At 54.2% G+C, this 71,751-nt stretch overlaps 2 protein-coding genes across 10 annotated transcripts; both read left to right on the top strand.

The window, feature by feature from the left end:
• Window positions 1-23,504: 23,504 nt before the first annotated feature.
• ALDH18A1 (aldehyde dehydrogenase 18 family member A1) lies at window positions 23,505-52,402 on the top strand. 9 transcript variants are annotated; one of them, XM_078869279.1, is made up of 19 exons: window positions 23,505-23,515; window positions 25,150-25,253; window positions 28,307-28,572; window positions 33,243-33,392; window positions 34,498-34,602; window positions 37,206-37,427; window positions 38,517-38,607; window positions 38,855-38,979; window positions 39,598-39,742; window positions 40,025-40,098; window positions 40,808-40,907; window positions 41,578-41,795; window positions 44,543-44,680; window positions 45,357-45,440; window positions 46,357-46,468; window positions 50,038-50,159; window positions 50,395-50,581; window positions 51,014-51,109; window positions 51,566-52,402. In XM_078869279.1, exons 2-19 carry the CDS (start codon window positions 25,187-25,189, stop codon window positions 51,775-51,777), a joined length of 2,514 nt encoding a protein of 837 aa, XP_078725405.1. In that variant the 5' UTR covers window positions 23,505-23,515; window positions 25,150-25,186; the 3' UTR covers window positions 51,778-52,402. The 9 variants fall into 9 exon arrangements, with proteins under 9 accessions (XP_078725405.1, XP_078725403.1, XP_078725407.1 ...); XM_078869277.1 differs by having other exon boundaries at window positions 23,514-23,568; XM_078869281.1 differs by lacking the exon at window positions 23,505-23,515 and adding an exon at window positions 23,528-23,949 and having other exon boundaries at window positions 37,206-37,358.
• Window positions 52,403-62,613: 10,211 nt separating this feature from the next.
• Window positions 62,614-71,523, top strand: LOC144942592 (myosin light chain 5-like). The gene is made up of 7 exons (XM_078869439.1): window positions 62,614-62,644; window positions 63,839-63,937; window positions 64,662-64,737; window positions 66,929-67,033; window positions 67,730-67,808; window positions 68,814-68,862; window positions 71,169-71,523. Exons 1-7 carry the CDS (start codon window positions 62,642-62,644, stop codon window positions 71,268-71,270), a joined length of 513 nt encoding a protein of 170 aa, XP_078725565.1. The 5' UTR covers window positions 62,614-62,641; the 3' UTR covers window positions 71,271-71,523.
• Window positions 71,524-71,751: the final 228 nt, after the last annotated feature.

The raw sequence follows: 71,751 nt of genomic DNA, 5'->3' as shown, positions 1-71,751 counted from the left end.
CACTCACCCTCACCACTCACCCTCACCACTCACCCTCACAACAACCACTCACCCTCACCGCTCACCACTCACCCTCACCACTCACCCTGACCACTCACCACTCATCCTCACCAATCACACCCTCACTCTCACCACTCACCCTCACCGCTCACCCTCACCACTCACCCTCACCACTCACCCTCACCACTCACGCTCACCGTCACCACTCACCCCTCACTAATCACCACTCACAACTGCCACTCACCCTCACCACTCACCCTCACCATTCACCCTCACCACTCACCTTCACAACTCACCACTCATCCTCACCAATCACACCCTCAACAATCACCAATCACCCTCACGACTTACCACTCACCCTCACCACTCACTACTCACCCTCACTACTCACCCTCACCATTGACCCTCACAACTCACCCTCACCACTCTCCCTCACCACTCTCCCTCAACACACCCTCACCAGTCACGCTCACCACTCACGCCCACCACTCACCCTCACTACTCACCCTAACCACTCACCCTCACTAACCCTCACTCACCCTCACCGCTCACCACTCACCCTCACCCTGACCACTCACCACTCATCCTCACCAATCACACCCTCACCAATCACCACTCACCGTCACAACCACCACTCACCCTCACCACTCACCCTCACCACTCAACCTCACCACTCAACCTCACCCTCACTACTCACCATTCATCCTGACCAATCACCACTGACCAATCACCACTCACCACTCTCCACTAACCCTCACTACTCAACCTCACCACTCTCCTTCACCACTCACCCTCACCTTAACCACTAACCCTCACCACTCAACCTCACCACTCACCCTCACCACTCACCCTCAAAACTAACCACTCTCTCACCACTCACCCTCACCACTCAGCACTCACCCTCACCACTCACCCTCACCACTCACCCTCACCACTCATGCTCACCACTCACCACTCACCCATCACCACTCACAACTGCCACTCACCCTCACCACTCACCCTCACAACAACCACTCACCCTCACCGCTCACCAATTACCCTCACCACTCACCCTCACCACTTACCCTGACCACTCACCACTCATCCTCACCAATCACACCCTCACCAATCACCACTCACCCTCACCACTCTCCCTCACCACTCACCACTCACTCTCACCATTCACCCTCACCATTAAGCCTCACCACTCACCCTCACCACTCACCACTCACAGTCACAACCACGACTCACCCTCACCACTCACCCTCACCACTCAACCTCACCACTCAACCTCACCCTCACTACTCACCATTCATCCTGACCAATCACCACTGACCAATCACCACCCACCACTCTCCACTAACCCTCACCACTCAACCTCACCACTCACCCTCACCCTCAAAACTAACCACTCTCTCACCACTCACCCTCACCACTCAGCACTCACCCTCAACACTCACCCTCACCACTCACCCTCACCACTCACGCTCACCACTCACCACTCACCCCTCACCGCTCACCACTCACCCATCACCACTCACAACTGCCACTCACCCTCACCACTCACCCTCACCACTCACCCTCACAACAACCACTCACCCTCACCGCTCACCACTCACCCTCACCACTCACCCTGACCACTCACCACTCATCCTCACCAATCACACCCTCACCAATCACCACTCACCCTCACCACTCACCACTCACGCTCACCCTCACCACTCACCCCTCACTAATCACCACTCACAACTGCCACCCACCCTCACCACTCACCCTCACCATTCACCCTCACCACTCACCCACACAACTCACCACTCATCCTCACCAATCACACCCTCAACAATCACCACTCACCCTCACGACTTACCACTCACCCTCACCGCTCACTACTCACCCTCACTACTCACCCTCACCATTGACCCTCACCACTCACCCTCACCACTCTCCCTCACCACTCTCCCTCAACACACCCTCACCACTCACCAGTCATGCTCACAACTCACGCTCACCACTCACCCTCACTACTCACCCTAACCACTCACCCTCACTAACCCTCACTCACCCTCACCGCTCACCACTCACCCTCACCCTGACCACTCACCACTCATCCTCACCAATCACACCCTCACTAATCACCACTCACCGTCACAACCACCACTCACCCTCACCACTCACCCTCACCACTCAACCTCACCACTCAACCTCACCCTCACTACTCACCATTCATCCTGACCAATCACCACTGACCAATCACCACTCCCCACTCTCCACTAACCCTCACTACTCAACCTCACCACTCTCCCTCACTACTCACCCTCACCTTAACCACTCACCTTCACCACTCACCCTCACCACTCACCCTCTCCACTCACCCTCAGCACTCACCACTCACCTTCACCATTCACCCTCACCACTCACCCTCACCACTCTCCCTCACCACTCTCCCTCACCACTCACCCGAACCACTCAGCAGTCACGCTCACCACTCACGCTCACCACCACCCTCACTACTCACCCTAACCACTCACCCTCACCACCACCACTCACCCTATTCCCGTTTTTAAAAAAAACTTGCTCACGTGTCGCCAAGTATGCTTCACATTTCACTAATTTAGCTTTTGACATTACACATACAAAACGTCAGCTTGTACTACTGTCATGATAGCAGGTACCACCACCACAGTGATGGTGAGTGGTGAGGGTGAGTGGTGAGCGGTGAGGGTGAGTGGTGAGGGAGAACGGTGAGTGGTGAGGGTGAGTGGTGTGTAGTGAGGGGTGAGGGTGAGTGGTGAGGGTGAGTAGTGAAGAAGAGTGGTGAATGGTGAGGGTGTGTGGTGTGTGGTGAGGGTGAGTGGTCAGGGTGAGTGGTGAGGGTGAGTGGAGAAGGTGAGTGGTGAATGGTGAGGGTGAGTGGTGAGGGTGAGTGGTGAGAGTGGTGAGTGGTGAGGGTGAGTGGTGAAGGTGAGTCGTGAGTGCTGAGGGTGAGTGGAGAGGGTGAGTGGTGAGGGTGAGTGGTGAAGGTGAGTGGTTAAGGTGAGGGTGAGTGGTGAGGGAGAGTGGTGAGGGAGAGTGGTGGGGGTGAGGGTGAGGATGGTTGGTGATGGTGAGTGGTGAGCGTGAGTGGTGAGGGAAAGGGGTGAATGGTGAGGGTGAGTGGTGAGGGAGGGTGGTGAGGGTGAGTAGTGGTGGTGAGGGTGAGTAGTGAGTGGTGAGGGTGAGTGGTGACGGTGATTAGTGAGTAGTGAGGGTGAGTGGTGAGGAGTGAGGAAGAGTGGTGAGGAAGAGTGGAGAGGGTGAGTGGTGAGCGTGAGTGGTGAGGGGTGAGCGTGAGTGGTGAGTGTGAGTGGTGAGGGGTCTGTGGTGAGTGTGAGTGGTGACGTGGTGAGGTGGTGTGAGTGGTGAGTGTGAGTGGTGAGGGTGAGTGGTGAGAGTGAGTGGTGAGGGTGAGTGGTGAAAGTGAGTGGTGAGAGTGCGTGGTGAGGGTGAGTGGTGAGGGTGAGTGGTGAGGGTGAGTGGTGAAAGTGAGTGGTGAGAGTGAGTGGTGAGGGTGAGTGGTGAGGGTCAGTGGTGAGTGGTGAGAGGTGAGTGGTGAGGGTGAGTGTTGAGGGTGAGTGGTGGTGGCGAGGGTGAGTGGTGAGGATGAGTGGTGGTGGTGAGGGCGAGGATGATTGGTGAGGGTGAACGTGAGTGTTGAGGGAGAAGGGTGAGTGGTGAGAGAGTGGTGAGGGAGAGTGGTGAGGGTGAGTAGTGGTGGTGAGGGTGAGTAGTAAGGGTGAGTGAGTGGTGAGGGTGAGTGAGGGAGAGTGGTGAGGGAGAGTGGTGAGGGTGTATATATTTGTGCCTATGATGACAGCAGTACATGCTGACGTTTTGTATGTTAAATGTAAAAGCTAAATGTGTGAATGTGTGTGTCTGCGACATGCAGTTTGCAGGGAATACAGTAGGGCGATTCTAAAGTAATCTACAACCCTTGATTCCTTCGCAACGATTGCAAAGAATAGCTTCTTTTTGTGCTTGGGCTACATTTTTAATTACAGAGTTTCATTTTCATTGGTATGTTATGTTTGAAAGTTTTTAATAATAATATTTTTGCCCCGGTCAACGCCGGATATTTCCCATTCGTAGCAGTTTATATCGACTCTATAATCAACTTATTTTAGACGGGAACAGGGCGATTCTAAATGAATCTACAACCATCGATTCCTTTGCACGATTCAGAGAATCGATTCTGGGCGCGTCGGGTTTAAACGTAATAACACAGTTGTATTTTCATTGGTATGTAATGTTTTAAAGTTTTCAGAAGATTTTAAATGTATTTCCCCCCCGGGCAACGCTGGGTATATCGAGTTTATAGCACAAAGTCTTCGCCTGACACGTGTGGGATGTCGAGGCCTAGTACCGTGCAGAGCCTCCGGCCTCGCCTAGATCGCCCACCCGGCCAAGGCTAGGGGCTGGGCCGCTACCCCCCCCCCCCCGCGCTACAAAAATACTGTCTAATCGCTATAATTGTATTATCTACCGACCCTATAATAGTAAGTGCACACATTGCGGTGGGGGGGAAGTGAAACTTTGATGTATTTACCTCAGCGTCGCGTGTTAATGCGTGTGCATATTTTTAACGGGAATTAAAAATGGCGTCCACCCCGCAGCGACGGCGTTGCCGCCCGTTGCCAGGGGCAACTGCCGTGGTCAGCGCCGGTCGGCAATAGTAAATAAATAAAGAGAAATCGCACAAAATCAATAATCGGACCAATTTAAAGGCGACAGACGAAAAATCGGAAATGCCTAAGTTCACCGCGGGGCCGGGGGCGTACCCACCTGCAAAAATTGTTCTTCCTAAACCCCACGGCCCGAGCGCTAAATCCCTCGAAAGCGAGCGTACGCAGACAGAGGGACAGACAGACAGAGGGACAGACAGACAAAAAGTGACGTTTATAGGTGTAGTACCGTTGAGGACGCGTGGACACCGGAGTAGAGGCACACGTATTTATTTCACAACAGTCACTGGGGACATACAGTACTGGAGGGGGTATCGGTCCCCTCACCCGGATAGCTGGGAACACACGGCTAGCTACCCCTAGCCTGCCTCCTAATCCTCCAAATACTGGGCTAGGGGAGGCTGTCTGGCCCGACACTGGTCAGTCGGGCTACGGAACCCGGAGTCCCAGAGTCCTGGCTCTGGTTCACGGGACCACGCCGCTGGCTCGGTCCTGCGCGGCCCTGACAAGGGCGGCGTCCCAGGGGAGTCCAGGGCTCTAGCTAGGCAGTCTTCGGTCTTCAAGAGTTTACTTAAACATTCTGCCCCGAGCCCTCTGACACATCCCCCTTTATACTCCACCCCCGCTGAGGGGTGGGGCCCCGGGCTGCCTGGTGCGGACGTCGTTGAGAGCACCCCCCCCGTGCACTCACGTAGCCCCGCCCACTGTGTTTGTTTCCCATAAGCTGCCATGCATAACGGCTCTCTCTCTAACACCCCTACACTAGTTTCCCGTGTGATCCCATACATACAGCTCCTCCGTAACACCCCTACATCACCCCCCCCCTGTACAGCTCGCAGCCGTCCCGGCTGCAACCTTGACAATAAAAGTTTATTCACCCCTCGATCCCCCAGCGTGTGCCTCATTTTTACAACAATAACGCAACGAGAAGAACAACAGGAAGGGAAAATAACCCGACGCACCCCACCCCCGAATAAATACGAAATTCGTACAACCAACGTATATACATTTTTTTCCAGGAAACCCCCCAGCACACACACAACACACAGCGAACACAACATTCGTACAATGCAATGTGCCAGGAACACACCACCGACGCCGCACACAGTGAGCATAACATGTGAACGTACACAGGAAAAAAAAAAAAATATTTCAAAAAAAAATTTCTTCTTCTTTTTTTTCTTTTTTTCCCCCATTTTCACTCCGTGCATCACAAGAGTCTGCGCATTTTTGCGCGCGTCCTCGCCGCAGGCCCGTCACACGGGATAACCCCGGCCGGCAGGCCATCGGGTGGCAAGTGTTCATCTCCGAGTGAGTCTGTTGTTGACGTCGCAAGACCCTCGGCATCCCCCGTGGCGGTCGGCGGGCGTGAGCCCGTCACTGCCGGTGCACCTGGGGGCGGGACAGCCGGCAACACGTCAGGCGAGAGCAGCGGATATGAACTCTTTGAGTCGGTCGCCCCCCCACATGTTCGGCCACGCGCGTGTGTAGTGGGACCTCGCACCGCAACGAAGGGTTTGAGCCTGGAGGGGTGTACAAACCACCGGCGCTTCCCCCATTTAATGCGTACGCACTGAGGTCTCAGGACCTCAACCACCTCGACGGGGCCCCGTCACGGCCGCACCAGTTTTGAGGAGGTCGCGAGTGGTACCTGGGGACAGTGCAGCCATGCCCTGTCCCCCGGCTTCCACTGTAGCACATGCGCGCGACCCAGTCTGAGGCGCTCATTAGCCCTCTGCCGCATGTCAGAATTCTGCATGGCAGCATCCCGCGCCTCTGTCAATTTTTGCAGGTTAAATTTAACATGTTCGGCCAATTGAGTTTTTCCCTGTGGCGCTGGGATCTGCAGCTGGGCCCGAACAGGTGGGTCAGGTTCGCGGCCATACATGAGGAAGAAGGGGGAAAATCCCGTCGCAGCATGGGGGGCCAATCTGTATGCTGCCAGGACCCCCTGAATTTTCAAGTCCCAATCTGTCTGTGAGTCCGAAACCTGCTGTGACAACATCGACGTGATGGTACGATGCAACCGCTCGACCATCCCGTCGGTTTGTGGGTGATATGGAGAGGTACGAATCTTTTTCGTGCCCAGGATCTCACAGACCTGTTGGAGAAATTTGCCAGAAAAATGTTTACCCTGGTCGGTCAGCAGCTGCTCGGGAGCACCTTTGTCAAGGACATATCCCTGGACAAAGGCCTCTACGATGGCTGCTGCCGACTGGTTGGCCAGGGGCCAGGCCATAGGCCAGCGCGTGAAGTACTCCACCCCGGTTAACAAATATCTATTTCCTCTGGGGGTGGCGGGGAACGGTCCCAGAATATCCAGCGCGACAAGTTCGTTCACTCGGGAGACCCTGATAGACTGCAGGGGCGGGTTCGACTCCCTCGCTGGTGGTTTCCGCTGCGCACACCTAGGGCACGACCCTAACAGATCCCCGACATCCCTTGTCATGCCCGGCCAAAAAAAATCAAGTTGGAGCAAGGCCAGGGTCTTTTGGGTTCCCAGGTGGAGGAGGCGCTCGTGAGGGGCCCACACCACCCTACACCGTAACCCCGAAGGGACCACCAGCCGGTGTCGATGGGATTTCCCGTCCCAATGCATTAACAACCCACCGAGCATTTCCCATGCGTCGGCATCACCCCTCCCCCGCCCCCGGTCCCCGACGCGGCGGCGCAACGCAAGGAGGGAGGTATCTTCCATCTGCAAACGCCCCCATTCCGTGGCAGGCAACCCCAACAGGGAATCAGATCCCTGCTGTGCGATGGAATTCGTCATTGACGCTGCGTCGTCAGCAGCCGCCAAGACCGGAACAGGCATTTCACCAGGATGCCTGCACCGACCCGACCCCAGGAGGCATGCGCATTCGGGGGTGGTTGGCATGCGCGACAGAGCGTCCGCGTTGGTGTGGCGAACGCCCTTACGGTACGTGGTCTCAAAATCAAAATCCTGGAGAACCTCCAGCCATCGAGACAATTGTCCCGATGGTTGTTGGACTCGCAGGGCGTACTGTAGCGCCGCATGGTCTGTACGGACGGTGAAACGCTGCCCGTACAGATATGGCCGGTACTGCTGGATGAAATAGACAATTGCCAGCAGTTCCCGACGGGTGACACAATATCGTTGCTCCGCTGGAGAAAACACTCGACTACCGTACGCGACCACCCGTTCCACGCCCTCAACCACCTGGGAAAGCACGCCCCCAATACCTGTGTTGCTCGCGTCGGTATCGAGCACAAAGGGTTTTGAAAAATCGGGATGAACCAGGGGAGGGGCATTAACCAGAGCGTCCCGAAGGGAGCGGAACGCAGCCTCCTCCTCCTGTCCCCAATGGAAGCGGACCCCCTTTGACGTCAAAGCGTGCAGGGGCTTAGCAATGGTGGCAAAGTCCGCGACAAAGCGTCGGTAATATGACGCGAAACCAACGAAGCTCCTGACCTCTCCCACCGAGGTGGGAGTCGGCCAGGAGCTGACGCACTGCGTTTTGGCGGGATCGGTAGCAATACCCGAGCGTCCAACGATGTGCCCCAAATAACGTACCAATTCGCGCAATAAATGACACTTTTGGGGTCTAAATTTCAAATTAGCAGCCCGCATTTTGAGGAAAACGGCCCGCAACCTCTGGAGATGCTCGTCAAATGTTCTGCTAAAGACGATAACGTCATCCAAATAGATTAAACACGAATCCCACTGCAATCCAGCCAAAACCAATTCCATCAATCGCTGGAAAGTCGCCGGCGCCGAGTGTAATCCCATCGGCAACCGGTTAAATTGGAAGAGACCATGTGGTGTACGGAATGCAGTTTTAGGCTTAGATTCATCGTCCAGAGGAAGCTGCCAGAATCCCGAAAGCAAATCCAATGTGGAGAAGAATCGCGCCCCCGCCAAGGCGTCCAGCGATTCGTCAATACGGGGAAGCGGGTATGCGTCAGCAACGGAAATTTTGTTGAGGCGGCGAAAATCGACGCAAAACCGCAATGATCCATCCTGTTTCTTAACCAGAACGATCGGCGCTCCCCACGGGCTGGTAGAGAGAGAAATGATGTCGGCGGCTAACATGTCATCAACAGCCGATTTGACATGGTCCTTTTCGGCGGGACTCAGCCGGAAGGGATTTTGGCGTATGGGCGCGCTGTCACCCGTATCAATATGGTGACGCAGCAAATGGGTACAGCCTAAATCGAATTTGTTCTGACTGAACACGTCGGCAAATTTGCGCAGGAGTGTCCTAAGTTTTTGACGCTCTACATCCGACAGGTCCGTCGATCCCGCACAAAGCGCCTCAAGCCACCCTTCATCGGTGTCCGAATGTGGAAGCGGCAGAGTGGCAGTGCCAACGTGATTGGCGACAGGTTCCTCGCAGGGCACCGGCGTTGCGTGAGCAAGCACGGTCCCTTGAGGAATTACCACGGCCTGCGACCCCACATTGAGGACCGCGATGAAAGGGTCCCCGTCCCCCCTTACGATGGTCTGGGCGGGAATTAAATGCGGCCCGCTAACCCCGGCCCTAGATGGCCCCAGCAGGACACCCTGGTCCCCAACACCCTTAGCGAAGGGCCTGCGAAGTTTTAGGGGCACCAACATTTGTGCCCCCGGCGGCACGCGAACCGTTTGAACGACAAACGCCGGTACCGTCGCGAACGCCGACCGAGCCGCAGTAGGGGAAGGCAAAAACGCCATCCGTCGTCCCGATGGGAGCTCAATGCAACCTTGATCAATCAAAATCCGAATTGGCATTTTGCCCAAAAAGTCCGTCCCCAGCAGGCACGGAACCGCCAGCGAGGAGGAAACAAAAATCGGGCCGGACAATTTAATATCACCGATCGAAATTTGTGCGCGAATCTGACCCATGATACCCAATGAGCCCCCGTTAGCAGCGTAGAATGGGACATTAACCGGTAGCAAAGGACGACTCTGGACAGGGAGAATGTTGTATATGAGTTCCGAAATGATAGTCGCCGACGCTCCTGTATCGACGAGGATACGCACTTCGACCCCGTCAATGTGCCCTACTATGGCCGACGACCCCGATGACGCAGCCACAACGCGATGGGCCAACACGGACCACTGCCTGGGTTCGATTTGGGTCCCCATAGTGGTGCGTGTTGGCCCGACGGTGCGCAATGTTGGCCCCCCGTTCGTTGCGGTGTGCTTGTGTGTAACGGGTGTGTGCTTTGGCCAAACATGTGGGGTGCCGTGACTCGCCGGGTCATGTTGATGGAGCTTGGAAGGAGGAGGAGGGCCGGCGTCCCGGCGAGGCGTCGTCCCCCGCTGTCGAGGAGAGCGGCACCCCGAGGCGACGTGGCCCCGGATGCCGCAGTTATAGCAGCGCGGGAGCGCAGGCGGTGATGACGGACGGTCGGAGCGGCCCGACCCATCCCGGCCCGCCCGTACTCCCACCCTCTGCTGCTGTCGGAAGTCGGCGGCGTAGACCTCCTCCGTCGGGGGGGTGACGGCAGCCACCGTACGCCCGGCCGCTGCCCTGCTGGCCTTCCGTCGCTGTGACAGGAGGTTAGCGTGGAGGAGCCGCGCCGCCTGGAGGGAACCCATCTCCGTGTCCTCCTGTGCGACGATGGCGATGTCCAAGTCGTCCGCCAGCAGAAGAATTTTCTCAGTGACCATCGCGTCCACGCCTTGGTCATCCATACGAGGGAAGGCCGTCTTTGCCAACGCCAGAAGGCTCGTACAGTAGGCGAGGGGCGACTCCTTTGCACCCCGCTGGCGATCGTAAAATCGCTGTCTGCATTCCGCCGAAGGTCCGTAGACCCCAGCCAGCAACTGCAGCGCCATCTGAAGAGTGGAGCGCTTGTCCCTCGGTGCCGACGTAAGAGCGGCGAGGGCGTCGCCGTCGAGTAGCGCCGGCAGCGCGCAGAGGGCTTCGGCGTCCGACCACCCGCCATTTCTTGGTGCGCGAGGAAGCGCCGCTGGAACCCCCCCCAGTCGCCCTCCTCAGCTACAAACTCTTTCAGCGGAGGCAGCCTTTGGTGTAGCGCAGCGATCGCCGTGGAGGCCCGCGCTTTGCTGTCCCCGCAACTCGGCTGAGCGTCGGCACGAACGACAGATGGAATCGCCTGTCGCGCTGATGGTGACGCTCCGTCCGTTGGTGGTGACGCGGCAGCCCCTGCGAGGCCGATGTCGGACCCCAGGTTGAGGCTGGCCACGCCCTCGGCAGCTGCTGCGGCGATGGCGGGAGATTCGAAGTTGTAGTCAGTAGAAATGGCGGAAAGGCGCAACGGTCGTCGGCCGTCCTCGCCCCGCGGCGGTCCAGCAGCCCCCAGCCGAGTGATGCTCTCGAGTGTGGCGGCAGCAGCATACAGCAGCTCCGCCAGCCTCGCGTGCGCCAGCTGAAGTCCGTCGGATGGCGACTCCTCTTCCTCCCGATGCCCCGGTAAGGATGCATTCGGCCCCGGCTGCTCGTTGCCCCCATCAGCCGTCTCTGGCACCGCACTTCCCGCGGTGTCCTCCGCCTCCTGCACCCCGGCCCGAGCTGTTCGGCGCGTGTCCATGTTCGTAGTTGTTCACTTCTGTCACCAGATGTAGTACCGTTGAGGACGCGTGGACACCAGAGTAGAGGCACACGTATTTATTTCACAACAGTCACTGGGGACATACAGTACTGGAGGGGGTATCGGCTCCCTCACCCGGATAGCTGGGAACACACGGCTAGCTACCCCTAGCCTGCCTCCTAATCCTCCAAATACTGGGCTAGGGGAGGCTGTCTGGCCCGACACTGGTCAGTCGGGCTACGGTACCCGGAGTCCCAGAGTCCTGGCTCTGGTTCACGGGACCACGCCGCTGGCTCGGTCCTGCGCGGCCCTGACAAGGGCGGCGTCCCAGGGGAGTCCAGGGCTCTAGCTAGGCAGTCTTCGGTCTTCAAGAGTTTACTTAAACATTCTGCCCCGAGCCCTCTGACACATCCCCCTTTATACTCCACCCCCGCTGAGGGGTGGGGCCCCGGGCTGCCTGGTGCGGACGTTGTTGAGAGCACCCCCCCCGTGCACTCACGTAGCCCCACCCACTGTGTTTGTTTCCCATAAGCTGCCATGCATAACGGCTCTCTCTCTAACACCCCTACACTAGTTTCCTGTGTGATCCCATACATACAGCTCCTCCGTAACACCCCTACATAGGTAAGATAGCAGGTGTTACCAAAAATATTTCCAAAATCTTAAATAAACACAAGATCCAGGTTCGATTCAATACAGTACACAAAATCCGTGATCTAATCCCATCTGTGAAGGTCATTCCTGACATGCAATGCCCTGGAGTTTGCAAACTGAGTTGTACCTGCGGTAGCAGTTACATTGGGGAAACGAAACATGTTTCGGACCGTGTTCGCGAACACAAGGCAGATCTGAAACATGGCAGAACCAATACCTCTGTCGTAGCTGACCATTGTTATAATGCAGTGGGCTCGCATTATATTGTTTTTTTACGAGACCAAGGTACTCTGCAAACCTTCGGGCTACAATCAAAGGTTTGTTCATGAAGCCATCCAGATATATAAACATAGACAAAACTTCAACCGAGAAGATGGATACAAATTGAATAATCATTGGAAGGATGTTATCAACCAGGTAATGCCTTAACTTGTTATTGTTGTTTCCATCATTACCTGCCGGTTTACTGCCAGCCCCGCCCACGTCTCCCCCCCAGCCTCATGTCCTCTTACCCGAGCGCTCACGCGGCACCCCCCCCCTCTCTCTCCTTTCTCTGACCTATATAACCTCTTGCCACGGCAGCTCTCCCGCCGACTTCAGCATTTTCTTGCTGTGGTTGTTCCACCTGATGAAGAACGCTTGTGTTGCGATCGAAACGTCGTGATTTCTTTTATTTTATTTCTACCTACGTGACTTTACCCAAAGAACCAAACAGGATGGATTCCTGCAGTCACGAAAGCTTCAAATCAAGATTAAAATCCTTAGGTTTTTTCGGTAAAGTCACGTAGGTAAAAACATTAAAAAGTAAAATAAAATAAAAAATAAAAAATCACGACGTTTCGGAGGCAACACAAGCTTCCGTCTTCAGGTGGTACCGTCACAGCCACGACAGCTGTATCAAGTAAATGAGAGATTTCAGGAGTTACCACTGCGTTTATATAATGGTTGGAGAAGGTGGTGGGGCATGGGCCGCATCTTTATTATTAATATGGTAAGGTGAGGCTTGAGACTAAGAATAGACTGCATAACAAAGGCTGAGCCTTATGGAGAGGTGCGGTTTGTGACTCAACCTGTAACACGGAGACCAACACTAAACATGGTAAAACAGTAATGGTTGTCTGTCAAATAAGATTGGCAAATAAGTGTAGTTAAATCTTTATTGCATGGTTGATCACATCTTTCCAATGATAACTCAGTTTGTAACCGTCATCACGGTTGAAATTATGTCTGTGTTTGTATATTTGTATGGCTTCGTGTACAAACCTTTGATGGTAGCCAGGAGGTTTGCAGAGAACCTTGGTCTCGGAAAATACAATTTCATGAGAGCCCACCGAGTTGTAGCAATGATCGGCACCGGCCGAAGAATCAGTTCTGCCGTGTTTCAGATCTGACTTGTGCTTGCGGACACGATCAGAAACATGACGTTTCGTTTCTCCAATGTAGCAATCACCACAAATGCAACTCAATTTGTAGACTCCAGGATACTGTAAGTCAGGAACGACATCCTTCACAGATGGAATCAAATCACGGATTTTATGCACTGTACTGAATCGGACTTGGATCTTATGTTTTTTAGAATTTTGGAAATCTTTTTGGTCACGCCTGCTATGTATGGCAACGTGATAGTTTTGGTCGGAGTTTCATGTGGCTGTTTCTGTATGGTGGGAGAGACAGCTTGGCGGATAGTGCGGTCAGAGTATCCGTTCATCCTGAGGGCCCGATGTACATGTCTTAATTCACCGGCCAGGTGGTGTTGGTCAGCAATGCTATGGGCTCTGTGGTATAGCGTTTTGATGAGAGAATTCTTTTGAGATGGGTGGTGGTGGGAATCCGGTTTCAAGTAGGAATCTGTGTGGGTGGCTTTCCTGTAGACAGAATGTCCCAAGGATCCGTCAGGCCTCCTCTCAAACAGAATATCCAAGAATGGTAGTTTACCGTCTTTCTCCACTTCCATGGTGAATCTGATGGATGGGTGTCTAGAATTGATGTGGTCCAAGAAGTGGTTCAATGCTGGGAGGCCATGTGGCCAGATGACGAAAGTGTCGTCCACATACCTCTTCCACAAGGAAGGACGCAGGGTGGATGTCTGGATGGCGTCTGATTCAAACTTTTCCATGAACATGTTGGCTATAACTGGTGACAAGGGGGAGCCCATAGGTGTACCCTCATTCTGTTTGTAGAAGGTGCCATTCCAGGTAAAATAAGTGTTGGTGAGGCAATGCCTAACCAGCGCAAAGTGTCGTATGTGGACGCCACTTTCGTCATCTGGCCACATGGCCTCCCAGCATTGAACCACTTCTTGGACCACATCAATTCTAGACACCCATCCATCAGATTCACCATGGAAGTGGAGAAAGACGGTAAACTACCATTCTTGGATATTCTGTTTGAGAGGAGGCCTGACGGATCCTTGGGACATTCTGTCTACAGGAAAGCCACCCACACAGATTCCTACTTGAAACCGGATTCCCACCACCACCCATCTCAAAAGAATTCTCTCATCAAAACGCTATACCACAGAGCCCATAGCATTGCTGACCAACACCACCTGGCCGGTGAATTAAGACATGTACATCGGGCCCTCAGGATGAACGGATACTCTGACCGCACTATCCGCCAAGCTGTCTCTCCCACCATACAGAAACAGCCACATGAAACTCCGACCAAAACTATCACGTTGCCATACATATGTAGTAACGCTCACGACTCGTTCACACCGGAGTTGGAGGCACACTTGTTTATTTAACACCAACTTTGTGACATACACATTTGAGGGGGTATCGGCCCCCTCACCCGTCTATCTGAGGACACACCTCTAGGCTAACCCTAGCCTGCCTCTGAGTCCTCCACTACTGGGCTAGGGGAGGCTAACTTAGCCCGACACTGGTCAGTCGGGCCCGGTACCCAGAGTCCAGACCAGCACTGGCTCTGGCTCTGGTACCACGCCACTGGCTCGAGCCTGCGCGGTCCTGATAAGGACGGCGTACCAGGGGGAGTCCAGGGCTCTATCTAAGACGTCTTCCGCCTTCTCTTCTTTAGCTAAACCATCACTCTCGAGCCCCCCGATACATTCCCCTTTTATACCCCCCCTCCCTGAGGGGTGGGGCCCCGGGGGATCGTAACGTCCGAAGCGCGGACGTCGTAGAGGGCACCTGCCCGTGCACTGACGTAGCCCCGCCCACTGTGCTTGTTTACCATAGGCTGCCATGCATAACGGGCTCTCTGTAACAGCCCTACATCACTCCCCCCCACATAGCATGCAGCCGTCCCGGCTGCCAACATACAAAATTTGACAATAAAGGTGCCTTCACCCCCTGACGTGTGCCTCACTATTTTTGAACCATAACAGGAACCAGAACAAGACACAACAACAAGATGAGAAACAACCCGTCGCACCCCCCCGAATAAATACGAATTCCGTAAAAAAAACAGCTTATATACAACCAGCAGGGAACCCACCCCGCACACACAACAAACGGTGAACCCAACATATGTACATCCGAGGAGCGGGAAACACACCATCCACACAACAGCCAATAAACACAACAGCTATGTACACATTTTCCGGCCTCACAACAGTTTGCGCATTTTAGCGCGCGTCCTTGCAGCGGGCCCCTCACACGGGGTAACCCCGCGTGGCGGACCATCAGGTGGCGACTGTCCGTCTTGAGGTGAGCATTCCTCTGACTCCGCGTGACCCTCGGTATCCGCAGGAGGGGTGATCGGGCGTGAGCCCGTCACTCCTGATGCTCCTGAAGGTGGCACAGCCGGCAAGGCATCAGGTGAGAGCGACAGAGACGGACCCAGCAAGTCGGTCGACCCCCCACATGTTTGGCCACGCGCGTGTGAAGTGGGGTCGTGTACCGCAGCGAAGGGTTTTAATCTGGAGGGGTGCACGAACCATCGCCGCTTCCCCCACTTGATGCGCACGCACTGCGGACGTAACACCTCCACCACTTCCACAGGGCCCCGCCACGGCCGCACAAGTTTAGAGGAGGTTGCCAGTGGCACCTGGGGGCAGTGCAACCATGCCTTGTCCCCCGGCTTCCACTGCAGCATGTGCGCTCGACTCAATCTGAGGCGCTCATTTGCCTTCTGACGGAGGTCAGAGTTTTGCATTGCAGCATCCCGTGCCTCGGTCAATTTGTCCAGATTAAATTTAACGTGGTCAGCCAGATTAGTTTTTCCCTGTGGCACGGGGATCCGCAACTGGGCACGAACAGGCGGGTCTGGTTCTCGGCCGTACATGAGGTAAAAGGGAGAAAACCCCGTAGCCGCATGGGGTGCCATCCGGTACGCCGCCAAGACCCCCTGAATTTGTAGGTCCCAATCCGTTTGCGAGTCCGAAACTTGTTGTGATAACATGGACGAGATGGTGCGATGCAAACGTTCGACCATCCCGTCAGTTTGTGGGTGATATGGGGAGGTCCGAATTTTCTTTGTGCCCAGGAGATCGCAGACTTGTCTGAGTAGTTTACCGGAAAAATTTCTGCCCTGGTCGGTCAGCAGCCTCTCCGGAGCACCTTTGTCCAGGACATAACCCTGAACAAAGGCCTCCACAATGGCTGCTGCCGACTGGTTGGCCAAAGGCCAGGCCATAGGCCAGCGTGTAAAATACTCGACACCCGTCAACAAATATCTATTCCCTCTGGGGGTGGCGGGGAATGGTCCCAAAATGTCCAGAGCGACCAGCTCGTTTATCCTGGACACTTTGATCGATTGCAAGGGCGGGTTAGACTCCCGTGCCGGCGGTTTGCGTTGTGCACATTGAGGGCACGATCCCAACAAATCCCCCACATCCCTCGTCATGCCAGGCCAGTAAAAATCAAGTTGCAGCAAGGCGAGAGTCTTTTGGGTCCCCAGGTGTAGGAGGCGCTCATGAGCGGCCCATACCACCCTACCCCGCAACCCAGTAGGGACAACCAGCCGATGTCGACGTGACTTCCCGTCCCAATGCATTAGCAGACCTTGGCACATTTCCCATGCGTCGGAACCACCTCTTTTTCCCCCCGCCGCACCGCCAACGCGACGTCGCCACCCGAGGAGGGAGACATCCTCCATCTGGAGGCGCCCCCATTCAATGACGGGCAACCCCAACAGGGAATCTTTGCCCTGTTGTTCGATCGAATTAGGAACCATTGCATCGTCGTCGTTGGCGGCCGCCAAGACAGGTACCGATGTGTCCCCTGGAGGCCTGCAACGTCCAGACCCCAGGAGGCATGCACACTCGGAGGTGGTTGGCAAGCGTGACAGAGCGTCCGCGTTGGTGTGGCGAACGCCCTTACGGTATGTGGTTTGGAAATCGTAATCCTGGAGGACCTCCAACCATCGGGACAATTGTCCCGATGGCTGTTGGACCCTCAGGGCGTACTGCAGTGCCGCATGATCTGTGCGGACGGTGAAATGCCGACCGTACAGATATGGGCGATACTGTTGGACGAAATGGACAATTGCCAACAGTTCCCTACGGGTGACACAATACCGTTGCTCCGCTGGAGACAACACCCGACTGCCGTACGCAACCACATGTTCCACGCCGTCAACCACCTGGGAGAGCACGCCCCCAATACCCGTGTTGCTCGCATCGGTGTCGAGCAAGAACGGTTTTGAAAAATCAGGGTAAATCAGGGGAGGAGCGTTTACCAAAGCATCCCGAAGGGAGCAAAAAGCAGCCTCCTCCTCCTGACCCCAGCAAAACCGAACCCCTTTAGATGTTAAAGCATGTAGGGGTTTGGCGATAGTCGCAAAATTAGCGACGAAGCGTCTATAATACGACGCAAACCCAATAAAACTCCTAACCTCTCCCACTGAGGTGGGAGTCGGCCAGGAGCTTACACACTGCGTTTTGGCGGGATCGGTAGAAATACCTGAGCGCCCCACGATGTGCCCCAAATAACGCACCGACTCGCGTAACAAATGGCATTTTTGGGGCTTAAATTTCAAATTAGCAGCCCGCATCTTTAGGAAAACCGCCCGCAACCTCTGGAGATGTTCCTCAAAAGTTTTGCCAAAGACAATGACGTCATCCAAATAAATCAGGCACGACTCCCATTGCAATCCAGCCAAAACCAATTCCATCAACCGCTGGAAAGTTGCCGGCGCTGAGTGTAAGCCCATCGGCAACCGGTTGAATTGAAACAGGCCGTGCGGAGTACGGAAAGCAGTTTTAGGCTTTGAATCATCGTCCAGAGGAAGCTGCCAGAATCCCGAAAGTAAGTCCAATGTGGAGAAGAATCGCGCTCCCGCCAAGGCGTCAAGCGATTCGTCCATCCGTGGGAGCGGGTATGCGTCGGCAACCGTAATTTTATTAAGGCGCCGAAAGTCAACGCAAAACCGCAACGAACCGTCCTGCTTCTTAACCAGGACGATCGGCGCTCCCCAAGGGCTGTTGGAGGGAGAAATTATGTCGGCGGCTAGCATGTCATCAACAGCCGATTTGACATGGTCCTTTTCGGCGGGACTCAACCGAAAAGGATTTTGGCGTATTGGCGCGCTGTCACCCGTATCAATATGGTGACGCAGCAGATGAGTGCAGCCCAAATCGTATTTATCCCGACTGAAAACGTCGGAAAATTCCCTCAGTAGTGTCTTAAGACGTTGGCGCTCTAAATTTGACAGGTCCGTCGATCCCGCGCAAAGCGCCTCGAGCCACCCTTCATCGCTGTCTGAATGTGGTCGCGGTGCAGGGGCAGCGCCGACATGACTCGCGACGGGTTCCTCACAGGGCACCGGCGTTGCGTGAGCAAGCACGGTCCCCTGTGGGACCACCACCGTCTGCGAGCCCACATTGAGGACCGCGATGAAGGGTTCTCCATCCCCTCTCACTATGGTCTGGGCCGGGAGTAAATTAGGTCCACTGACCCCGGCCCTAGACGGTCCCAGCAAAACCCCTTGAGCCCCAATGCCCTTAGCGAAGGGCCGCCGAAGTCTCAAAGGAATTAACATTTGCGCCCCCGGAGGAACGCGCACCGTTCTATCTACGAACGCCGGCACCGTCGCGAACGCCGTCCGGCTCGTAGCGGGGGATGGCAAAAACGCCATGCGTCGGCCCGATGGGAGCTCAATGCATCCCTGGTCGATTAATATCCTAATCGGCATTTTGGCCAGGAAATCCGTCCCCAGCAGGCACGGAACCGCCAGCGAGGAGGAAACAAAAATCGGCCCAGATAATTTAATATCCCCGACACAAATTTGGGCTCGAATTTGTCCGATGATGCCAAGTGAACCCCCGTTAGCAGCAAAGAATGGCACATTAACAGGCATCAAAGGACGGCTCTGGGCAGGGAGAATGTTATAAATCAACTCCGAAATAATGGTCGCCGATGCTCCTGTATCGACCAAGATGCGAACCTCCACCCCATCGACGTGACCCACAACGGCCGACGACCCCGACGACGCGGCTACAACCCGATGGGCCAACACGGACCACTGGCTGGGTTCAATGTGAGTACCCAGAGCGGTGCGTGTTGGTGCCATGGTACGCGATATTGGCCCCCCCTTCGCTGCGGTGTTTAAGTGTGCGACGGGCGTGTGCGTGGGCCAAACGTGAGGGGTGCCGCGACTCGCCGGATTATGATGGTGGAGCTTGTGACGAGGGCCGGCGTCCCGTTGAGGCGTCGTCCCGCGCTGCCGAGGAGAGCGGCACCCCGAGGCGACGTGGCCCCGGATGCCGCAGTTGTAGCAGCGTGGACGCGCTGGCGGCGACGATGGACGTTGTAGATGGCTCGAACCGGCCCGGTCCTCCCGCGCTCCCGCTCCGTGCTGCCGTCGATGGTTGACGGCGCAAACCTCTTCCGCCGGGAGGGTGGCCGCAGCGACGGCGCGCCCGCTCGCCGCCTTGCTGGCCTTCCGTCGTTGAGAGGACAGGTTTGCGTGGAGGAGACGGGCCGCTTGGAGGGAGCACATTTCTGCATCGTCCTGTGCGACAATGACGATGTCTAAGTCGTCCGCCAGCAAAAGTATTTTCTCTGTCACCATGGCGTCGATCCCTTCGTCGTCCATTCGTGGAAAGGCATCCTTTGCCAGCGCCAGGAGGCTTGTACGGTACGCCAGGGGCGACTCCTTCGTCCCCCGCTGGCGATCGTAAAAGAGTTGACGGCAGTCCGATGGTGGCCCATACACAGCGGACAGCACTTGCATCGCCTCCCGCAGCGTGGAACGCCTCTCCTTCGCTGCCGATGTTAGTGTGGCGAGGGCGTCGCTGTCGAGGAGTGCTGGCAGTGCTCGGAGAGCCTCGGCGTCTGTCCACTGTGCCATCTCCTGGTGAGCGAGGAAGCGCCGCTGGAAGCCGCCCCAGTCGCCCTCCTCGCCCACAAATTCTTTGAGCGGCGGCAGTCGCTGATGTAAGGCAGCGGCTGCAGAGGACGATCGCGCTCCCTCGTGTCCCTCACTCGACTCAGCGTCGGCCCGAAGCAGCGATGGCATCGCCGGTCGCACCCGTGGTGACGCGGCAGGCACTGTACTCCCGCCGTTGGACGCGATGCTTAGAGCGGCCACGCCCTCAACAGCAGCTGCGGCGATGGCGGGAGATTCAAAATGTTGCTCCGTGGAAATGGCGGGAAGGCGCTGTGGTCGTCGGCTGCGGTTGCCCCGTGGCGGTCCCGCAGCCCCCAGCTGTGTGATGGTGTCGAGCATGGCGGCTGCGGCGTACAGTAGCTCGGTCAGCTTCGCGTGCGCCTCCCTCAGCCCCTCCATCGACGGCTCCCCTTCCTCCAGCTGCTGTGGCATGGATGCGTCCAGCCCCGGCTGGTCGATGGCATCTTCAGCCGTCTCGGGCCCTCCGACTGCAGTGGTGTCTTCTGCCTCTGGTAGCCCGACTCGAGTCGTCCGGCGTGTATCCATGTTCGTACTTTGTTTCACTTCTGACGCCAGATGTAGTAACGCTCACGACTCGTTCACACCGGAGTTGGAGGCACACTTGTTTATTTAACACCAACTTTGTGACATACACATTTGAGGGGGTATCGGCCCCCTCACCCGTCTATCTGAGGACACACCTCTAGGCTAACCCTAGCCTGCCTCTGAGTCCTCCACTACTGGGCTAGGGGAGGCTAACTTAGCCCGACACTGGTCAGTCGGGCCCGGTACCCAGAGTCCAGACCAGCACTGGCTCTGGCTCTGGTACCACGCCACTGGCTCGAGCCTGCGCGGTCCTGATAAGGACGGCGTACCAGGGGGAGTCCAGGGCTCTATCTAAGACGTCTTCCGCCTTCTCTTCTTTAGCTAAACCATCACTCTCGAGCCCCCCGATACATTCCCCTTTTATACCCCCCCTCCCTGAGGGGTGGGGCCCCGGGGGATCGTAACGTCCGAAGCGCGGACGTCGTAGAGGGCACCTGCCCGTGCACTGACGTAGCCCCGCCCACTGTGCTTGTTTACCATAGGCTGCCATGCATAACGGGCTCTCTGTAACAGCCCTACACATAGCAGGCGTGACCAAAAAGATCTCCAAAATTCTAAAAAACATAAGATCCAAGTCCGATTCAGTACAGTGCATAAAATCCGTGATTTGATTCCATCTGTGAAGGATGTCGTTCCTGACTTACAGTATCCTGGAGTCTACAAATTGAGTTGCATTTGTGGTGATTGCTACATTGGAGAAACGAAACGTCATGTTTCTGATCGTGTCCGCGAGCACAAGTCAGATCTGAAACACGGCAGAACTGATTCTTCGGCCGTTGCCGATCATTGCTACAACTCGGTGGGCTCTCATGAAATTGTATTTTCCGAGACCAAGGTTCTCTGCAAACCTCCTGGCTACCATCAAAGGTTTGTACACGAAGCCATACAAATATACAAACACAGACATAATTTCAACCGTGATGACGGTTACAAACTGAGTAATCATTGGAAAGATGTGATTAACCATGCAAAAAAGATTTAACTACACTTATTTGCCAATCTTATTTGACAGACAACCATTACTGTTTTACCATGTTTAGTGTTGGTCTCCGTGTTACAGGTTGAGTCACAAACCGCACCTCTCCATAAGGCTCAGCCTTTGTTATGCAGTCTATTCTTAGTCTCAAGCCTCACCTTACCATATTAATAATAAAAATGCGGCCCATGCCCCACCACCTTCTCCAACCATTATATAAACGCAGTGGTAACTCCTGAAATCTCTCATTTACTTGATACAACTGTCGTGGCTGTGACGGTACCACCTGAAGACGGAAGCTTGTGTTGCCTCCGAAACGTCGTGATTTTTTATTTTTTATTTTATTTTACTTTTTAATGTTTTTACCTACGTGACTTTACCGAAAAAACATAAGGATATGAATCATTGCAGTCACGAAAGCTTCAAATCTAGAATCAAGATTAAACTTTTGGAAATGTAATGCAATGCAACACAGAGAGTCGGTCAACACACAATTAACGCATAGCCTGATTGATTACGTTTTTCCAAAGATTGCTAAATTAGAAGTTAAGTGTGAAATTTTGAGAGAGAGACAAGACACAGAGACATGATGATTGCTTGTGTTGCAATCGAAACGTCGTATGCTATTATTTAATTTATTTTGTCTTTCTACGTGATTTTACCGAAAGAACCAAAGAGTAATTCCTGCGGTCACGAAAAGCTCCAAAACAGGACCCTGCGGGGTGGGCTGGTAGGAATAATACTTAGTACTGGTACAGGGATATCGACCGGGTATAGAGGAGTTAAAGAAACAATTTAACTGTATTCTAGTGTAAAGTTCATTAAAAGTGTTTGTTTTGACAAGAAACGCTGTGAGATTTAAAGACCCCCCAACACCACCCTCAACACCACCCCTCCCACCAGCCCTCCCACCAGCCCTCCCACCAGCCCTCACCACCCCCCACCACCACCCCCCACCACCACCCTCCACCACCACCCCCCACCACCACCCCCCACCACCACCCAACCCCACCACCACCACCCCATCACCCCCCACCACCACCTTCTGCACTAGGCCTCGCGAAGCCTGCCGCACTAGGCCTCGCGAAGCCTACTGCACTAGGCCTCGCGAAGCCTTCTCTGCAGTAAACTTAGCGAAGCCTTCTGCACTAGGCCTCGCGAAGCCTCTGCAGTAGGCCTCGCGAAGCCGCGCTTTTCGTGCACAAATAAGGCGATTAAATGTATCTCGTCTCTGTGTTAATAAATGTTTCTTGTCTCTGTGTTAAAAAAACGTGCTGCGTTTCAGTAAAGTAATTTTTTTTAAAAACGTGCTGCGTTTCAGTAAAGTAATTTTGAAGCGAAGTTTAAAGTTTCGCCGTGAGGCGCCGGAAGCGACGGCCATCTTGTTTAGTTGACAGATCGCAGGGGGAGCGGGCGGCCATCTTGTCGGACAGGGTCATGCCAAGTGTTTGCAGTAGGGGGCGATGTTGATACACGGACAGACGGACACATTAATCTATTGGTGGTCTGGTCCACTTCGTTCCTACCAGTATAAAGTTTGAGTCTATAGCCGTGTATGTCTATGGCAGTGCTTGCGTCCATAGTAGTGGCTCTAGAGAGTGTATGTTGATACCAGTGTCTATGTATAGGAGGGAGTCTTGTGGGCGTGTAATTGTGAGTAAACACATGCCACGTGGGCCCCCCTCTGTCTGCCCCGAGGCACCCAATGGGAGGGGGGGCACCCCCCCCCCCACTCATACCCTTATAAGGGCAGGACCCCGCGCTGCCCACGTGGACTCGTGGCTGGGTGAGTGAGCTACGGGCTGCGTGGGCGCCGTTAAACAACGAGCCGGGAAACCGGTAACAGCTTTCAGAATCGGTTACCGGTTCCCAGAGACAGGAAACCGGTAACCGTTTATCGTGGAATTTTACGATTGTTTTTTTTTTGTTTAACCGCACGGCAAAACAATCCGAGAATGCAGCACTTGCAATGACTGGCGGCATTGGCCTCCGTGCGAGGGTAATTTGGCCTTCTCTTCCACACCAGCAGCTGCTGCTGCTGGGTGGACGTGAGCGAAAGTAGATGACTAAACCTGCCCCACGCTGTCGTGTCAACTCTCACGCCGGGAGACGGAATGCAACCGGTGACCTGTGGATCGCAAGTCGGCAGGCCTGATGCTGCTACTGCTGCCCGCCGTATCACCACCACTGCGGCAGCAGCAGCAGCGGCTCTCGGTGAAGGTGGTGAACGCTCCCAGATATTTAGGGGCGGCGAACCGGTTTTGCCGGGTTTGCTTTAATGCGGTTACCGGTTTGGAAAATGTTCGATTTTAAAAGCCCCGAGTAGGCACACGCCCTCGGGGCAGTTTGTAGCGATGATAATGTATACATCCTCCAGTGAGAGAGAGTCGTGAGTGCGGATAGCTGGAGATAAGACAAGGGATAGAGTTGCAGTGAGATGGGATCGAGAATTGTGACGTGCACTGTAGTAATGTGAGATGAGACAAGAGATCCGAGTTGTAGTGAGATGAGAGATGGAGTGGGGTGAGAGTTCACATCCTGGTTGATGAGGTTCAATCGGCACCTCATCAACCCTCCGGGGTCGATAAAACGAGCGTGACTTTTGCTGTGGATAAGTCAACAGCGGTTATCCTTTGGGGAGATACTCGCCCCCGCCGTAGGAATGTGGACATTCCACCACAGCAGGAACTCGCTTCGACATGTGAGTGTGACAGTGATGAGGTGTGTTGCTGTGATGGTGATGATGTAAGATCGCTCCAGAGTTGGGACACTGCTGCCATTAAACCCATTCACCCCCGCCTCGATTCACTTCATGCCAAATGCGATCCTTTAAGCGCACAGCAACTTCGTGCTTGCTGCGCATGCGCATTGCCTGCTCTAGGGGACATTTAGCGAGGTCCGAATTTCGCTCGGGAGTCCACGCTGGCAGCAGACAGAGGCAACAGGGACAGACGTTGCCACGCCACAGACACCGGTCAGACAGGCAACACGGACAGAAGTTGCGGCGCCGCACCACAGACACCGGTCAGACAGAAACCGGGTCGGTCAGACAGAGGCGATTTTGAACAGCAGCCGCAGCGCGCGAGCCGGTTGTGACAGGAGCCGCTGTTTTGGGCGCGTGGCGCCGGTCCACGGCCACTCGCGTGGCACCGCGATCCGTTCGGGCAGGAGAGCTCGGAGCCGGGGAGAGTCCCGGTAACAGGGTTGTGTGGTGGTGGTGGTGTCGTCGTGGTGGTTGGTGTCGTTGTGGTGGTGGTGTCGTTGTGGTGGTGGTGTCGTCGTTGTTAGTGGTGTCAGAGTTGTGGTGTCATCATTATGGTGGTGGTGTTGATCCAGGTGGTAATGTTGATGGCGATGAATGTTGATGGCGATGAATGTGATGATGATGATGGTAGTGGTGGTGTTGGTGACGTTACACAGGTAGTAGTAGCAGCAGCTGGTGGTGGTGGTGTGCACGATGCTGTCAACCATGAGGGCGTGGAGCGGAGCCGGTGTGCAATGGAGGGCGGCCTGGGCTGTCAGAGGTGCGCACACCGCACACACCAACTACACACACCAACTACACACCTACTACACACACACACACCTACTACACACACACACCTACTACACACACACACCTACTACACACACACACACCAACTACACACACCAACTACACACACACCAACTACACACACACCAACTACACACACACCAACTACACACCAACTACACACACACCAACTACACACACAAACCTACTACACACACACCAACTACACACCAACTACACACACACCAATTACACACCAACTACACACACACACCAACTACACACCAATTACACACCAACTACACACACACACCAACTACACACCAATTACACACCAACTACACACACACACCAACTACACACCAACTACACACCAACTACACACCAACTACACACCAACTACACACCAACTACACACACACACTAACTACACACACACACCAACTACACACCAACTACACACACCAACTACACACACCAACTACACACACCAACTACACACACACCAACTACACACACACCAACTACACACACACCTACTACACACACACCTACTACACACACACCTACTACACACACACCTACTACACACACACCTACTACACACACACCAACTACACACACACACCTACTACACACACACCAACTATACACCAACTACACACACACACCTACACACACACACACCAACTACACACCAACTACACACACACACCAACTACAGACCAACTACACACACACACCAACTACACACACCAACTACACACACACCAACTACACACACACACCAACTACACACACACACCTACTACACACACACACCTACTACACACACACACCTACTACACACACACACCAACTATACACCAACTACACACACACCTACTATACACACACACACCCCTACACACACACACCAACTACACACACCTACACACACACACCAACTACACACAAACTACACACACACACCAACTACACACACACACACCAACTACACACACACACCAACTACACACCAACTACACACACACCTACTACACACCAACTACACACCAACTACACACACACACCAACTACAGACCAACTACACACACACACCAACTACACACACGAACTACACACACCAACTACACACCAACTACAAACACACACACACACACACTAACTACACACACCAATTGCACACACACACACCAACTACACACCAACTACACACACACACCAACTACACACACACGCCTACTACACACACACGCCTACTACACACACACGCCTACTACACACACACGCCTACTACACACACACGCCTACTACACACACACGCCTACTACACACACACACCTACTACACACACACCAACTACACACACATACACGCCTACTACACACACACCAACTACACACACACACACCAACTACACACACACACACCAACTACACACACACACACCAACTACACACACACACACCAACTACACACACACACACCAACTACACACACACACACACCAACTACACACACACACCAACTACACACACACACCTACTACTGACACACACACCTACTACTGACACACACACCTACTACACACACACACCAACTACACACACACACACAACGCGTGTCCACTGTGACCATGTACACACAAGGGACGTGCGGTCAGGGGAAGCAGGGGAGGCAGAGCCTCACCTGTGTAATGGGTTCCTGAGACACTTGTAGAGGTAACTTCTTTATTACAATACAACACTCCAACAGTCCTGATACTCTGTTACAGCCTAGGTACGCAGCCTAGGTACACAGCCTAGATACACTACTCTGGCTACGCTCTGGGGTCCTCCGGCTACAATTACCCTAGGGGAGGCTATCTGACCCGACCCAGCCAAGGTGCAGGTCTGGACTCTGGCTTCCTCGGAACTCGCTCTTACAAGGACGTAGAGCCGGGAGTCCCAGAGTCCCACCACTGGCCCTCACAGCGTCCCGGCCCTTACAAGGACAAGCAGGACGAGGGGGTCCAGGGTCCTAAGCTGGCTGGCTGGCGGGTCTTGGGTCTTGAGCTGCGACTGGCCCCGATCGGCCAGGGAGCTGCCCTTTTATGCCTCGTCCCCAACGCGGGGTGGGGTTGTGTGCGCCCCCAGATATCCCACAGAGCACACACAGCCCCCCCGTTGGTGGCGCCAAGGGGCTTAAGCGTCTGGGTTGCCTGGGATCCTAGCGCCTGGCGCCGAGGCTTATCTGTCTAGGATCCCAGAGCCCCCAGCAGCCCCTCCCCTCTTGGGCTGGCACAGTGGCCCCTCTTATGGCACTACACCTGTGATACTCCAATGAAAATAGCTGTTACGAAAAAAATGATCAAATCAAATAAATATACAGATTTTCCCACTGATCTGTGTTATAAATGTAATTTCTGTGCGATTCCAATTATTTTTATAGTCAAAATCGCCAAATTTGCAGAGCTCCGCTGCAAATACAGGAAGAGACGAGAGGTGAGGCAGCGACGAGCTCTGCCTCCCCTCTGATTGCGCAACCCCTCAGTAACTGGATGGAGCGTGGGCAATAAGCGCGTGCCTGTTACTATCTCAGTATGTCACCAATGTAATGTTTGTAGACCCCTTCATTTCATGTCCTCGCCTTCCATACTCCAGGTAACTTATTTCACGTTTGTGTATAAAGATATTTGGGCTCGCTGGTCTCGTCATGAAACTGCAATGAAAAAGCACCAGGGGAGGCAGTTATCACATCTGCCTCACTGAGGGGGACGTGTCTAAAACGCCCCCCTCGGTGAGGACACGCGCCCCTCAATGTGTGAATCTGGCTCTGACACTAGCCAGTGCCTCCCCAGCCATTGACCTCACTGCATGTCACTGGTACACACACAGAGCATGTCCACTGTGACCGTGTACACACACAGAGCATGTCCACTGTGACCGTGTACACACACAGAGCATGTCTACTGTGACCATGTACACACACAGCGCATGTCCACTGTGACCGTGTACACCCTGTGTTTGCCCTCGCTCTGTGCATTGTCTCTCCCTCCAGCTCCCCACGCCAGATTCTCTGCAGCTGCCCCTGGCGGTGGCGGCAGTGGTGGTGACGGCGGTGGTGGCATCGCGGCCGACGCGCCGTCTCCTTCGCGCGCCGCTGCCGCACTGGGGGGCCGGCAGCGTGGGCGCTCGGTGCCCCTGGTGCGGCGCGCCGAGTTGACGCGGGCGCGGCGCGTCGTCGTGAAGCTGGGCAGCGCCGTGGTGACGCGCGGGGATGAGTGCGGCCTCGCCCTCGGCAGGCTCGCCTCCATCGTGGAGCAGGTGAGCTCGCGCTGCCCGCTCGCACATGTGTGGCGAAGGCGGGCCTGTGTGGGCTCGTCTCAAAGCCCATTTCGGGGCAACCGTTGCTGGTGATGATTGCTGGCAACGATTGCCCTGAAATTGCCCGAGTGGATGGATGATTGTGGCTTTGAGTACAACTCGTGTCCACTAAGGAGCAGGGAACTGGTGAGGAGTCCCTCGCCAATCATTCGCCACACTCACCACACTCGCACACACGCACACACGCACACCACACGCACTCACCACATTAACCCCTCTCACCACACACACACCACGTTCACACCCCAACACTCACTCGTCACTCGCACACGCACGCCACGCGCACACCACACGGACTCGCCACACTCCCCTCTGACTCGCACACTCAACACACTCGCCACACCCGCCCCCTGACTCGCACACATACACCACGCACACTCAACACACTCGCCACACCCGCCCTCTGACTCGCACACACACCACGCACATTCAACACACTCGCCACACCCGCCCCTTGACTCGTACACACGCACACCACGCACACTCAACACACTCGCCACATCCACCCCCTGACTCACATACACCCCACGCACACCACGCACACTCGCTCGCTCACTCAGGGACTCTTCACCTTGCCACTCACACTCCACACACACGATGTGTACGCACCGTGCGGTGTGTGTGGTGAGTGTATATGTGCGGTGTGTGTGGTGAGTGTGTACGTGTGGTGAGTGTGGTGAGTGTGTACGTGCGGTGTGAGTGGTGAGTGTGTACGTGCGGTGTGAGTGTGTACGTGCAGTGTGAGTGGTGAGTGTGTACGTGCGGTGTGAGTGGTGAGTGTGTACGTGCGGTGTGAGTGGTGAGTGTGTACGTGCGGTGTGTGTGTACGTGCGCTGTGTGTGGTGAGTGTGTACGTGCGGTGAGTGTTGTGAGTACGTGCGGTGTGTGTGGTGAGTGTGTACGTGCGGTGTGAGTGGTGAGTGTGTACGTGCGGTGTGAGTGGTGAGTGTGTACGTGCGGTGTGAGTGGTGAGTGTGTACGTGCCGTGAGGGTGGTGAGTGTGTACGTGCGGTGAGTGTGGTGAGTGTGTACGTGCGGTGAGTGTGGTGAGTGTGTACGTGCGGTCTGTGTGGTGAGTGTGTACGTGCGGTGTGAGTGGTGAGTGTGTACGTGCAGTGTGAGTGGTGAGTGTGTACGTGCGGGGTGAGTGGTGAGTGTGTACGTGCCGTGAGGGTGGTGAGTGTGTACGTGCGGTGTGTGTGGTGAGTGTGTACGTGCGGTGTGTGTGGTGAGTGTGTACGTGCGGTGTGAGTGGTGAGTGTGTACGTGCGGTGTGAGTGGTGAGTGTGTACGTGCCGTGAGGGTGGTGAGTGTGTACGTGCGGTGAGGGTGGTGAGTGTGTACGTGCGGTGAGTGTGGTGAGTGTGTACGTGCGGTGTGAGTGGTGAGTGTGTACGTGCGGGGTGAGTGGTGAGTGTGTACGTGCCGTGAGGGTGGTGAGTGTGTACGTGCCGTGAGGGTGGTGAGTGTGTACGTGCGGTGTGTGTGGTGAGTGTGTACGTGCGGTGTGTGTGGTGAGTGTGTACGTGCGGTGTGAGTGGTGAGTGTGTACGTGCGGTGTGAGTGGTGAGTGTGTACGTGCGGTGAGTGTGGTGAGTGTGTACGTGCGGTGTGTGTTGGTGAGTGTGTACGTGCGGTGTGAGTGTGGTGAGTGTGTACGTGCGATGAGTGTTGGTGAGTGTGTACGTGCGGTGTGTGTTGGTGAGTGTGTACGTGCGGTGTGAGTGGTGAGTGTGTACGTGCGGTGTGTGTGGTGTGTACGTGCGGTGTGAGTGGTGAGTGTGTACGTGCGGTGTGAGTGGTGAGTGTGTACGTGCGGTGTGAGTGGTGAGTGTGTACGTGCGGTGTGAGTGGTGAGTGTGTACGTGCGGTGTGAGTGGTGAGTGTACGTGCGGTGTGAGTGGTGAGTGTGTACGTGCGGTGTGTGTGTACGTGCGGTGTGTGTGGTGAGTGTGTACTTGCGGTGAGTGTTGTGAGTGAGTACGTGCTGTGTGTGTGGTGAGTGTGTACGTGCGGTGTGAGTGGTGAGTGTGTACGTGCGGTGTGAGTGGTGAGTGTGTACGTGCGGTGAGTGTGGTGAGTGTGTACGTGCGGTCTGTGTGGTGAGTGTGTACGTGCGGTGTGAGTGGTGAGTGTGTACGTGCGGTGTGAGTGGTGAGTGTGTACGTGCGGTGTGAGTGGTGTGTACGTGCGGTGTGAGTGGTGAGTGTGTACGTGCGGGGTGAGTGGTGAGTGTGTACGTGCCGTGAGGGTGGTGAGTGTGTACGTGCGGTGTGTGTGGTGAGTGTGTACGTGCGGTGTGTGTGGTGAGTGTGTACGTGCGGTGTGAGTGGTGAGTGTGTACGTGCGGTGTGAGTGTGGTGAGTGTGTACGTGCGGTGTGTGTTGGTGAGTGTGTACGTGCGGTGTGAGTGGTGAGTGTGTACGTGCGGTGTGTGTCGTGAGTGTGTACGTGCGGTGTGAGTGGTGAGTGTGTACGTGCGGTGTGTGTGGTGAGTGTGTACGTGCGGTGTGTGTGGTGAGTGTGTACGTGCGGTGTGAGTGGTGAGTGTGTACGTGCGGTGTGTGTGGTGAGTGTGTACGTGCGGTGTGTGTGGTGAGTGTGTACGTGCGGTGTGTGTGGTGAGTGTGTACGTGCGGTGTGAGTGGTGAGTGTGTACGTGCGGTGTGAGTGGTGAGTGTGTACGCACCGTGCGGTGTGAGTGGTGAGTGTGTACGCACCGTGCGGTGTGTGTGGTGAGTGTGTCCGTGCGGTGTGTGTGGTGAGAGTGTACGTGCGGTGTGAGTGGTGAGTGTGTACGTGCGGTGTGTGTGGTGAGTGTGTACGCACAGTGCGGTGTGTGTGTACGTGCGGTGTGAGTGGTGAATGTGTACGTGCGGTGTGAGTGGTGAGTGTGTACGTGCCGTGAGTGTGGTGAGTGTGTACGTGCGGTGAGTGTGGTGAGTGTGTACGTGCGGTGAGTGTGTACGTGAGGTGTGTGTTGGTGAGTGTGTACGTGCGGTGTGAGTGTGGTGAGTGTGTACGTGCGATGTGTGTTGGTGAGTGTGTACGTGCGGTGTGTGTTGGTGAGTGTGTACGTGCGGTGTGAGTGGTGAGTGTGTATGTGCGGTGTGTGTCGTGAGTGTGTACGTGCGGTGTGAGTGGTGAGTGTGTACGTGCGGTGTGTGTGGTGAGTGTGTACGTGCGGTGTGTGTGGTGAGTGTGTACGTGCGGTGTGAGTGGTGAGTGTGTACGTGCGGTGTGTGTGGTGAGTGTGTACGTGCGGTGTGTGTGGTGAGTGTGTACGTGCGGTGTGAGTGGTGAGTGTGTACGTGCGGTGTGAGTGGTGAGTGTGTACGCACCGTGCGGTGTGTGTGGTGAGTGTGTACGTGCGGTGTGTGTGGTGAAAGTGTACGTGTGGTGTGAGTGGTGAGTGTGTACGTGCGGTGTGTGTGGTGAGAGTGTACGTGCGGTGTGAGTGGTGAGTGTGTACGTGCGGTGTGTGTGGTGAGTGTGTACGCACAGTGCGGTGAGTGTGTACGTGTGGTGTGTGTTGGTGAGTGTGTACGTGCGGTGTGAGTGTGGTGAGTGTGTACGTGCGATGTGTGTTGGTGAGTGTGTACGTGCGGTGTGTGTTGGTGAGTGTGTACGTGCGGTGTGAGTGGTGAGTGTGTACGTGCGGTGTGTGTCGTGAGTGTGTACGTGCGGTGTGAGTGGTGAGTGTGTACGTGCGGTGTGTGTGGTGAGTGTGTACGTGCGGTGTGTGTGGTGAGTGTGTACGTGCGGTGTGTGTGGTGAGTGTGTACGTGCGGTGTGTGTGGTGAGTGTGTACGTGCGGTGTGTGTGGTGAGTGTGTACGTGCGGTGTGAGTGGTGAGTGTGTACGTGCGGTGTGTGTGGTGAGTGTGTACGTGCGGTGTGAGTGGTGAGTGTGTACGTGCGGTGTGAGTGGTGAGTGTGTACGCACCGTGCGGTGTGTGTGGTGAGTGTGTACGTGCGGTGTGTGTGGTGAAAGTGTACGTGTGGTGTGAGTGGTGAGTGTGTACGTGCGGTGTGTGTGGTGAGAGTGTACGTGCGGTGTGAGTGGTGAGTGTGTACGTGCGGTGTGTGTGGTGAGTGTGTACGCACAGTGCGGTGAGTGTGTACGTGTGGTGTGAGTAGTGAGTGTGTCCGTGCGGTGTGAGTGGTGAGTGTGTACGTGCGGTGTGAGTGGTGAGTGTGTACGTGCAGTGTATGTGGTGAGTGTGTACGTGCGGTGTGAGTGGTGAATGTGTACGTGCGGTGTGAGTGTGTACGCACCGTGCGGTGTGTGTGGTGAGTGTACGCACCGTGCGGTGTGAGTGGTGAGTGTGTACGTGCGGTGTGTGTGATGAGTGTGTACGTGCGGTGTGAGTGGTGAGTGTGTACGTGCGGTGTGTGTGGTGTGTGTGGTGAGTGTGTACGTGCGGTGTGATTGGTGAGTGTGTACGTGCGGTGTGAGTGGTGAGTGTGTACGCACCGTGCGGAGTGTGTGGTGAGTGTGTGGTGAGTGTGTGGTGAGTGTGTGGTGAGTGTGTGGTGAGTGTGTGGTGAGTGTGTGGTGAGTGTGTGGTGAGTGTGTATTCACTATGCGGTGGGCGTGCGCGTGTGCAGGTGGCGGAGCTGCAGAACCAGGGCTGTGAAATGTTGATCGTGACGAGCGGCGCCGTCGCCTTCGGCAAGCAGCGCCTGCGCCACGAGATCCTCCTGTCGCAGAGCGTGCGCCAAGCGCTGCACTCCAGCCACAACCAGCTCAAGGACATGGTGACGCACGCAGTGATACACACGTTGACACGCACAGTGACACACGCAGTGACACACATGCAGTGACACACACGTTGACATGCACAGTGACACACACAGTGACACGTGCGGTGACACACAGTGACACACACAGTGACACACAGTGACACACATGGTGACACAGAGCGTGCGCCAAGCGCTGCACTCCAGCCACAACCAGCTCAAGGACATGGTGACACGCACAGTGACACACACAGTGACACACGCAGTGACACACACAGTGACACACACAGTGGCACGTGCGGTGACGCACACAGTGACACACAGTGACACACACAGTGACACACACAGTGACACGTGCGGTGACACACATGGTGACACACACGGTGACACACGCGTTGACACACACGGTGGCACGCGGAGACACACACGGTGGCACGCGGAGACACACACGGTGGCACGCGGAGACACACACGGTGACACAGAGCGTGCGCCAAGGACCGCACTTGCGCCACAACCAGGTCAAGGACATGGTGACGCACGCAGTGATAGACACGGTGATACAGACGGTGAGACAGTGACACGCACAGTGACACACGTGGAGACACACGGTGACACACGTGGAGACACACGCAGTGACACACGTGGAGACACGCACAGTGACACACGTGGAGACACACACGTTGACACAGAGCGTGCGCCAAGCACTGCACTCGAGTCACATCCAGGTCAACGCCGTGCTGTGATTGTGGTTGTTTTTGTTGTTAACGTGGTTGTTGTGGTTGTAGGGGTTGTGGTAGTTGTGGTGCAGGCGGAGCCTGTGCTGGAGGCGCATGCCTGTGAAGCTGTTTGGTTGTTGTAGTTGTGATTATGGTTGTTGTGGTGGTTGTGGTAGTGGTGCTGCAGGCGGTGCCCATACTGGAGGCACGTACGTGTGAAACTGTGGTTGTTGTTGTGGTGGTGCCTGTGCTGGAGGCGCATGCATGTGAAGGTGTGTGGTTGTGGTTGTGCTTGTGGTGGTTGTGGTTGTGGTGCAGGCGGTGCCCATGCTGGAGGCACATACGTGTGAAACTGTGTGGTTGTGATTGTTGTGATTATGGTTGTTGTGGTTGTTGTGGTGGTGCAGGCGGTGCCCGTGCTGGAGGCGCGTGCGTGCGCCGCTGCGGGGCAGAGCGGCCTCATGGCGCTCTATGAGGCGATGTTCACCCAGTACAGCATCTGCTCCGCACAGGTGACGACCGCCACCACAGCCACCAACAGCAACAGCACCAATACCAATACATAACCACGACGCCTGTGCCAGGCCAGGTGCACTTGGAGGCCACGTGAAGTCTCATTGGCAGGAGGTCACGAGACAGACCCAGGTGCCATGAGTTGGCTGACTGAGACGACTGGCTGATGCACCAACTGTGCCCCCTACTGTGCCAACCTGCTGTGCCTTAGCCACCCGGTGCTCTGCTCGTGGTTGTGAGCGTCGCTCCTCTGCCCTCTGTTGTTGTTGGAGGGTGACTGCCTCCAACTGCTCCATAGAGGCCGATCTTGACACCGCTGGTACCAGTATTTGGCAAGTCCACTTAGCTCCACGTCCTCAATCCATCTTCTCTCCAGCCCATGTCGTGCCCGTTTAACCCCCTCTATCTGGCCAAACGGCAGCTGCTTGGGGTGCCATGGCGGTGAGATGTGAACTACCTTGCTGGTATACAGGAGGTCGTGGGTTCGATCCCGACCCTGATGCTTGTATATTTTGAGGTTGCATGTTCTCCCCGTGGTCGTGTGGATATTTCTCTGGATCCTCCAGTTTTTCCCTCCATTTAAAAACATAAATTTAGAGTATTTGTCTGCTATAAATTTCCACACGATAAGGTACTTAATTGAGATATAATTTGTGGCCAGGTTGCTTCTAAAAAAGAGCTTCATAGCTCAGTCGGCCTTATCTGGTAAAAATTAGTTTTTTTAAATGCGGTAGTTGGGCATGCGGGCTACATGACCTAGCCAATGCAGCCTTGCCTGCCGGAGGAGCTCACTGATGAGAATGTGCCCAGATCTTTCAAGGATTTGTGAGCTTATCGCACAATGCAGCCTGGTTAAGCCCAAGATGGATCGTAGGCAGGCCATCCTGAATGGTTCAAACCGGTGCAGGTGTTCCATTAGAGGGGTCTATGTTCACAAGCATAGATAAGGGGGAGGGCATGACCGTGACCAAGAAGACCTGAAGCTTCGTGTAGAGCGACAGACCAAGAAGCTTCCACACAGCATTACGCATCCAATGAAAAGAAAATCTCGCTCGACTGATTCAAAGTGAGACCTCTGCTTTCAAACCAGAGATGGTTACTATCTCCACAACTGCTCTATCACCAATGAAGAGTTGAGGGGTGGAGTTTTTGATGCCACAAAATATCCAGGCAGGTGCTTAGTTGCGGTGGGGTTGATGGTAAGATCCCACCTCTTAGTGGCACGCTCCTGGTTCAGCAGCAGCACCTCCCACTCCTCTGAGTGAGCAGCAATCACCAGATCATCCGCATACATAACATGGTTGGTCAATAGGGATTCATCCCTCAATCACACCTGGGCATCGATCAGCTTCCCATTGTATCTCTACCAGATAGAAATTCCTCCAGTACAGCCATGGAAATCTTCTTGAACTACATGGTCAAAGATGATGTTAAGTAATATGGGAGCCAGAGTATATCTCTGTCGCACCCCAAGGTGAACAGGGAATGGCTCTGACTCCTGGCCCATGTAGCTTTACCCGGGCCTGCCCACCATCATGGCCCTTAAGCATTGTGAGCAGAGAGTCAGAGACTCCAAAAGAACTCAGACCAGCCCAGATCCCTGGCCTGTTGATGGTATCATAGGCCTTAACCAGGTCAATAAAGCAGAGATGTAGGTCTTGTTTGAATTCTCTATACCTTTGCTGTAGCAGACGGACAGAGAATATGGCATCCTAGCAGGACTGTCCTGGTCTGAAACCACATTGGGGCTCTGCAAGCCTCTCCTCAGCGTGGCTGGCAAGGCAATGTTGAATCATCTTTGCCAAGACCTTTCCCGGCACACTGAGAAGGAAGATGCCCCTGTAGTTGTTACAGTCTGTGCAGTCCCCTCTCTTAAAGAGGCGGACCACCACGGGGACACCTTCCATTCCTGCACTACAACCAACAGCACCACAAACACCCCCACAACTACCACCACCACAACCCCAACAACCACCGCCACATAAGAAACCACCAGCACCACAACTGCCACAACTACAGTAGAGCATCAATTATCTGTCGAAAACAAATATCCTACTGTAAAAAGTTACCGTATTTACTGTACTGTACTCACCACTCCAATCTCAAATGCAAGGGGTGATGTACATACTCCGCTCTTGTTTCAACTACGTATGTTTATCGATCTCCTGACTGATGCAGCTTTTCGACCAAATCTACGGCTAACGCCGAATTGCGCGCTGGATCGCACTATATTTTCCGTTTTTATTACCGTCGTTATTCGGCATGAAAAATGTATATATACGTGCAGTATTTTGATTGTTTAAGTTGTTGAATGTAATATATAATATACTGTATGTAAAATTTGACACTGAAATCAAGCATAGGTACTGTTTTGTCACGCTAATCGCCGGACTGGAACAGCCTTTGGAGCGGTTTTGCCGGTTTCGCGCATCAGTCCGGAACCACCGGATAATGTTGGAAGCCGGATAATCGCGCACCGGATAATCGACGATCAACTGTATAACAACCACAACTACCATTACCATCTTGTCTCCATCTCATGTCTCTGTCTTCTTCTTACCATGTCCCTGTGTCACCGTGTCCCCGTGTCTCTGTATCTCAGATCCTGGTGACGAACCTGGACTTCCACGACCAGCAGAAGCGCCTTAACCTGCGTGGCACGCTAGACGAGCTGCTGGCCATGAACATCGTCCCCATCATCAACGCCAACGACGCCGTGGCCCCTCCACCCGAGCCCAGCGGGGACCTCGCCGGGGTGCGGAGACACGGCCTCCCCGCCACCGCCACGGCAACAACAACAACAACCGCAGCACAACCGCATGGCGTGCGCCACCACAACCACCCACAATCACAAGCACTCGCAACAGTCGCACTCACTGGCACAAGCTCTGCACGATGTGCGTGCTTGTGCGACTGCAGAAACAACCCCTCACCTCGGTGGTTGCCGGTCGGTAATGCTGTCGTGGCTGTAAGCAATGCCATTTGGGACGATGCCAATCGGCCGTTCCCCTCATGGCACTCGTAGCCGCCACGGTGGCCAACGGGGCCTGTGGACGGGCACAAGCTGCTGGTGAGCCCCTCCACCTTGAACTCGTTCACCAGAAAGCCGCGTATAAAGGAGCCAGGATACTGAACCCGCACCCTCCAGAAACGGCACGAAGCCACTGCGATTGGTCACCTGAAATGTTTGTGGAGCTGATCTGCCCACTGACTTGTCATCTGTAAGATGCGCCTGCCATTCTTCCACAGGTGGTGGGTGCCCACCAAGGACCCCATTCAAACCCACAATATCTTGGTACCGACTTGCTGAAAGTTTTAAGCAAGAATTTCATCGCCTGCAGCTGGGGTTGGCATCGTCCCCTCTCCCTCCTGATGTTGAAGAAAAATGCGTGAGGTTCAGGACTGTGGCTTGGTGCAGTTGCTGCGTTGGGTTCACAGCCAATGCCTCCCCATTGCAGCCACGCAAAATATGCAGCCTTACCGCAGCCTTCGCTCAGGGGTTCAGGGAGCTGTATGCCACTGCAAGGATGAGTGGTGGTCGTGGGAGGAAGAGGAAGCTCATGAAGGACGCTACTGGGCAGTGGAAGGCAGTCGCCCTCCAAAAACAGAAGTGGGTAGAGGAGCGACGCTCACAATGACAGACAGAGCACCGGGGAACAAAAACGCAGCGAGTCGGTGCAGTAGGGGGCACCGGTGGCACATCTGCCAGTCGTCTCAGTAAACCCCCACGGCACGACCTGGCTCTGTTCCATCATCCGGTCACAACGTCTCAAAATTCACTTTACTTGGCAAAAGAGTTTTGGTTATGTCATCGTCACCGACTGGCGAACGGCGGCTGTGTTATGCGCCGTGTTATGTATGGTGTGGAGTGTAGGTTACAGCATGTCCGTCGGGGTGTGTGTGGTGTGTCTAGGTGATCAGCGTGCAGGATAACGACAGTCTGGCGGCGAGGATCGCCGTGGAGATGGAGGCTGATCTCCTCATCGTCCTTTCCGACGTCGAGGGTACGGCCACCACCACCACTACTACCACAACAACCACTACCACAATAACCACAATCGCCACCACAATCACCACGATCGCAATCACAACCACAATCACCACCACAACAAACACCGCAATAACCACGATGATGGTATGTTGATGGTGTATGATGACGAGGTGCTGGTGACGAGTTGTATAGATGGTGACGAGGTGGTGGTGATGAGGCGTGTTGATGGTGACAGGGTGGTGGTGTGTGCGAGTGTGCAGGGCTGTTTGACAGCCCTCCTGACTCTGAGGACGCCAAGCTGCTGGATGAGTTCTACCCGGACGAGGCGGCCGCCATCACCTTCGGGGGGAAGTCTCGCGTCGGTGTCGGGGGCATGGAGGCCAAGGTGACGGGGTGGTGGGGGGCTGGTGGGGGGCTGGTGGGGGGCTGGTGGGGGGCTGGTGGGGGGGTGGTGGGGGGGTGGTGGGAGGGTGGTGGGAGGGTGGTGGGAGGGTGGTGGGAGGGTGGTGGGAGGGTGGTGGGAGGGTGGTGGGAGGGTGGTGGGAGGGTGGTGGGAGGGTGGTGGGAGGGTGGTGGTAGTAGTGGGGTAATGAGGGAGTGGGATGGTGGGGTGATGGCGTGGTGGGGAAAATGAGTTGGTGGGTGGTGGGGTGATTGGTCAATGGGGTGGCGGGTGGTGGAGTGACGGTGTGACGGTTGTGGGTGGTGGGGCGGTGGGGTGATGAGGTTGTGGGTGTCGGGCCGGTGGCTCTGCCTGGGGTTGCCGGCCATGGCTGACTGCTGCTTCCGTAGCGGCCGCCCAATGTCGCAGCGGCTGCTCCTCTCGCAAGAGCAGCTCTGTGGGTCTCTGTGGGTGTTTCTGTATCTCTGTGTCTTTGTGTATCTCTATGTATTTCTGTGGGTTTCTGTGTATCTCTGTGGGTCTCTGTGGGTGTTTCTCTATCTCTGTGTCTCTTTGTATAGCTATGTGTCTCCGTGCATCTCTGCGGGTGTCGGGGTGCAGGTGAAGGCCGCGCTGTGGGCCTTGCGGGGCGGCACCGCCGTGGTGATTGCCAATGGCACCAACCCCAAGGTGACTGGGCACGTCATCACCGACATCCTTGCCGGCAAGCGCGTCGGCACCTTCTTCACCGAGGTCAAGCCCGAGGGTACGGCAACCAGGTGCAGGGGCTGGAGAAGGAGGGGGTGATGGTGATGGTAGTGATGATGGTGAAAGTGGTGATTGGGGTAGTGATGATGATGGTGGTGGTAGTGATGATGATGGTGGGGGTGGTGGTTGTGATGATTTATGATGGTAATGATGATGATGGTGGTGATGATGATAGTGATGATTGGTATTGATGATGGTGGTGCTGTTAGTAGTGATGATGTCGGTAGTGATGATTGTGGTGATGTTGATGATTGCCATTGATGATGGTGGCGATGTGCAGGGATGAGTGTGGAGACTCAGGCAAAGCTGGCGCGAGCTGCAGGCAGGGAGCTGTCCACACTGCAACCTGAGCAGGTGAACACTTTGCAAAGACTCCCTGTGTAGCCTTCACACACTCTGTGCTGTCCGTGAGCACCTAATGAAGGCCGGCACGGCACACGAGTGGGTGGGTGGCCAGAACCACGCCCGGCAGCCTTGGTTTTCCTCGTGGCGATGTTTACACCCTGCACCTGGTTCTCATTTGAGGCTGAGTCACCCAGACACATACTGACATACGCACCTGCGCTGACATGCACACGCACAGACCATACGTGTGTGTAAGGTGTGTACGGTGTGTGTGTGATTGCGAATGTGGTGTGCATGTGGCGTTTGTAGCTGTGTGATGCTGCAGTGCGACACTGTGCTCACGTGACGCTGCATGCGTGATGCTCCTGTGTGATGCTGGGTGCGTGTGATGCTGCGGTTAGCGCGCTGCGCTACGAACCTGGCAACCCGAGTTCGATTCCCGCTCACGGTCAATGCTAGTGACGATTATCTGAACCGGTCATGGGCCTCCCCTTGGTCGACTCAGACCTCAAATAAGTACCTGGTGCAGTGTGTGAAGTGAACATCCCCACTGGGGAGACAAAGGTGGTAGGGCGTGATGTTGGCCACCCACCCCCTCATGTGCCGTGCTGGCCTTCATAGGTGCTCGCTAACAGCACTTGCCCCTACAGTCTGTTAAGGCTACACGGGGGATCATTGTCTTTGTGTGACGCTGCTGTGTGACGCTGCTCTGTCGTAGCGGGCGGAGATCGTGATACGTCTGGCCGAGCTGCTGACCGAGAGGGGAGACGAGATCCTGGCAGCCAACCGAGTCGACCTGGAGGCGGCGGCCTCCACTGGTACCAGCATCTGCATCACCCTCGCTCACTCGCACTCGCTCGCTCACTGGCTACCACTCACAATCGCTCACTCGCACTCGCTCACTCGCACTCGCTCACTCACTTCCACTGACTCGCTCGCTCACTGACTCACTTGCTCGCTCTCACTCACTCATCCTCTCACTCACTCTCACTCAAACTCTCACTCGCTCACTACTGTGGTCCCGTGTGTGTTGATGTACCGGTGTGTACTGTGGTGCGGTGAGTGACGTACCGGTGTGTGGTGCGGTGAGTGTTGACGTACCGGTGTGTGCTGTAGTGCGGTGAGTGACGTATCGGTGTGTGATGTGGTGCGGTGAGTGTTGACGTACCGGTGTGTGATGTGGTGCGGTGAGTGACGTACCGGTGTGTGATGTGGTGCGGTGAGTGTTGACGTACCGGTGTGTGATGTGGTGCGGTGAGTGTTGACGTACCGGTGTGTGATGTGGTGCGGTGAGTGTTGACGTACCGGTGTGTACTGTGGTGCGGTGAGTGTTGACGTACCGGTGTGTGATGTGGTGCGGTGAGTGTTGACATACCGGTGTGTACTGTGGTGCGGTGAGTGGTGACGTGCCGGTGTGTGATGTGGTGAGTGTTGACGTGCCGGTTTGTGCCACGTCGTGGCTTGTGTATTCCCCGCGGTGTGGAGCAGGCTTGGCCGAGCCCCTGCTGAAGAGGCTTTCTCTCTCCACTGCTAAGCTGAACAGCCTGGCTATCGGGCTGCGTCAAATCGCGGTGGCGTCCACGACGGCGTTGGGACGCGCCCTGCGCCGCACGCTGCTCGCCCCGGGTCTGGAGCTGGAGCAGGTGACGGTTCCCATCGGCCTCCTCCTCGTCATCTTCGAGTCACGCCCCGACTGCCTGCCTCAGGTGAGCTCTGGCTCAGCAGCAAATTGGCACAGTAGGGGGGGCGCAGGTGGTGCATCTGCGAGCCATCTCAGTCGGTCAACTCATGGCCCCTGCCAGCGGCCTGCAACACTTCACGTGGCGTCGAGGTGCACCTTGCCTGTGGTGATGTCACCGCCACATAGTGTGTGTATATAAATGTGCACGTGTGTGTGTATATAATTGTGCACGTGTGTGTGTATATAGAAGCGTGCACGTGTGTGTGTATATATATTATTTGGTTCTTTCGGTTAAGTCACATCTAAAGATAAAATAATAAATTAAATTAAATAATAGAATACGACGTTTCGATTGCAACACAAGCAATCATCATCAGGTATAATGAAATAGCGACATAAAATCTAACCAGAAAACTATAGACAGACATATTAGCAGACAGATATCACCAAGATACATAGCGGGAGCAACACAGGTAACAGAGAGGGGTGATCGTCTCTGTGGGGTGGCCTTAAATAGACAGGGGGGGGGGGGGCGGAGGCAGAGAGAAGGAAGGGGGGTTAGAGAAAAAAATAGCATATCAATGAGTGGTCAACAGACGTGGTGCTGCACGGCAAGTAAGCCTGAAAATCAGGAGGACACACTAAAATTAAATAACCTAGTAAAATATCGAAATGTAATGTAATACAACACAGAGGGTCGGTCAACACACAATTAACGCATAGCCTGGTTGATTACGTATTTCAAAGATTGCTAAGTTAGAATTTAAGTGTGAACATTCTAAAGAGGACACAGGCAGAGAAAACAAGTCGCCAGAGAGAGAGAAAAAAGATAAGCTTAAAACTTCCCCGTAGAAGTGGTTCAATCTTAATTTTAGAACTTTCGTGACTGCAGGAATTATTATTTGGTTCTTTCGGTTAAGTCACGTCTAAAGATAAAATAATAAATTAAATTAAATAATAGAATACGACGTTTCGATTGCAACACAAACAATCATCATCAGGTATAATGAAATAGCGACATAAAATCTAACCAGAAAACTATAGACAGACATATTTGCAGACAGATATCACCAAGATACATAGCGGGAGCAACACAGGTAACAGAGAGGGGTGATCGTCTCTGTGGGGTGGCCTTAAATAGACAGGGGGGGGGGCGGAGGCAGAGAGAAGGAAGGGGGGTTAGAGAAAAAATTTGCATATCAATGAGTGGTCAACAGACGTGGTGCTGCACGGCAAGTAAGCCTGAAAATCAGGAGGACACACTAAAATTAAATAACCTAGTAAAATATCGAAATGTAATGTAATACAACACAGAGGGTCGGTCAACACACAATTAACGCATAGCCTGGTTGATTACGTATTTCAAAGATTGCTAAGTTAGAATTTAAGTGTGAACATTCTAAAGAGGACACAAGCAGAGAAAACATGATTGCTTGTGTTGCAATCGAAACGTCGTATTCTATTATTTAATTTAATTTATTATTTTATCTTTAGACGTGACTTAACCGAAAGAACCAAATAATAATTTCTGCAGTCACGAAAGTTCTAAAATTAAGATTGAACCACTTCTACGGGGAAGTTTTAAGCTTATCTTTTTTCTCTCTCTCTGGCGACTTGTTTTCTCTGCCTGTGTCCTCTTTAGAATGTTCACACTTAAATTCTAACTTAGCAATCTTTGAAATACGTAATCAACCAGGCTATGCATTAATTGTGTGTTGACCGACCCTCTGTGTTGTATTACATTACATTTCGATATTTTACTAGGTTATTTAATTTTAGTGTGTCCTTCTGATTTTCAGGCTTACTTGCCGTGCAGCACCACGTCTGTTGACCACTCATTGATATGCAAATTTTTTCTCTAACCCCCCTTCCTTCTCTCTGCCTCCGCCCCCCCCCCCTGTCTATTTAAGGCCACCCCACAGAGACGATCACCCCTCTCTGTTACCTGTGTTGCTCCCGCTATGTATCTTGGTGATATCTGTCTGCTAATATGTCTGTCTATAGTTTTCTGGTTAGATTTTATGTCGCTATTTCATTATACCTGATGATGATTGCTTGTGTTGCAATCGAAATGTCGTATTCTATTATTTAATTTAATTTATTATTTTATCTTTAGACGTGACTTAACCGAAAGAACCAAATAATAATTCCTGCAGTCACAAAAGTTCTAAAATTAAGATTGTGTATATATACTTGTGCACGTGTGTGTGTGTATATAAGTGTGCACGTGTGTGTGTGTATATATACTTGTGCACGTGTGTGTGTGTGTGTGTATATATAGAAGTGTGCGATAGTGCAGCGATTTGCGCGCTGCGCTATGAACCTGGCGACACGAGTTCGATTCCCGCTCATGGCCAACACCAGTGACGATTATCTGAACCGGTCCCGGGCCTCCCCTAGGTCGACTCAGCCTCAAATGAGTACCTGGTGCGGTGTGTAAACATTGCCACTAGGGAGACAAAGGCGGTCGGGCGTGGTGCTGGCCACCCACCCCCTCGTGTACCGTTCTGGCCTTCATAGGTGCTCGCTAACAGCACTTGCCCCTACAGTCTGTTAAGGCTATACGGGGGATCTTTGATATAGAAGTGTGTACGTGTGTGTGTGTAGGTGTGGTCCTGGCCACCCACCCCCTCGTGTGCCGTGCCGGCATTCAGAGGTGCTACTCGCTAACAGCACTTGCCCCAACAGCTGGTAAGGCTGTACGGGGGATCTTTGCCTTTGTTAAGTAGGTGTATGTGGGTGTGTGTGTGTTGTGGTTGTGTGGTTATGCAGGTGACGGCGCTGGCGGTTGCCACGGGTAACGGGCTGCTCCTGAAGGGTGGGCGCGAGGCGACGCGCTCCAACCAGGTGCTGCACGCGCTCGCCCAGGAGGCGCTGGCGCTGCACGGCGCGTCCGCAGCGGTGCAGCTGGTACCCACACACAAACAAGACGCAGAATCCCCCTCGTAGCCTTCACAGACTGTTGGGGCAAGTGATGTTAGCGAGTAGCGCCTACAAAGGCCGGTATGTCACTCGAGGGGGTGGTGGGCCAGCACCACGCCCGACCGCCTTTGTCTCCCCAGGTAGCGATGTTTACACACCGCACCAGGCACTCGTTTGAAGCTGAAGCGACCGAGCGAAGGCCCAGAACCGGTTCAGATAATTGTCACCGGTGTTGGCCGTGAGCGGGAATCGAACTCTGGTCGCCGGGTTGGTAGCACAGTGCGCTAACCACTACGCTACCGTTCCCCACACGCCTACTCACAAATAGACACACATACTCCCCCATGCACGCTACCAACATCGTGGCACTTTCCCCAACTGCCTGTGTAGGCCACATCGGTGTGGGAGTATATCTGCATCTGTCGTGTGTGTACGTGTACATGTGTCTGTTCATATCTTTGTCTTTGTGCATGTGTCCATATGCGTGCGTGCATGTGCGCGTGTCCAAGCGTGTGTGCATGCGTGTCTGTGTGTGTTTGCGTGCGTGTGTAAATGTATGTCCATATCTCTGTGTCCATGTGTGTGTCTTTGTGTGTGCGTGTCCGTGTGTGTGTCTTTGTGTGTGCGTGTCTTTGTGTGCGCGTGTCCGTGTGTGCGTGTGTAGGTGTCATCCCGCGAGGAGGTGAGCGATCTCTGCCGGATGGACAAACTCGTCGACCTCATCATCCCTCGGGGCTCCTCGTCTCTGGTACACACCACAGTGCCTGACCCTGACCCCGACCCCGACCATAACCGTTGTCAACACACCAAAAGACAAAGATCCCCTCTTTAACCTCAACAGACCGTTGGGGCAAGTACTGTTAGTGAGCACCTGTGAAGGCTGCACTAGCACACGAGAGGGTGGGTGGCCAGGGCCACGACCGGCCGTCTTTGTCTCCCCAGTGGGGGATGTTAACACATTGCACAAGATGCTCATTTGAGGCTGAATCGACCTAGGCAAGGCCCAGGACCGGTTTGACCCCTAACACACGCACACCCGGAGGCCGCCATTTCTCCATTGTATAAAGTTTCTTATTGTGGTTGCTCAAAAAAATGTCCATCTCCATCTACTAAGCATGGAATGTCTGCAGAGGAGTTGAGGCTCGTCACGCATGAGGTGAGCCAGGAGCGCAAGGCCCTCCCCAGAGCTGTCGTGTGGCCCTTGAAGAATGTCAACTTTGAATCGGCAATGGGCTCCTGAGGGAGAGAGTGTACCGGTGGAGCGTACCGGCAGAGCGTACCGGCAGAGTTTGGGCCTAGAAGGCTGCGACCCATGCGTGGGGGGGGGTCTGTTCCATGCCGTTAATGTCTCTTGGAGCTCGGTGTTTAAATGGGCTGAGTTTTGTGCGGTCTTTTTCGCAGGTTTGTGAGAGTGTTTGGGCCTCCACTAGCCCGTTGGGTTAGTAGTCGCTGACGGACTGGCACAGGGGCTAGGGTGGCCACGTGGGACGTGTGGCAGGTTACCTCGAGAGTAACGTCCTCATTGAGGTGGAGTTCCTCGAGTGCCCCAACACAGGGCGGCGTACAGCGGCCGCTCATCGGAGCGTGTCTGTGAGCACCTGTGAACACCGGTGTGAACGTGAGCGTGTGGTGTGGCCGTCCGCGTTGTGCCGCTCTGCGTGCAGGTGAGCTCCATCACGCGGGCTGCGCGTGGCATCCCCGTGCTGGGGCACAGCGAGGGCGTGTGCCACGTGTACATAGACAAGGACGCGGACACGGACACTGCGCTCAAGATAGGTACAGACAGATGTCCCCCTATGCCTCTGAGACACACCAACCAAAACCAATACTTACCATTCGCCACGAAGTGACTTTGAGGCCACGTGCGGTGTCGAAGGTGTGCTAACAGGAGATCACGGGACAGAACCAGGTGCCATAGGTTGGCTGACTGAGATTACTGGAATATTAGCCACCTGGCGCACTCCGCTCATTGTTGTAAGCATCGCTCCTCTGCCTACAACTGCCCAGTTGGAGGGCGACTGCCTCCAACTGCCCAGTTGTGTCTATCGTGAGCAGCTCTTGACACACCGCTGGTACTAGTCTGGGGAAAGTCCACTAAGCTTCCTCCCAATCCGCATCAATGCATCTCTTCTCCAGCCCATGTCGTGCCCGTTTAGCCCCCTCTATGCGGCCAAACAGAAGCTGCTCGGCATGCAGTGGCTGGGCATGCGGGCTACATAACCCAGCCAACACAGCCTTGCCTGTCGGATGATCTCACTGATGGTAATGTGTCCAGATCTTACAAGGATTTGTGAGCTCCGCACAAAATCCAGCCTGGTGAAACCCAGGATGGATCGTCGGCAGGCCAGCCTGAATGTTTCTAATCAGTGCAGATGTTCAATTAGAGGGGTCCACGTTTCACAAGCATAGAGAAGGGAGGGTATGACTGTGGCTGAGAAGATCCAAAGCTTTGTGCGAAGCGACAGACTAGGTAGCTTCCACACAGCAGCGTTACGCAGCCGATGAAAATATAATGCCGCCCGGCTGATTTGGAGTGAGACCACCGCTGTCAAACCGGAGCTGGTCATAAGCGCACTGCCCAGGTATGTGAAACTCTCCACTTTCTCCAACTGCTTCATCACCAATGGGGAGCTGAGGAGGTGAAGTGTTTGGTGACACAAAATACCCAGGCAAGTGCTTAGTTGCGGTGGGGTTGATGGTAGGGCCCCACCTCTTAGTGGCACACTCCAGGTTCAGCAGCAGCACCTACAACTCCTCCTGTGAGTGAGGAGCAATCATCAGATCATCTGCATACATAACATGGTTGACCAATAGGGAGCCATCCCTCGACTGCACCTGGGCATTGATCAGCCTCTTATTGTATCTCTACCAGATGGAAATTTCTCTTGGATGCACACACATGCTCATTGTTAGCAATGCCATGTAGGGAAGTCCAATTCCAAAAACGGCAATGCTGCTTCATAGCACTTGTAGCCACCTAGTGGCCAAACGGGGACTCTGGATGGATGTGAGGGGCTGGTAACCCCTCCACCTTCAACTATTTACCACTCAACCACGTGAAAAATATAGAACGAAGCTTGTGTCATAGGTCCCGGAGAGACAGGCGTCTATGACGTTTACTGGCCAAACTCCATTTGGCGGAGGCAGGAGATTGAATCTTTACTCTCGGGGTTCCTCCAGAAACAGCAAAAAGCCATTGCGGGTGGCCACGTGGAATATTTGAACGGTCACTGCAGCGGAGAGGTTGCCACTCCTCTGTTGGGGCCAGATCAGCTCAATAATAATGGTTGGAGGCTGCTAGACTTTTGTGCAGCCCATGGGCATGTAATTACCAACACGCTGTTCCAGCATCGGCGCATCCTCACAACATCATGAATGAACGCCGGGTTTCAAGCAAGAACATCTGCTGGACAATATAGTGACAGCGGATGCAGGCCTATGTCCTTGACACCAGGACCTACCGTGGAGCTGATCTACCCACTGACCATGGCTTGTCATCTGTAAGATGCGCCTCCCATTATTCCACTGATGGTGGATGTACATCCAGGACCCCATTCAAACCCACAGTGACCTGGTCTTAGCTACCTGATGAAAGTTGCAAGCGAGAATTTCATCATCGTCCTCCCCTCCTCCTGATGCCGAGGAGACATGGGCGAGGTGTAGGACTGTGGCTCATGCAGCTGCAATGGCTCCTTTGAGTACACGGCCCACACCTCCCCAGAAACCGTGGCTGACAGAGGAGGTGTTTTGGCAGGCTGAGAAAGAGCGACAGGCCCACTCTCATCGGCTACAGGATCTCACGTCAGAGAATGAGGAGGCTTATCACAGCCCTCACTCGGAGGTTCAGAGAGCCGTGCGGCGCTGTAAGGATGGGTGGTGGTCGCAGGTTGCTGAGAAGATGGAGTCTGCCTCGGTAGCCCGTGATCACAAATCACCCTAACTCCATAAAAAAATACTTGCAGCGCCACACCTATCACCATCATTAGGGAAAATAAAGGTGATCCGATCTCCAACCCCCAGGAACAGGTTTGCAGATTTCCTGAGCATTTCTGTGAGGTCTTTGTGGAGGGGAAATCCCCAGCCTCGAAAATTTAGGGCAAAGTGGGGATGACCCTGCTGAGGCTGCTGTGCCACAAATATTGGAAGTCGTCACCCCCTGTGAATGATTGGCTAAAATGCTCTCTGTTGAAGTACAGAAAGCCATCCAGAGATGATCTCCCAAGCAAAATGCTGAGGGAGGGTGGTTTTTGTGTGCAGACTGCATTATATGACATCATAATAACAGTCTGGAACACTGGATGGGTTCTGCAGGATTGGAAGGATGCCCTGGTAGTCCTCCTCTTAAAGAAAGGGGATGGCACAGACTGTAATAACTACAGGGGAATCTCCCTTCTCAGTGTGCCGGGAAAGGTTCTGGCCAGGATTACTCAAGATCGCCTTGCAGGCACGCTGAGAAGAGGCTTGCGGGAAGCCCCAATGTGGTTTCAGACCAGGGCAGTCCTGCACGGATGTCATATTGTCTGTCTGCCTGTCTGCTACAATCGAGGTGTAGGGAATTCCCACAAGACCTACATCTCTATTTTAATTACCTGGTCAAGGTCTATGATGCCATCCGTAGGCCTGGCCTCTGGGTTCTTTGTGCTTTCGGAGTCCCTGATTCTGCTCACAATCATTAAGGACCTTTGTGATGGTGGGCAGGCCCGGGTAAGACTGTGGTCTTCCTATGATCTATTCTGGGTTTAAGCAGGTTGGATTGTGTGAGGAGCTCACAAATCCTTGCAAGTTCTGAACAAAGTCCCATCGGTGAGCTCATCCGGCAGGCAAGGCTGTGTTGGCTGGGTCATGTAGCCTGCATGCCCAACCACCACATGCCAAAACAGCTTTTATTCGGCTGGATAGAGGGGACTAAATGGGCATGGCACGGGCTAGAGATGAGAGGAAGTAATTTGGTACAAGAGGATGTGGAGCTGATTGGACTTGTCGATGATTGGTACCAGCAATCTTAAGATTGGCCTCTGTAGAGGAGGCTCATGAAGGATGCTACTGGGCAGTTGGAGGCAGTTGGTCTCCAGCAACAATGGAGGGCAGAGTAGCAATGCTCAAAACAACGAGCTGAGCATCGGGTGGATAAAACACAGCAAGTTGGCACAGTAGGGGGCACAGGTGGTACATCGGCCACTCGCCCAGTCTGTCCCGTGACCTGCCAGTGGGTGTTCCACACTTCACATGGCCTTAACGTGCACATACCTTGGCACAAGCTCCACCACCACTTAGTGGAAAATGGCGGTTGTTATTGTGTTTGTCTGTCTGTGTGTGTGTCGCTCTGTGTCGCTCTGTGTGTGCAGTGCGCGACTCTAAGTGCGAGTACCCGGCCGCGTGTAACGCGATGGAGACGCTGCTCATCCACCGCGAGCTCCTCCGCACGCCGCTCTTCGACCAGCTCATAGATGCGCTCCGAGCAGAGGGGGTACGGGGACACGGAAACTCAGAGACACAGGGACACAGGGACACGGGGACATGGCTCATAGACGCGCTCCGAGCAGAGGGGGTACGGGGACACGGGTACACGGGGACATGGGGTCACAGCGACAGTGTTTTTGTTATTGTGATGGTCGTTGATGTTTTGGTGGTGGTGGTGGTTGTTGTGGTTTTTGTTGTGGTGGTTGTTGATGTTGCAGTCGTTGTGGTGGTGGGGGCTGTAGGTGGTGATCCACGCGGGACCGCGGTTTGGCTCCATGCTGGCGTTTGGCCCTGCGGAGGCGGCGTCTCTGCGCCGTGAGTACGGGGAACTGGCCTGCTGCCTGGAGCTCGTGGAGGGGCCGGCCGGCGCTGTGGAGCACATCCACCACTATGGCAGCGGCCACACCGATACCATCGTCACGGCCAACGGTCTCGCCGCACCGCTCGCCACGCTCGCCACGCTCGCCACGCTCGCCACGCTCGCCACGCTCGCCACGCTCGCCACGCTCGCCACGCATTACAAAACACAAACACCACAACATACACACCACATGGACCACACTACATGCACCACACAACACATATCATAGCACACAACATATAATACACAACATAAACACAAGAACATACAGAATAATAAACAACAACACATACACAGCACACCTGTGTGTTTGTGTATATTGCTGCATGTGTGTGTGCTGTCTTTTGTGCTGTGTGGTTGTGGATTGTGCGGTGTGTATTGTGGTGCTATGTGTGTGGGTTGTGGTTCTGTGTGTTCATTGTGCTGTATGTGTGTAGTGTGGTGTGTTTTGTGTATTGAGTGTGTTGTGTATTGTCATGTGTGTGTGTGTTGTGTAACAGAGGAGACGGCCGAGTACTTCTTGCGTCATGTGGACAGTGCGTGCGTGTTCTGGAACACGAGCACCAGATTCTCGGATGGATACCGATTCGGCCTGGGTACGGAACACCCATACACACACGCAACTACACACTTGCAATTACATACTACATGCACACAACTACACGACACACACTCGCAACTACACACTTGCAATTACATACCACACGCTCGCAACTACACACTTGCAACTACACGCACACAACTACACGACACACACTTGCAACTACACACTACACACTCGCACGTGCTTGTGACAAAACATTGAGATAAACATGCTTTGATTATAATATATGCATTGTTTTTAAACTGATTGGCTTACACCAGAGACAGCCTCCAGTATAGCCTTGTCTCACCACTGGTGTTAGTTCAGAGAAACCCAAACTGCGAACAGTACTAAGGCAATGCAAGCATCGCAGCATTAATAGCTCGGGTTGAGCGGTTTTCACTATAAACTAATCTGTACACACGAGTGTCAACAGAGGTTGTATAGTTTATTGATGTTGCTGCTGTAGGAGCGGAGGTGGGCATCAGCACCTCGCGTGTCCACGCCCGCGGCCCCGTGGGCATGGATGGCCTCCTCACCACCAAGTGGCTCCTCCGGGGCTCGGGCCACACGGCGGCGGCCTTCAACAACAACGGCGCCAGCTTCCTGCACGAGGACCTGCTGCCCACGGCGTGCCACCCGGCGCGCCACACCACCCACAGAGTCCACCCACACTCGTAGAGATGGCGCCACCCACAGAGATGGCGCCACCCATAGAGATAGCGCCACCCATAGAGATAGCGCCACCCATAGAGAGAGCACCACCCATAGAGATAGCACCACCCATAGAGATAGCGCCACCCACAGAGTCCACCCACACTCAGAGATCACACACCGTTTATAGAGGTCCCACACTTACCACTCACCACGTGCCACCACACACCCCACCCAGCCTGGCGCTCACCTGGGTGTGGTCTGCGCAAAACTGAGTGTGCCACGTGTCTGTGGCACACACCTCAAGGTCACTCGGCGGAGTGTCACACATCTCGGTGTGTGACACACCTGAGCACGTCACACTTGTCAGTGTCACGCCCAAGTGTGTCACTGGTGGCGTTGTATCACACGGCGGAGAAGCTGGGAATTTGTTGCAAGGCACTAACGCTGCAACGTTTGACTCCCATCTCCGTTCCGAACGAGAGAGAACAGAGGGGCTCACTGCAGAATGAAGGAGGGAATGATTGCAGGCCCGGGTTTCCTTCGCTCGAGAGTTGCGTGATGGTGACCAGGTCCGCCTGTGTGTGAGGACAGATCTCTGTTACGATGACGCAAGCTACATTTTTGCTGAATAAAGGAGTTGTGTTTCTCAGGTCTGCCTTGCTGGGGTGATTGTGTGTGGTAGTGGTTTGCCTGTGTGTGTATATGTGGTGTCTGGGCTGTGTGTGTGTGTAGCTAATCTACACACTGACCATCAGCTTGTCATCTGTAAGATGCACCATCTGTAAGCCCACAGTGGCCAGGTCTCAGCTCATTGATTAAATTGTCAAGCGAGAATTTCATCATGGCTTGCAGCTGGAGTTTGCATCATCCCCCCACCCCCTCCTGATACTGAGGGGAAATGGGCAAGGTTTTACTACGGTGGCTCTTTCAGCTGCAATCGCTGCCTTAATTATGCAGTCCAAACCTGCCCAGAGAGACCCTGGCTGGTTGAGAAAGTGTTCCGGCTGGCTGAGTACAAGCTACAGGCCCACCTCCACCATCTGCAGCATTCCATGTTGGAAAATGAGGCTTATCAGGGAGTCGTGTGGTGCTGCAAGTGTAATAAAGGACTCTTGCTCAGATGTCGATCTCCGTTGTCCTTTATTGGGTTCGTAGAATCTCGTTACCACGGCGTCCTCGCTCAGGCCCGCGTCCCTCTCGACGACCTCTCCACAGCCCCTCGGCTGCTCCGATATGCAGTCTCCCTGCTGCTCCGATATGCAGTCTCCCTGCTGCTCTGTTAGGCAGTCTCCCTGCTGCTCCACCTTGCAGCCACACCGCTGCTCCGCTCTCTCGCTTCACTGCTGCCCTGTATACAGCTAGCCTCCCACAGCCCCTAGCTCTCTGCGTCTGACACCGATGGCGGACGGTGTCGACGTCTCCCACCGCGTGGCGACCGCGCCACTCTCTCTGTCCTGCCCAGCGTGGCCTCCTCCTGTTTCACTCCGTCTCAACTTCCCTTTCCCCTTCCGGTTCTCCCCCTAAATCCTCTCTCCCACGTGACCCTAACTCCACCCACTCCCCACGTGACCCAGACTCCGCCCCCCCTCAATCCTTGCTCGCATTACACAAGGATGAATGGTGGTCACGGGTTGCTGAGGAGAGATGGAGCCTGCCTCCGTTGCCCGCAATAACAAATCGCTCTTTAATTTAATCAAAGTAACTTGCAGGGGGGAGGGAAAGCCCTGGACCCACCATGGGATGGCAACATCGACCAAACCGGCTGAATCCGAAAGGGGGAGGGCGGGCGCGTAGACAATAGATCGAGGAAAATAACGCTCCATGTAATGGCGGGACATCTGTTTAAAATCGAAAGGTAGGTGCATGATTGGCTGCGCGGCGCGACGTCCCTCTGGGCCTTTGAAGTTTAGAGAATAAAGGTTGGAGCCCTGGGATGATTAGGTCAGTTGTCTTCAACCTCCGGGCCATCAAGATCCACTCCCTGTCGTCCTGCCTCGAGCCGCTCGCAGCATCCGTGTGATGCCAGCGAGTGCTGCTACGAGGTAGTTGTGGGGGCTACTGCCCCCCGATTCCTCTCTGTGAGACATAACTCTCGGCTAGCCCCTTAGCCACCTTGTTCATTCAAACACCCTCCACGTGCCTTCCCTCAAACATTGGTAATAACTACCCACACGCTACTGTTCAACTCCGTGCACGCTCTAGAAATCGCATAGCAGCTGGGGGTCGGAGGGCGAATGACTTTGCTCGCGTCTGCGTTGCCGATTGGTGTTTTCGTTACGGGAGGTTTAAAGGGCTGCGAGACGGCGTGCGTAAGGGGGGGTTAGTCCGTACGCGGTGCGGGGTCCGCAGCAGCCAGAGGGAGCGTACACCCATGGAGCACTGACTACACACGCTGTGAGCGCACGTACACACAGCACCACGCACTTTCACACGCTCGTCGAAACCACACGAGGCTACGATTAGTTATTAATGATTTATTACCGGCCGACTGCGATTCACTGTTAAGTCAGTAAGGATCGACAAGGCAGGCCTACACTATCGCCCGAGGGTCTGTACCCGATTTATCTAATTTGATGGACTCTAAGCGGTGTTGGTTTCCCTAGACTCAATCCCAACACTCTCTCTCATCTTACTCACAGTTAGATGCTTACGATGTTCCGGTGGTCTCGTCCTCGCTGCTCACCTCGACGCGTCACACGTACATTCGAGTGGCCGAACTGGAGACCGTCCCGAGGGCAGACTTTTGGAGCAAGAGAGCGCTCTACCTTTCTGCGCCCCCCTTTTATCGTTAACCTACATCAAAGAAAGCCGACCCGAGGGCCTTCTCGGCCAATCGGGTCGCCATACCGGTTCAGCCGCACTCCCGGTTTCCCTAACAATGGGCCCCCGCTGGCTGCGGCGCCGGTCCACGTGCGCTTTTGCTATGCTAATCAGCCGCGGTTTCCGTAACAAAGGGCTCGCCACGGGCTGCTGCGTGGTGGCGGTCCCCGAGCACACCCGCTATGCCAATCAGCCGTCCACCCTGGCTTCTCCCCTCGTTCATGGCTGCGTCCCCCCCTGCCTGCCTTGCCGATCCGTGTGTGGGGGGGGGGGGTGCGTTTCAACCATGGTGGCTGGACAGCCCCCGCCATGACCATGCAATCTCAACCCAGGTCACAGCGCCGTGGTGCGACTTAGCATCGGGGGAGGTCGCCCAATTCCCTTGCCGCAGGAAACCGTGAAGATTATCCCTATGAGGGCTTTCGGGTGAAAACCTGTTGGCCAGGTGACCTCCCCTCGGAGGTCTATGGGGGTGAAATGTGTGAGGGTGTGTTTATGTAGGGGGTGGTGAGGGGGAAGCGGGGTCGGCCCCGTCGCTTGGTGGTGGCGAGGTTGTAGATGGGGCACCCGCTGAGCGGCTTCGCGGCGGCGGCATCACACAGTGATTGGTGAGGTTGTCGCTCGTCCTTCTCTCTCTGACTCTCACAGTGTCCGCGCAACGCCGTGAGTCGAGCTTCGAGGTACGTGGTAGAACGCTTGGGTTCGTAGGCAGAATCAGGCTAAGCCCTTCTTGCGAAATATTCCCCCTCCATGTAGGGTGTATTTGTGCCATTAACTAACTTTAGTTCAGAGTATCGTGCAGTGTGATTTTTGTGTGTGTGGGTAGAACCTCGGTGATTTGCGTGTGGTGCGACTGCACGGGGAGACGGTGGTGCGCGACAGAGCGAGCGCAGGGCTGTAGTGTCGGCGTGGTGTTGATGATTTGAGCGTGTGTGTGAGCCACCGATGCTCACGCGTGTTTATGCGAGCGTGTGTGAAAAACGAGCGCCTGCAGTGTGCCGCGTGAGTAATGAGGGCGGGGGCAGGGTGCGATAAACCCGCTCGCCGGCGCTCGCGCGTGTTAACACAGCACGTTTACACAGCGCGTTAACACAGCGCATTTACACAGCGCGTTAACACAGCGCATTTACACAGCGTGTTTACACAGCGCGTTTACACAGCGATTTAACACAGCGCGTTTACACAGCGCGTTAACACAGCGCATTTACACAGAGCGTTAACACAGTGCGTTTACACAGCGCGTTAACACAGTGCGTTTACACAGCGCGTTTACACAGCGCGTTTACACAGCGCGTTTACACAGCACGTTTACACAGCGCGTTTACACAGCGATTTAACACGGCGCGTTTACACAGCGCGTTAACACAGCGCATTTACACAGCGCGTTAACACAGCGCGTTTACACAGCGCGTTAACACAGCGCGTTAACACAGCACGTTTACACAGCGCGTTAACACAGCACGTTTACGCAGCGCGTTTGCACAGCGCGTCAACACAGCGCGTCAACACAGTGCGTCAACACAGCGCGTTTACACAGCGCGTTTACACAGCGCGTTAACACAGCACGTTTACACAGCGCGTTTTCACAGCGCGTCAACACAGCGCGTCAACACAGCACGTTTACACAGCGCGTTAACACAGCGCGTTTACACAGCGCGTTTACACAGCGCGTTAACACAGCACGTTTACACAGCGCGTTTACACAGCGCGTTTACACAGCGCGTTTACACAGCGCGTTTACACAGCACGGTTACACAGCGCATTAACACAGCGCGTTTACACAGCGCGTTAACACAGCACGTTTACACAGCGCGTTTACACAGGGCGTTAACACAGCGCGTTAACACAGCACGTTTACACAGCGCGTTTACACAGCACGTTAACACAGCACGCTAACACAGCGCGTTTACACAGCGCGTTAACACAGCGCGTTTACACAGCGCGTTTACACAGCGCGTTAACACAGCGCGTTTACACAGCGCGTTTACACAGCGCGTTAACACAGCGCGTTTACACAGCGCGTTTACACAGCGCCTTTACACAGCGCGTTTACACAGCGCGTTTACACAGCGCGTTTACACAGCGCGTTAACACAGCGCGTTAACACAGCGCGTTTACACAGCGCGTTTACACAGCGCGTTTACACAGCGCGTTTACACAGCGCGTTTACACAGCGCGTTAACACAGCGCGTTTACACAGCGCGTTAACACAGCGCGTTTACACAGCGCGTTTACACAGCGCCTTTACACAGCGCGTTAACACAGCGCATTTACACAGCGCGTTTACACAGCACGTTAACACAGCACGTTAACACCGCGCGTTTACACAGCGCGTTAACACAGCGCGTTTATACAGCGCGTTTACACAGCGCGTTAACACAGCACGTTAACACAGCACGTTTACACAGCACATTTACACAGCACGTTAACACAGCGCGTTAACACAGCACGTTTACACAGCGCGTTAACACAGCGCATTTACACAGCGCGTTTACACAGCACGTTAACACAGCACGTTTACACAGCGCGTTTACACAGCGCGTTTACACAGCACGTTTACACAGCGCGTTAACACAGCACGTTTACACAGCGCGTTAACACAGCACGTTAACACCACGCGTTTACACAGCACGTTAACACTGCGCATTTACACAGCGCGTTTACACAGCGACAATAGCATTAACGGCGAGGCGCGCGCAAATTCGCGCAGCCCTTTAACGCTAGCCTTGGTGTGCGAGCGGATGAGGGCTTAGCCACCCGGAGGGACGCGTGCCTATTCATTCAGCTCTTTAGCGCGAGCCTTTGTGTAAAACGAGCGCCTGCAGGGGTGCGAGTGTGCACGCCACCGCGTTCGCTTTTGGTGGTGGTGTCCGTGGGCGCGTGCGCGATAACCCCGGGCGGTGGTGAGCCAGACAGTGAGCGATGTCCCTCAGAGAGGGCGCTGGCGCGGGGTGCCGATCACCCAATCGGCTGGGGCCCGGCGAGAGGCGGCCGACGAGGAGGAGGGGGGAGTGGAGGGGGGGCGTCGCGCTCCACCCGCTCGCAGGGAGCAGGGAGGCAGACGTCGGCCCCCACATGATGCCATATTTTCTCTCCGTTTGCTATAGTCGAGGTGTAGGGAATTCCAACAGGACCTACATCTCTGCTTTATTGATCTGGTCAATAAAAGTCTGGGCTCTGGGTTATTCATCGTGCTTTTGGAGTGCCTCTGCTCACAATCATTAAGGACCTTCGTTGTGGTGGGCAGGCCGAGGTAAAGCTCCATGGCCAGGCGTCAGAGCTATTCCCTGCTCACCTTTGCGTGCGACAAGGATGCTCTCTGGCTCCCACATTATTTAACGCGAGCCATACTCTCTGGTTCTTTCGGTAAAGTCACGTAGATAGAAAAAATAATTAAAGAACACGACGCTTCGGTCGCAACACAAGCGTCCGTCATCAGGTGAGAAGGAATAATCTGCTGTTGTGGCTTTATATAGGCACGGGAGGGGGGGATAAGGGGTTTGTAGAGTCGTGGCTGCAGGAGTTCAGGGGAGAGGGGGGAGGGTTTGTGGGGTGCAGGGACGGGTGGGGGCTGGAGAAATTAACATGTCAATGAGCTTGGATTAGTAAACGACGGAGACGGATCGTCAAGGCAGCGGGGGAAGGAACTACCCAGAGAGAGAGAGAGAGCTTGGAGCTGTGCAGGCATTCTGTTGAATAAAAGACACCAGTCAAGAGTCGCCGTGGAAGTCGTTTATTACATTAGTACCCAGTGTGGTGTGTAAACATCGCCACTGTGGAGAATCCGAATTGAATATTTATTTCAGAATCAGCATCTTTATTTGTCCTGGAGAAATCCGATGAGCTATAAAGCTGTTTCACAGATGTCCGGTTGGGGCAGGACAAACGATACAAAAGAAACCATCAGAGTGTAAGGTATAGAACAGGAACTCGATCAAAAAAATACAGGCACAAAATAGATGAAGTATATAAGTTCAAATTGTATAAGTACACCAATTCCTCAGCATGGGCAAGGCAGCAAAACAACAGCAAAACAGTCCCAGACCACAGCAAGACAACAACACATAGTCCCTCAATAAAATTGCACTAAATTGTTTTATACGATCGAAACACGGGTAAAGATGAAAGTTATAAACCACATTTGCAAATGCAGTTGCATCCAGCACTAATCTTCGGCTCTATGTATTTTTGAAGGAAGATTTACGATGTTAAAGGATGAAACAGGGTTATTCTAAAAAGTTGGTGCTGCAACGACAAAGGCTTTAATAATGAGAATTGTGTTTTTACCCTTTTATCTGGCAACAAAACTGACATCTTTTTTACAAGGAGTCATGTTTGCATTGACCACAATACCTGCAGTCGGAATGCAAACAAAAAAACACATAACTCTGATAATGTATGCACTGTCCTTGAAATTGATTGGACCCGAGACAGCTTTCTTTAGAGCCTAGTCTCACATGGTGTTGGACCAGAAGACGCCAAAAGGCGCACAACTCAAGGACAATGCACCATCAGAGTATGAGAGCTCGGGGTAAGCATTTACACCATTGGAACCTCATTTGCCAGTAGCAAAATATGACTGCAGGTATTGTGGTCAATGCAAACATGACTCCTTGTAAAAAAAGTGTCAGTTTTGTTGCCAGATAAAAGGGTAAAAAAACAATTATCATATTTTGCTACTGGCAAATGAGGTTCCAATGGTGACAAAGGCTTTGTCACGGATTCCTTTTCTTGACAGAGGCGGGTGGGGCGTGGTGGTGGTCATCCACCCACTCGTCCACTGTGCCGACCTTCATAGGTGCTCGCTAACAGTACTTGCCCTAAACGTGTGTCGAGTCTAGACGGGGGATCTTTGTCTTTGTGTGAGGTACCTGTGCTGGGTGTGGTCGCTGGTCTGTGATGGTGGTGGAGAGATTTGAATTCGCTCGCCGAGTTTGCAACAGCTACGTGGGTTGGATCCCGACTCTGACGCCGCGTTATTTTTGGAGTTCGCACGTTCTCCCCATGGTCACATGCATTTTTCTCCGGCTCCTCCGATTTTTACTCCATATTTAGAAATGTGCGTTTAGAGTAGTTGGCTTCCAAGAAATGTCCACACGATAAGCCACTTCGTTGAGCTGCCATTTGTGGCCAGGTCGCTTTTGAACAAGAGCTGTATAGCAGCTCAGTGGCCCTTACTTATCTGGTAAAAAGTGGTAGTGGACTGGAGCGGTATCTACGTGAAGCCAACGCCGCTTATCAATACTGCGGGCTCGCTCACCCACTCGCCCTTATCGCAGTGCGCGTGTGGGAGACGCGCGCCAGCGCACGCCTGCGGGTGTCAGTTGTGTCGCATGTTTGTGTGGCGGTGTTCCATCTGCGCCAATTTGAAACATTCAGGCTGGCCTGCCAACGATCTATAATGGGTTTAACCAGTTTGGTTTACAGTGTGAGAAGCTCACACATCCTTCAAAGATCTGTAAACAGTCCCATCATCTCTGAGCTCCTTCGGCAGGCAAGGCTGCATTCACTGGGTCGTGTCGCCCGTATGGCCAGCCATCGCATGCCCAATCGGCATCTGTTTGGCCGGATAAAGGAGGCTAAATGGGCGCGGCACGGGCTAAAGAGATGGACTGATGCTGCAAGGAGGATGTGGAGCTGAGTGGACTTGTAGATGACTGATCCCAGCAGTGTCAAGATCGGCCTCTATGGAGGAGGCTCGTGAAGGACGCGACTGGGCAGTTAGAGGCAGTCACCCTTCAGCAACAATGGAGGGCAGAGGAGCGACGCTCATGACAACGAGCGGAGCGCCATGCGGCTAAAATGCAGCACTTTAGCACGGTGGGGTCTACCAGTCATCTCAGTCAGCCAACCCATGGCACCTTGCTCTGTCCCGAGGCCTCCTGTCTGCGAGCCTTCGACACTTCACGTGACCTCAAAGTGCATATAGCCTGGCACAGGCGCCGTGGTGACGTCACCGTCACTTTGTAGGTTGTGTGGGTGTGTAGGGGTGTGTGGAGTGTGCGTAGGGGTGTGTTGGGTGTATGTCAGGTGTGTTTGGGTGTGTGGGGTGTGTGTAGGGGTGTATAGGAGTACGTGGTTTGTGTTGGTGTGCATAGGGTTGTGTGGTGTATGTGGGGTTTGTAGGGGTGTGTGGGGTTTGCAGGTGTGCATAGGTGTGTATGTGTATAGGTGGGTGTGGGGTGTATGAGGGGTGTAGGTGTGTTCCGGTGTGTCAAGGTGTGTGTGTATAGGTGTGTGTGGGGTGTGAGGATGTATGAGGTGTGTCAAGGTGTGCGTGTGTATAGGTGTGTATAGGGGTGTGTGGGGTGTATGAGGTGTGTCAAGGTGTGTCAAGGTGTGTGTGTATAGGTGTGTGTGGGGTGTATGAGGTGTGTAGGTGTGTTCCGGTGTGTCAAGGTGTGTGTGTATAGGTGTGTGTGTGGTGTGTGGGGTGTATGAGGTGTCTCAAGGTGTGTGTGTGTATAGGTGTGTGTGGGGTGTGTGGGGTGTGTAGGTGTGTCAAGGTGTGTGTGTGTGTATAGGGAGTGGTAGTGCAGCGGTTAGCAGAATGCGCTACGAACCCGGCGGCCCGGGGTCAATTCCTGTTCACGGCTAACACCAGTTACTATTATCTGAATCGGTTCTTGGCTTCCCCTAGGTCGACTTAGCCTCAAATGAGTATCTGGTGTGGTGTGTAAACATCGTAACTAGGGAGACAAAGGTGGTCGGGCGTGGGGCTGGCCACCCATCCCCTCGTGTGCCGCGCCGACCTTCATAGGCGCTGCTTGCGAACAGCACTTGCCCCACAGTCTGTTAAAGGCTATCCGGGGACCTTTGTTTATTTTACATCTTATCACGGATTCCATTTCAGGCCGCCCACGAGTGGAAACTCTTATCGGTATCTGTCTCTCCCCTAGGTCCACTCGGCCTGAAGTGAGTGCCTGGGAGTGGTCGACATCGTCAGCGGCACGCGGAGTCAGAAGAGGCAGGAGAGAGTGGGGACTCGACTCCTCTCCCTCCCTGCCTCTCGCTGCCTTAATAGGAGCTCGCCGACAGCCCTGGCGCAGGCCGCGATGAGCCCCCTGCCCCCCTCTCCTCCACGTCTACGATCTTTCCTCTGCCCCCCATCTCCCCGCCCCCAATTCGTCCACTGATCTCGATTTTTTTCAGATTTCTAAATTGTATTTATATTTTCCAACAATGATTAAAGAAAAGGCATCCGTGCGACCGGCATAAATGTACACAACAATCGATACCCGTGACTGGGATCTCGGAAACAATAGAACAAGAAAACAACTGAAAGAGTGGGAATGGGAAAATAATCCACAGATTTTTTGCAAAAATAGTACGTATTATGTTAATGTCGAATGAAACAGATACTATAAATGTATCAACTAACCCCAATACCACGGCGAGAGTTAACACTGCGTCGACGCTGTCCCTTTGTTCAATATTACGCAGGAGGGAGTTAGCAAAGGTGAAAGATTAGTGGCGTGACATGGAACGCCTGAAGGTTGGCAGATGGATGGGCCTTAGGGGCCTCGCCAACACCGCCAGCGGTGGCCGGCGTCAGCTTCAGCTCACATGGACGGAACAACCCACGCTGATGTAGAAGAGCAGCTTAACGCTGAGCTATATGGCAAGGCACAACTTCTCTTTCCCCATTGCCATCCCATTTTTACCCTCTCCCCCAATATTCGCTCTCCTCCCTCTCTCCCCAAGCTCTCTCGTTCCCTCGACTCTCTCTCGTTCCCTTCCCGCTCAACGCGCCCCCGCCCTCCTCCCTCCATCTTCCCCTCTGTTCCATCTCCCCGTGATTTCCTCTCCTCTCCCATCACCTTTCCCCTCCCTCTCCCACTCTGACCTCTCTCCTCCCCTCCCCTCTCTGAATCTTTCCCCTCTCCATCTCCCGCCTTATCTCCAATCTGCTTTCCTACAACTCCCTCCCCTCTGCCCCATCTCTCTCCTCCCTCTCTCCTCCCTCTCCCCAATCTCCGATCCCTCTCCCGTAGGCCACTATAAGAGGTCGCTCCCCACTCTCCTCGTCACCGTCCACAGGCGACCTCCAGCACGCACCGAGCGCGCAATGGTGAACCCCTTGGTGGTGGTGATGATGAGTGTGGTGGTGGTGGTGGTAATGATGAGTGTTGTGGGGATGATGAATGTCGTGGTGGTGGCAATGATGAGTGTGGTGGTGGTGATGATGAGTGTGGTGGTGGTGGTGGTGATGATGAGTGTGGTGGTGGTGGTGATGAGTGTGGTGGTGGTGGTAATGATGAGTGTGGTGGTGGTGGTGGTGATGATGAGTGTGGTGGTGGTGGTGGTGATGAGTGTGGTGGTGGTAATGATGAGTGTGGTGGTGGTGATGATGAGTGTGGTGGTAATGATGAGTGTGGTGGTGGTGGTGATGATGAGTGTGGTGGTGGTGGTGATGAGTGTGGTGGTGGTAATGATGAGTGTGGTGGTGGTGGTGATGAGTGTGGTGGTGGTGATGAGTGTGGTGGTATTGATGATGAATGTGGTGGTAACAATAGTGGTGGTCACGTGTTATCCGCTTGTGGTAGTTGTAACGTGATGGTGATTGTGGTAATGAGATATGATGGTATGGTAGTTTGTGTTGATTGTTGATGGTTGCAGCAGTTGTGATGGTGTTTGTGGTAGGGGTGATGGTGGTTGTGATGGTGCTTGTGGTAGAGGTTGATTGTGTGTGTGACACGATGGTGGTTGTAGTGGTGGTGTTGGTAATGAGTGTGGTGGTGTTGGTAATGATGAGTGTAGTGGTGGTGTTGGTGTATATTCCATTTACCAGGGAAGGCAACCTGGCCACGCACGGAAGCTCATCACCGCAGTGGCGGAGATCACGCGTGGGAAATTATTCGTGGTGGCAGAGGTGCCAGTTGTGGTGGTGGTTGATGGTTGTGGTGATGTGATGGTGCTTCTGATTTAAGTAGTAGTGGTGGTAGTAGTGGCAGTGTGATGCCAATTGTGATTGTATGGTAGTGGTGTGGTGGTTGCGGTGGTTGTTGCAGGCGCGTAGTTGTTGATATTGTGGTTGTGATTGTTGATGTGCTTGTAGTGGTTGTTGTTGATGTGGTGGTGGTGGTGGTTGTTGTGGTTGTTTATGTGGTGGTGGTTATTGTTATGGATGTGGTTGTTGTGGTGGTAGTTGTTGATGTTGTGGTGGTGGTTGTTGTTATGGATGTGGTTGTTGTGGTGGTGGTTGTTGATGTTGTGGTTGTTGTTGTGGTGGTAGTTGTTGATGTGATGGTGGTTGTTGTTGCAGGCGAGCAGAAAGAGCCGCCGCAAGGAGGGGAAGCCGCAGCGAGCCTCCTCCAACGTCTTCTCCATGTTCGAGCAGAACCAGATCCAGGAGTTCAAGGAGGTGAACTTCCCAGCACCACCACAACCATCACCACACACCTCGTCACATACCTCGTCACACTACACACACCTCGTCACACACCACACACACTACACACCTGGTCACACAACACACACACTACACACCTCGTCACACACCACACACACTACACACCTCGTCACACACCACACACACTACACACCTCGTCACACACCACACACACTCCACACCTCGTCACACACCACCACTACCACACACTTCGTCACACTACACACCTCGTCACACTACACACCTCGTCACACACTACACTACACACCTCGTCACACTACACACACCTCGTCACACTACACACCTCGTCACACACCACACACACTACACACCTCGTCACACACCACACACACTACACACCTCGTCACACACCACTACCACACACTTCGTCACACTACACACCTCGTCACACTACACACACCTCGTCACACACCACACTACACACACACTACACACCTCGTCACACTACACACACCTCGTCACACTACACATCACCACGACACCAGCAGCACGGTGTGTGTCTGTGTGTGTGTCTGTGTATCTGTGTGTGTGTCTGTGTGTGTCTGTGTGTGTGTCTGTGTGTGTGTTTGTGCGTGTGTCTGTGCCTGTATCTGTGTGTGTCTGTGTGTGTGTGTCTGTGTGTGTGTGTGTCTGTGTGTGTGTGTTTGTGTGTGTCTGTGGTGGTGGTGACTCCCAGGCATTCACGATGATTGACCAGGATCGTGACGGAGCCATTGGAAAATCCGACCTCAAGGAGACGTACGCCTCCCTCGGTGCGTCTCGACTCGCTGTCTCCGTGTGTCTTCCCGTGTCTCTAGCTGCCACCGTGTGTCTCCCCGTGTGTCTCCCCATGTCTCTGTGTCTCTCTCGCTGTCTCCGTGTGTTTCCCCGTGTCTCTCGCTGTCTCCGTGTGTCTCTCGCTGTCTCCGTGTGTCTCCGTGTGTCTCCCCGTGTCTCTCGCTGTCTCCGTGTGTCTCCGTGTGTCTCCCCGTGTCTCTCGCTGTCTCCGTGTGTCTCCGTGTCTCTCGCTGCCACCGTGTGTCTCGCCGTGTGTCTCCCCGTGTCTCTGTGTCTCTCTCGCTGTCTCCGTGTGTTTCCCCGTGTCTCTCGCTGTCTCCGTGTGTCTCTCGCTGTCTCCGTGTGTCTCCGTGTGTCTCCCCGTGTCTCTCGCTGTCTCCGTGTGTCTCTGTGTGTTTCCCCGTGTCTCTCGCTGTCTCCGTGTGTCTCCGTGTCTCTCGCTGTCTCCGTGTGTCTTCCCGTGTCTCTCGCTGTCTCCGTGTGTCTCCCCGTGTCTCTCGCTGTCTCCGTGTGTCTCCCCGTGTCTCTCGCTGTCTCCGTGTCTCCGTGTCTCTCGCTGTCTCCGTGTGGCTCCCCGTGTCTCTCGCAGTCTCCGTGTGTCTCCCGTGTCTCTCGCTGTCTCCGTGTGTCTCCCCGTGTCTCTCGCTGTCCCCGTGTGTCTCCGTGTCTCTCGCTGTCTCCGTGTGTCTTCCTGTGTCTCTCGCTGTCACCGTGTGTCTCCGTGTGTCTCCCCATGTCTCTGTGTGTCTCTCGCTGTCTCCGTGTGTCTCCCCGTGTCTCTCGCTGTCTCCATGTGTCTCCCTGTGTCTCTCGCTGTCTCCGTGTGTCTCTCGCTGTCTCCGTGTGTCTCCGTGTCTATCGCTGTCTCCGTGTGGCTCCCCGTGTCTCTCGCTGTCTCCGTGTCTCTCACTGTCTCCGTGTGTCTCCCCGTGTCTCTCGCTGTCTCCGTGTGTCTCCGTGTTTCTCGCTGTCTCCGTGTGTCTCCTCGTGTCTCTCGCTGTCCACGTGTGTCTCCGTGTCTCTCACTGTCTCCATGTGTCTCCCCGTGTCTCTCGCTGTCTTCCCGTGTCTCCGTGTCTCTCGCTGTCTCCGTGTGTCTCCCCGTGTCTCTCGCTGTCTCCGTGTGTCTCCCTTGTCTCTCGCTGTCTCCGTGTGTCTCGCCGTGTCTCCCGTGTCTCTCGCTGTCCCCGTGTCTCTCGCTGTCTCCGTGTGTCTCCCCGTGTCTCTCGCTGTATCTCCGTGTCTCTCGCTGTCTCCGTGTGTCTCCCCGTGTCTCTCGCTGTCTCCGTGTGTTTCCCGTGTCTCTCGCTGTCTCCGTGTGTCTCGCCGTGTCTCTCGCTGTTTCCGTGTGTGTCCGTGTTTCTCCTCGTCTCTCTCGCTGTTCCCGTGTGTCTCCCGTGTCTCTCGCTGTCTCCGTGTGTCTCCGTGTGTCTCCCCGTGTCTCTCGCTGTCCCCGTGTCTCTCGCTGTCTCCGTGTGTCTCCCGTGTCTCTCGCTGTCTCCGTGTCTCCCCGTGTCTCTCGCTGTTGCCGTGTGTCTCCCGTGTCTCTCGCTGTCTCTGTATGTCTCCCCGTGTCTCTCGCTGTCTCCGTGTGTCTCCCGTGTCTCTCGCTGTCTCCGTGTATCTCCCCGTGTCTCTCGCTGTCTCCGTGTGTCTCCGTGTGTCTCCCCGTGTCTCTCGCTGTGTCCGTGTGTCTCCCGTGTTTCTCGCTGTCTCTGTATGTCTCCCCGTGTCTCTCGCTGTCTCCGTGTGTCTCCCGTGTCTCTCGCTGTCTCCATGTATCTCCCCGTGTCTCTCGCTGTCTCCGTGTGTCTCCCGTGTTTCTCGCTGTCTCTGTATGTCTCCCCGTGTCTCTCGCTGTCTCCGTGTGTCTCCCGTGTCTCTCGCTGTCTCCATGTATCTCCCCGTGTCTCTCGCTGTCTCCGTGTGTCTCCGTGTGTTTTCCCGTGTCTCTCGCTGTCTCCGTGTGTCTCCGTGTGTCTCCGTGTGTCTCCCGTGTCTCTCGCTGTCCCCGTGTCTTTCGCTGTTTCCGTGTGTCTCCCCGTGTCTCTCGCTATCTCCGTGTGTCTCCCCGTGTCTCTCGCTATCTCCGTGTGTCTCCCGTGTCTCTCGCTGTCTCCGTGTCTCCGCCGCATGTCCCCCCCGTGTGTCCCCCCGTGTCTCCAGGCAAGCTGAACGTGCAGGAGGAGGAGCTGACCTCGATGTTGGCCGAGGCGAGCGGCCCCGTGAACTTCACCATGTTCCTCACGCTCTTCGGGGAGAAGCTTAACGGTCACTCCTCACCACCACCACCTCACCATCCACCTCACCATCCACTCACCATCCACATCACACACTCACCCCGCTCACTCACCTTTCAAGGCACGTTCACCACCCCCCTCACTCGCCTCGCTCAAAGCAATCACCACTCTCACCTCACATACCACCACTCACCACGCACACCACTCACCACGCACACCTATCACTCACCACGCACACCACTCACCATGTACACCACTCCCACCTATCACTCACCACACTCACCACTCACCACACTCACCACTCACCACGCACACCACTCACCATGTACACCACGCACACCTATCACTCACCACGCACACCATTCACCATGTACACCACTCCCACCTATCACTCACCACACTCACCACTCACCACACTCACCACTCACCACGCACACCACTCACCATGTACACCACGCACACCTATCACTCACCACGCACACCACTCACCACTCACACTTATCACTCACCACACTCACCACTCACCACGCACACCACGCACCCCTATCACTCACCATGCTCACCACTCACACTTATCACTCACCACACTCACCACTCACCACTCACACTTATCACTCACCACGCTCACCACTCACCACGCACACCTATCACTCACCACTCACCACTCACACTACACATTACTCACCACCACACCCCGACCTCACTATGACCCCGCTGTCACCCACAGGCACGGACCCAGAGGAGACCATCATGAACGCGTTCAAGATTTTCGACCCCGATGGGCAAGGGCACATCAACGCAGACGAGTGCGTCCACACACCAGAACCAACACTATGATCATCACCACCATCACCATCATTACCATCATCACCATCATTACCACCATCACCATCATTAACATCATCACCATCATCACCACCATCACCATCATCACCACCATCACCATCATTAACATCATCACCATCATTAACATCATCATCACCATCATCACCACCATCACCATCATCACCACCATCACCATCATTAACACCATCACCATCATTAACATCATCACCATCATTAACATCATCACCATCACCAACATCATCATCACCATCATCACCACCATCACCATCATTACCATCATCACCATCATTAACATCATCACCATCATTAACATCATCACCATCACCAAATCATCACCATCATTAACATCATCACCATCATTAACATCATCACCATCATTAACATCATCACCATCACCAACATCATCATCACCATCATCACCACCATCACCATCATTACCATCATCACCATCATTAACATCATCACCATCATTAACATCATCACCATCACCAACATCATCACCATCATCACCACCATCACCATCATTACCATCATCACCATCATTAACATCATCACCATCATCACCATCACCAACATCATCACCATCACCAACATTATCACTATCACCAACATCACCAACATCATCACCATCATTAACATCATCACCATCGTGTCAACACCGTCACCTTGTCATTGCCAGAGTGTAACTCATCATCACACCACTAACAACACCATCACCTCCAGGTGTGTGTTGTTGTTGTTGTCACGTGATGTTTGTGTTGTGACGATTATCTGAACCAGTCTTGACTGAGAGCCTGGTGAGTTGTGTAAGTATCGATACTGGAGAGACAAAGGCGGTCGGGCGTGGTTCTGACCACCCACCCCCTCGTGTGCCGTGCCGGCCTTCATAGGTGCTCGCTAACAGCACTTGCCCCTAATGTGTTGAGGGCTACACGGGGGATCTTTGTCTTTGTTGTTTCACTCAGAATGAAGAGACTGCTCATGACACAAGCCGACAGGTTCACAGCCACAGAGGTGATGCAACACGATGACGTCACAACACACCTCGTCACAACACACCTTGTCACAACACACCTCGTCACACAACACACAACACACCTCGTCACAACACACCTCGTCACAACACACAACACACCTCGTCACAACACACCTCGTCACAACACACAACACACCTCGTCACAACACACCTCGTCACACCTCGTCACAACACACCTCGTCACAACACACCTCATCACACCTCGTCACACAACACACAACACACCTCGTCACACAAACACACAACACACCTCGTCACACAACACACCTCGTCACAACACACCTCGTCACACAACACACAACACACCTCGTCACAACACACCTCGTCACACAAACACACAACACACCTCGTCACAACACACAACACACTTCGTCACACAAACACACAACACACCTCGTCACAACACACCTCGTCACACAAACACACAACACACCTCGTCACAACACACAACACACCTCGTCACAACACACCTCGTCACACAAACACACAACACACCTCGTCACAACACACCTCGTCACAACACACCTCGTCACAACACACCTCTTCACACAACACACAACACACCTCGTCACAACACACCTCGTCACAACACACCTCGTCACACAACACACCTCGTCACACCTCATCACACAAACACAACAACAACCGCCATTCGCCACTAAGTGGCGGTGACGTCACCACGACGCTTGTGCCAGGCCATGTGCACCTTGAGGCCACGTGAAATGTCGAACGCCTGCTGGCAGGAGGTCACGGGGCAGACCCAGGTGCCACGGGTCGACTGACTGAGACGAGTGGCTGATGCGCCACCTGTGCCCCCTACTGTGCCAACTTGCTGTGCTTTAGCCACCCGGCGCTCCGCTCGTTGTTGTGAGCGTCGCTCCTCTGCCCTCCGTTGTTGTTGGAGGGCGACTGCCTCCAACTGCCCAGTAGCGTCCTTCACGAGCCTCCTCCACAGAGGCCGATCTTGACACCGCTGGTACCAGTCATCGGCAAGTCCACTCAGCTCCACGTCCTCCTATACCACATCACTCCATCTCTTCTCTAGCCCGTGCCGCGCCCGTTTAGCCCCCTCGATCCGGCCGAACAAAAGCTATTTAGGCATGCGGTGGCTGGGCATGCGGACTACATGACCCAGCCAATGCAGCCTTGCCTGCCAGAGGAGCTCACCGATGGGACTTTGCCCAGATCTTTCAAGGATTTGTGAGCTCCTCACACAATCTAGCCTGGTTAAACCCAGGATAGATCGTAGGCAGGCCAGCCTAAATGTTTCTAACCGGCGAAGATGCTCCATTAGGGGGGTCCACGTTTCGCAAGCATAGAGAAGGGAGGGAATGACTGTGGCCGAGAAGACCTGAAGCGTCGTGCGGAGCGACAGACCAGGTAGCTTCCACACAGCGTTACGAAACCGATGAAAAGATATTGTCGCTTCGGAATGAGACCTCTGCTGTTAAACTGGTGCCGGCCATAAGCACACTGCCAGGTATGGGAAACTCTCCACTCTCTCCACAACTGCCCCATCACCGATTGGGAGTTGTGTGGGTGGAGTGTCCGATGGTACAAAATACCCAGGCAGGTGCTTAGTTTTGGTGGGGCTGATGGTAAGGCCCCACCTCTTAGTGGCACGCTCCAGTCTCAGCAGCAGCGTCTCCAACTCCTCCTCTGAATGAGCAGCTATTACCAAATCATCGGCATACATAACGTGATTGACCAATAGGGAGCCATCCCTTGAGCGCACCCGGGCATCGATCAGCCTCCCATTATATCTGTACCAAATGGAAATTCTCCCGGTACAGCTATTGAAGGCTTCACAAACTAGATGTTAAATAATGTGGGAGCCAGAGGACATCCCTGTCGCACGCCAAGGTGTACAGGGAATGGCTCTGACTCCCGGCCACGTAGTTTTTCCCGGGCCCGCTCACCATCATGAAGGTCCTTAAAGATCATGAGCAGAGGGTCAGGGACTCCGAAAGCACGAAGAACAAACACAACACACCTCATCACACAAACACACCCTCATGGCATACACTCATCACAAACGCAACACACCACACACCTAGCCTGGCACAAAAGCTGCGGTGACATCACTGACAATTAAGTGGATAATGTTTGTCGGTGCATGTTCTTGCGATGTTAGTGGTGACGATGATATAAAATTGTGGTGGTGTTAATGTTACGTGGCAATGATGTTGATGATGTCATGGTGTGATGTTGATGTGATGCTGTGAATATAGTGGTGATGTTGATGCGATGATGTTAATGTGGTGGTGATGTTGATATCACACAGGCAGACCAGATGTGCAGCATGGCACCCATTGACCCAGCAGGCCATCTTGACTACAAATCCTTGTGCTATATCATCACGCACGGAGAGGAGAAGGAGGAGTGATGGCATCACCACCCACCATCGTCACCCTCATAAGCATCACCATCAGCTTCACCAACATTATCACCACCATCATCATCATCATCATAATTTTCATCACCACTGTCACGATAAATTACCACCACTCTTACCAACAGCACAAACACCACCACTGTCATCACCTTCATGACCACCATCACCTTAAACAACACGATCATCTCCATCACCACCAATCGCTAGTCACCATTGTGAAGGAGACGTGAATAAAGTATATTAAAGCTGCCGTGTGTGGGTCCATGAGTGAGGTGACAAGCACAACAACAAGCGCCGTTCACCAATAAGTGGCGGTGACGTCACCACGGCGCTTGTACCATGCTAGGTGCGCTTTGAGGCCACGTGCAGTGTCGAAGGCCCGCTGGCAAGTCACGGAACAGATCAAGGTGCCGTGGGTTGACTGACCGAGATGACTGGCAGATGATGACATTTATAACGCGCCCAGATTGTG

This window comes from Lampetra fluviatilis, chromosome 27 (assembly GCF_964198595.1).
Source record: "Lampetra fluviatilis chromosome 27, kcLamFluv1.1, whole genome shotgun sequence".
Taxonomy (NCBI): Eukaryota; Metazoa; Chordata; class Hyperoartia; order Petromyzontiformes; family Petromyzontidae; genus Lampetra; species Lampetra fluviatilis.
The sequence above is the reverse complement of the archived record's forward strand: the minus strand, read 5'-3'. Positions and strand labels throughout refer to the sequence as shown.

Excerpts from the sequence above, each read along its gene's own strand:
- ALDH18A1 (XM_078869279.1), top strand. The coding sequence starts at position 25,187 with ATGCTGTCAACCATGAGGGCGTGGAGCGGAGCCGGTGTGCAATGGAGG. Across the intron at positions 33,393-34,497 it reads ACAACCAGCTCAAGGACATG|GCGGTGCCCGTGCTGGAGGC; the intron begins GTGACGCACGCA and ends GTGGTGGTGCAG. Across the intron at positions 44,681-45,356 it reads CGTCCGCAGCGGTGCAGCTG|GTGTCATCCCGCGAGGAGGT; the intron begins GTACCCACACAC and ends GTGCGTGTGTAG.
- LOC144942592 (XM_078869439.1), top strand. Across the intron at positions 63,938-64,661 it reads AGATCCAGGAGTTCAAGGAG|GCATTCACGATGATTGACCA; the intron begins GTGAACTTCCCA and ends GGTGACTCCCAG. Across the intron at positions 64,738-66,928 it reads GGAGACGTACGCCTCCCTCG|GCAAGCTGAACGTGCAGGAG; the intron begins GTGCGTCTCGAC and ends CCGTGTCTCCAG.